Source organism: Carcharhinus amblyrhynchos, chromosome 1 (genome assembly GCF_965287045.1).
Source record: "Carcharhinus amblyrhynchos chromosome 1, sCarAmb.v2.hapA, whole genome shotgun sequence".
NCBI classification, from domain to species: Eukaryota; Metazoa; Chordata; class Chondrichthyes; order Carcharhiniformes; family Carcharhinidae; genus Carcharhinus; species Carcharhinus amblyrhynchos.
Window position 1 is genome coordinate 84187366 of NC_137324.1, and position 72089 is coordinate 84259454.

The 72089-nt window shown below is 42.9% G+C and overlaps 1 protein-coding gene across 1 annotated transcript; it reads left to right on the top strand.

Moving 5' to 3' along the window:
* Positions 1–27331: 27331 nt before the first annotated feature.
* On the top strand, positions 27332–56610 carry guf1 (GTP binding elongation factor GUF1). The gene is made up of 17 exons (XM_080188113.1): positions 27332–27484; positions 28675–28786; positions 29809–29957; positions 30654–30734; positions 31384–31461; positions 32081–32164; positions 32589–32653; positions 34861–35064; positions 35909–36048; positions 36789–36912; positions 41121–41253; positions 41398–41541; positions 42908–43041; positions 44562–44663; positions 52252–52371; positions 54175–54211; positions 56281–56610. Exons 5-17 carry the CDS (start codon positions 31438–31440, stop codon positions 56416–56418), a joined length of 1449 nt encoding a protein of 482 aa, XP_080044239.1. The 5' UTR covers positions 27332–27484; positions 28675–28786; positions 29809–29957; positions 30654–30734; positions 31384–31437; the 3' UTR covers positions 56419–56610.
* The last annotated feature ends 15479 nt before the right edge of the window (positions 56611–72089 follow it).

Below are 72089 nucleotides of genomic sequence, written 5' to 3' on the forward strand. Positions count from 1 at the left end.
TATGATGTGGGAACTGGCAGACCCCAGGGTCCTTCCCAGTGACCATGTCTGCAGTAAGTGCAGGTTGCTGGAGGAGCTCCAGCTCAAGGTGGATGAGCTGGCCTCTGAGCTACAGACACTGAGGCTCATCAGGGGGAGAGAGGGTGCCCCTAGACTGGCTAAATCTAAGGGTCAGGGACAAAAGGGGGCTGCTGGGAGGAGGAGGAAGGGGGGTGAGGAGCGGAGGCCTCAGCCTCTTAATCTGCATAACAGGTTTGAGGTTCTTGCTTCCAGTCTGGAAGAGGACGAGGCAGGTGAGGTTGGTGAGCAAACTGCACACGGTACAGTGATGCAGCAGGACATAGGCAAAGAGAAGGGGAAAAGGAACGTAGTAGTGATTGGAGATAGTGGGGTGAAGAGTATTGACACTGTCCTTTGTCACAATGACAAAGTGCACAGAAGGGTGTGTTGTCTGCCTGGTGCTCGGGTACAGGATGTCACAGCTGGGCTGCAGAGGAACCTGGAGTGGGAGGGTGAGAACCCGGTCGTTGTAGTACATGTGGGTGCCGGCGACGTAGGCAAAGTGCGGACTGAGGATCTGGGGAGGGAGTATGAGAAGCTGGGAATGGAATTAAAAAGTAGAACCGACAAGGTGGTCGTCTCTGGGCTACTGCCTGAACTGAGTGCAGACGGGCGTAGGGTTGACAGGATAAAGGAAGTGAATGGGTGGCTCAGGGATTGGTGTGGGAGGAATGGGTTCGAATTTATGGGGCATTGGCACCAGTATTGGGGTAGGTGGGACTTGTTCGGGCGGGATGGGGTTGGTCTGAATCGTGCTGGGACCAGAGTGTTGGCGAATCGAGTAAAGAGGACTGTAGACAGGGCTTTAAACTAATTAGGGGGGGGGAGGGTGCGAGGGTAGGTGACGCTACGAGGTCTAAAGTTAAGGATAGGGTACAGGTAAGGGAAGAGGCCGAGGATGTCCCAATTGGTGGCGTTACGGCAAATAGGGTCCAGGTGAAGGCTGGGATGAAAGCGCTTTATCTGAATGCACGAAGCATTCGGAATAAAGTGGATGAGCTGGTGGCGCAGATCGACACAAATGGATACGATCTGGTGGCCATTACAGAGACGTGGCTGCAAGGTGACAGGGACTGGGAGATGAATGTACAGGGCTATCAAGTGTTTAGGAAGGATAGGCAGGAGGAAAGAGGGGGTGGCGTAGCTCTGCTGATTAAGGATAGTATCAAGGAGGTAGCAAGGGATGATATCGGAGCCAAAGAGCAGAACGTGGAATCGTTGTGGGTGGAGATTAGGAACAGCAAAGTGAGGAAGACGCTGGTGGGTGTCGTCTATAGGCCCCCGAATAATGATCTGGAGGTGGGGCGGGCTGTTAACGCGCAAATAAGTGCGGCGTGCAGGAATGGGACGGCAGTAGTTATGGGAGATTTCAATCTGCATATTGATTGGTCGACCCATGTTGGACGAGGTGGGCTCGAGGAGGAGTTCTTGGAATGCTGCCGGGATAATTTCCTTGAACAGTGTGTGTTGGAGCCGACGAGGGAGCGAGCTATCTTGGATCTGGTGCTATGTAATGAGGCGGGTAGAATTAGGGACCTTGCGGTGAAGGATCCTCTTGGAGAGAGTGATCATTGTATGGTGGAGTTTCTGGTGCAGATGGAGGAGGAGAAAGTGGGTTCCCGGACACGCGTCCTTTGTTTGAATAGAGGGGAGTATGGTAGGATGAGAGAAGAATTGGCGAATGTGGACTGGGGGAATGTGTTGGTAGGTAGGTCTGCTGAGGAGCAGTGGAGGATCTTTAAGGAGATCTTTCTTGGTGCTCAGCAGAAATTTATTCCGATGGTTAAAAAGGACAGTAGGAAGAGAGGTAATAAGCCGTGGATAACGAAGGAGGTGAAGGAAAGTGTTAAATTAAAAGCGGAGGAATTTAGAGTAGCTAAGAGCAGTGGGCGAGAAGAGGATTGGGAAAGGTTTAAATGTCAACAAAGATTGACAAAGAAGTTGATAAAGGAGGGTAGGAGAAGCTATGAGGCTGGGCTAGCACTTAATATAAAAAAGGATAGCAAGAGTTTTTATAAATATATAAAAAGGAAGAGGCTGGCTAGGGTGAACGTTGGTCCTTTAGAGGATGAGAAAGGGGAGCTAGTGGTAGGGGATGGGGATATGGCGAAGGTCTTGAATAACTTTTTTGTTTCTGTCTTCACGGAGGAGGACGTGAATAATTTGCCGGGTGTTAGCGATGGAAAGGTGGTAGGAATGGAGGGTCTTAATGACATTACTGTTACTAGAGAGGTGGTGCTCGACAGACTGGAGGGGCTGATTGTGGACAAGTCCCCAGGACCGGATGGAATGCATCCGAGGGTTCTGAAAGAAATGGCGGAGGTGATAGTGGATGCCTTGGTGGTTATTTTCCAGACGTCGCTGGATTCCGGGGAAGTGCCGGAAGATTGGAAAACGGCTAATGTTACGCCGTTGTTTAAGAAGGGTGCCAGGCAAAAGGCGGGGAATTATAGGCCGGTTAGTTTAACGTCTGTGGTAGGTAAAATGTTAGAATCCATCATTAAGCAGGAAATTGCGAGGCATCTTGAAGGGAATTGCTTGATAGGGCGGACGCAACACGGTTTCACTAAAGGGAAGTCGTGTCTGACAAATTTACTGGAGTTCTATGAGGATGTGTCTAGGGCAGTGGATAGAGGAGAGCCGGTGGATGTGGTCTTTCTGGATTTTCAGAAGGCGTTTGACAAGGTACCTCACAAGAGGTTATTGCAGAAGGTCAGGGGACATGGAGTTGGGGGTAGGGTGTTAGCGTGGATAGAGGATTGGTTGTCAAATAGGAGGCAGAGCGTGGGGGTCAATGGGTGCTATTCGGATTGGCGGATGGTGACTAGTGGGGTGCCCCAGGGGTCGGTGCTGGGGCCTCAGCTATTTACCATTTATATAGATGATCTGGAGGAGGGAACCGAGTGCAGGGTGTCGAAATTTGCTGATGACACCAAGATTGGGGGAACGGCAAATTGTGCGGAGGGTGTGGAGAGTCTGCAGAAGGATCTAGATAGGCTGGGCGAATGGGCCAGGAAATGGCAAATGGAATTTAATGTTGGCAAGTGTGAGGTGGTCCACTTTGGTAGGAAGAATGGTAGGAAGGACTATTACTTACGTGGCGAAAAACTGCAGCAGGCGACGGTGCAGAGGGACCTCGGGGTCCTTGTGCATGAATCGCAAAAACCCAGCTTGCAGGTGCAGCAGGTGGTCAGGAAGGCGAATGGGATGCTGGCCTTCATAGCGAGGGGGATTGAATATAAAAGTAGGGAGGTCTTGCTGCAGCTGTATAGGGCATTGGTGAGGCCGCAGCTGGAGTACTGTGTGCAGTTTTGGGCGCCGCACCTGCGCAAGGATATTTTGGCCCTGGAGGGAGTGCAGAGGAGGTTTACTAGGCTGATACCGGAGTTGAGGGGATTGAGCTATGAGGAGAGGCTGAATAAACTAGGCTTGTACTCGTTAGAGTTTAGAAGAATGAGGGGAGATCTCATTGAGACGTATAAGATGATGAATGGGATGGATAGGATAGAGGTGGAGAGACTCTTCCCGCTCAAAAAAGACAGTAGGACTAGGGGGCACAGCCTCAAGATAAAGGGGAGGCGGTTTAGAACGGAGTTGAGGAGGAACTTCTTCACTCAAAGGGTGGTGAATCTCTGGAATTCTCTGCCCGTTGAAGTGGTGGAGGCTGCCTCGCTAAATATTTTTAAGAAGCGGGTTGATGGGTTTTTGATAAGAGAAGGGATTAAGGGTTATGGGGAGAGGGCGGGAAAGTGGAACTGAGCCACGACAGATCAGCCATGATCTTATTGAATGGCGGGGCAGGCTCGAAGGGCTAGATGGCCTACTCCTGCTCCTATTTCTTATGTTCTTATGTTCTTATGGAGTGCCCCAGGGATCTGTTCTTGGACCCTTGCTGTTTGTCATTTTCATAAATGACCTGGATGAGGAAGTGGAGGGATGGGTAAGTAAGTTCGCTGATGACACGAAGGTCGGTGGTGTTGTGGATGGTCTGGAAGGATGGCAAAAGTTGCAGCAGGACATAAATAGGATGCAGGACTGGGCGGAGAAGTGGCAGATGGACTTCAACGCGGATAAATGCGTAGTCGTCCATTTTGGCAGAACCAACGGGATGAACGAGTACACTATCAAGGGCAGGAGTCTTGGTAGTGTTGAGGAGCAGAAGGATCTTGGGGTCCGGGTCCACAGGACTCTTAAATCGGCCTCGCAGGTGGAAGAGGTGGTCAAGAAGGCGTATGGTGTACTGGCCTTCATAAATCGAGGGATTGAGTTTAGGAGTCGGGAGGTAATGCTGCAACTTTATAAGACCCTTGTCAGGCCTCATTTGGAGTACTGTGCGCAGTTCTGGTCGCCTCACTATAGGAAGGACGTGGAGGCTATTGAAAGGGTGCAGAGGAGATTTACAAGGATGTTGCCTGGACTGGGAGGCATGCCTTATGAAGTTAGGTTGAGGGAACTGGGTCTCTTTTCCCTGGAGAGACGTAGGTTGAGAGGCAACCTGATAGAGGTTTATAAAATGTTGAGAGGAATAGATAGGGTGGATTCTCAGAGGCTATTTCCCCGGGTTGAAATGGTCGCTACGAGAGGACACAGGTTTAAGGTGCGGGGAGGAAAGTACAGAAGTGATGTTAGGGGTAAGTTTTTCACTCAGAGGGTGGTGAGTGAATGGAATCGGCTGCCGTCAGTGGTGGTGGAGGCAAACTCGCTGGGGTCTTTTAAAAGACTTCTGGATGAGTATATGGGGTTTTATGGGATTGGGGGTTATAGATAGGTGTTGATGTGATCGGCGCAACTCGTGGGCCGAAGGGCCTGTTTGTGCTGTAGTGTTCTATGTTCTATGTAAATTTCCTGCCATTACCTTAAATCTATGCCCCCAAGTTATTGACCCCTCTATTAAGAGGAAAAGCTTTTTTCTATCTACTCTATCTATTGCCCTCATAATTTTTTACATCTTGATCATATCCCCCCTCAGCTTCTCTGTTGTAGGGAAAACAACTCCAGCCTAGCCAGCCTCTTTTCATAGTTGAAATGCTTCAGCCAGATAACAACCTGGTAAATCTCCTTAGCCCCGTTTCTAATGCAATCACATCCATCCTATAGTGTGACAACTAGAACTTTACACAGTTCTCCAACCATGGCCGATTGAGTGTTTTATACAGCTCCATCATAATTTCCTTGCTGTTATATTCTGAATATATGAATGAACGAGTGAACAAGTTGAATTTCAGTTTTCAACTTGGTTCTGGATGGTTTTTGTCAGTTCATGCTACATGATGAAGAAACACATTTGGGGAATTTAATGTTTGAGATGGGTTTCCTGCCCACCACATGGAATATAAGCGGGAACGCTGCATTGATCATTCTCAGGAGTCCTGAACAACAATCATCACTTAGCCGGACAGCACCGGGGTCTTTCAATGAATTAAGCTTGTTGAAGGACAGAAATCCCATCCCCTAAAGCTAGCAGCCAGTCAGAGGCCAGTAACTCTCTAGAATTGGCAGTGTCACCAAGATCAGTGACCACTGCCACTACCACACTGGACCCTTCACCAGGAATCGGCGATGGAAGCTGAGAAAGTGGTAAGTGTGGGAGGCATGAGGGTAACAAGGAAGGAGGATGCTGGTGAGGTACAGAAGGGTCCTTCAATTGGTCGCCCCCACCCCCACTGCAAGTTTTGCTACACAGTTTAAACTGTCCCTCTCAACTTGCATATACCTAGATATCAATTGGAAAATCCCAGATGGTGTCTATTAATTGGCCTTCAAAGGCCCTCAATTAATTTAGTTAACTACCCACCATTGTGATCCCTGGAGACAGCCCACTCACCCCCAGTCCTGCTGCCTGGAAAATAGCCTAGAAGTGAGGTGGACCCAGGGAACCAACATGAAAGCCAACAGTGATAGCCATGCCTGTCAGGCACACTCTATATGTGGTGAGCCACCTGTCAAGCAATGAACACACTCTGGCTGGAATTTTCTGGCCTCGCCAACGGTGGATCTCCGCCATGGGTTTCCTGGTGGTAAGAGATGCAGTCAGCAAGAAAATCCATTGGTAATGGCAGAACTAGACAATCCTACCATCGACCAGTGGAGGACTGTCAGGTTGCATAGAAAATCCCATCGACTGTAACAGACAAAATGGCTTTGAACATCAGTCTCTGAATGATCGCTGGAGCTCTCCAGTGTAATTGATCAAAGCCTGCCCAGCTTGTCCATTTTACTGAAGAAACTCACCACACGCTACACTTTTCCCTCACTGACCCTGACAATTTGCTTACAGGATTCAGGGCTACAGTAGTTCACAGTTCATTTTACAATTAGAACAATTACTTTCCTTACCCGACAGATCCCAAAGGATTCCCAGCTCACTTACAAAGCCAAGCTGAGAAAAGCCAAGAGAGGGCAGGATGACATCGGGATCATCAATTTCCAGGGCTATCCCATCCAGCTTTCCATTAGGGAATTTGGGAGAAACATCTTTATGTAGTTGAGGCAAATAACATAGTTGCTTTTAAGTGTAAGCTAGGTAAGATGAAAGGATGTGTTGCTAAGGTTTATTGGAGAAGAGTGAAGCAGGCTCATGTGAAGCATAAACGCTGCCATAGACCCGTTGATGCTGAATAGCCTGTATCTGTGCTCTTAACTCATTGTGCCCTGATGTAGCTTAGAAAGCTCACTTCACACATTCCAGTAAATTCTTGATGCACGCTAACCATTGGCCTTTCATGCTCAATAATTGCTATCTATTACATGTCAATATTTACTGATGAAAATTTGGTTAGGATTTGAATTTCCCTCAGTGCCCTACGGCTGTTCCATATGCTGCTGGCCAAGGATTTTCCATGAAGATGATGGAGAGATTGGGGGATTTTCTGGGCCTACTAGCCCCAGGCGCAAATCCTGCTGGGTCGGTGAATGTGGCGAGAGGCCTGACACGGGATTTGCATCATGAGTGCTTTTATCTTACCTGAGTTCATTTTTTAAAGGGGATTTTTTTTCTTTTTATGCCTGAATTGCATGCCTTTACTGGAGGCTGGTTTTATCCTATACAAGAGCTGGCACAACTTAGACATTGAAATCCAAGGGTTCCTCAATGGGCACCTTCTTGCAGCCACTGTTGAATTGCCTGGAAAGACATGATGACATTGGTTTGCTCGTTGGACATTGTAGCTCCCAGTGGTCAAGAATGTGGCTAGACAGTGCTCTGGCACTGCCCTCTCACACTGTCAGACTGACACTGTCAGGTTGTAACTGTCAGACTGCCGGGGGCAATGCCAGGTTGGCATTGCCAAGGAGCAAGACCTGAAGGAGGAGGGGCCCTAAGGGAGAGCCTGAAGGGTGTGGGGACTTTGGCTCACTTGTAGAGGGGGGGGTTTATGCCTATAATTATAGGGGGGCTGGAGGTGAGCATTGTGTGGGGAGTGGGTCACCATGATTTCTGCAGACATGGGGAGGGTGAACTTTAGCTTTGTTGTCAAGGATTGGGGGTGTTCCCTTAGTCTGCAGGAGGGTGAGGTCACAATGTCCATGGGGGCGGCAGATGGGGGTCTGTCTCTTTATCTTGAGACAGGGCACCCTTTAAATAGATCTTTGAGGAGCCAGTCTTTCCAACATCATTAGGTCCAATACATCTCATTCACGGCACAAATCACCACAACCTCCAACTAAATATTTAAGTGCGAATGGATTGCAATCAAATGGAAATCTTTTCGCAGAATTGCAGCCATTATTTCCTCTCAAACCTCAGTTCAATGTTAAACCAATTGCTTCTTTCGTTCTTAACCTGATTAGTTCCAGTGAAGCTGCAAACTCCCGAAACTCATTCTCCAATTACCTTGATTCTTCCAGCTTAACCTATCACTGATACATTTCCCTCACTGCTATTAACACAGCAACTGCTCCTTCTCAAAGCAATGGCTGCTGTGGTTAATAGTGGTTCTTGTTTTCTTGTTCTCTGCATTGGCATTAACAATAGTAGCTGTGCACAGTCTCTGGTCATGAAGAAATTAGTGCCAATACAATTCAAAGATTTTGCAGTAGGTGGTGATTATCTGAGCTTCTGGACACAATTAAAATATGCAATGGTGAAGCCCCTTCAACTGTTTTCTTATGTTAAAGGCTCTGATTTAAACATACTGTAAAATAATCTAAGCCCGCCAATTTCTTTCTCTTCCTGAGAGCAAGAACAAAGAAAGCAGTAAAGAAAGAGTAAAATCTTCCAAAACGTATACAGGTCCTATTGCTTTAGAATGAATTCATAATCATGATGAATGCTGGAGGGGATACAAGCAAATTCTCTGCAGTATAAGGGGATAACTGATGGGATTTTTTATTGCATAACTTGATAGTGATGCATGCCTGACAGTCATGTGTTAGACACTCAAGAGACAGATTGCAATCATGCCTGAGAGCTATGTGCCTACTCTGTAACTTGTTTAGAAGTAGCACTAATGAACACGTGTTAAGCAGGTATCACAGTATGTCTATAGTCTCTTTAACAACCAAGCTCCATGGCTAGAATTGAAAACAGAAGGATCCAATCTCAATACACTATCAACACATAGTGAGTAGTGTCAACCACTAACTTCTATTGACAAAAATTCAGCCTGTGTCCTTTTGCACCATTTGCTTTTGCACATTGAAGTATCATCTGTCTTGAGGTAGTGTCAGCTTTCTTGAAGATTTTTTGTCAGCTATTTTCTACATTAGCATGGAGTAATGTGTAGTGAGAGCGAACTGTCTCTATCAGAGGTATAATCTCTGTTGAAGGTATTTGTCTCTGTCCGTGATGCTGTCCCTGTCAGTAATGCTTTATCTTTTGTGACACTGTCTCTGTCAGTAATACTGTCTCTGTCAGTAATGCTGTCTTTGTTGGTGATACTGTCTCTGTCAGTAATGCTGTCTCTGTCAGTAATGCTGTATCTGTTGGTGATACTGGGTCTGTCAATAATGCTGCCTCTGTCAGTAATGCTACTTTTGTCAATAATACTGTATCTGTTGGTGATGCTGTTTCTGTCAGTAATGCTGTCTCTGTCAGTAATGCTGTTACTGTTGGTAATGCTGTCTCTGTCAGTAATGCTGTGGCTATTGGTGATACTGTCTCTGTCAGTGGTACTCTATCTGTCAGTAATGCTGTATCTGTCAGTAATGTTGTATCTGTTGGTAATGCTGTCTCTATTAGTAATGCTGTTTTGTTGGTGGTACTGGTCGCAATTCTCCCACCACGACCCGCACCATTTCTGGTGGGTTGGCTATTTTGCAGGTTTCCCACCAGCTTTTATGACGTGGGCAGAGAAAAATGACACCGCTGGAAACCTGCAGAAAACAGGCAGGTGCAGATGCAGATGTGAGCAGAGATTACCATGTGGATTCTTTGGCGAGATGTAACTTTGGCGCGAGGAGGTATATAAAAGTCTCACCCTGGTTTGGCAGCCTTGAACTGGCGTGAGGAGGTAGGTGCTGCTAGTGGAGCGCAGGGGATGTTGCTGGCAGACCCTGGAGATGCCTGGTGGCCTTCCTCCTGCTGTCATCAGGTGTTGGCCCATGGACCAGTGATATCTGGAGTTGGGGGTGGGTGGGGACCGGGCGGGGGGAGGGGGGGGCTTCTATTTCCTCACAGCTCTCTGGGTGAAGTTCCACTCATCTCCCTTGCTGCCACCCCCATCCTACCCCATGGGCAGTGCTGAAGTGCATTGTAGGAGGCAGCCTCGAGGGCTCCCTCTTCCCCACACCCCCTCACTCCTCCTAGACAGCACTGTCGAGTACTGTGGGAGGCAGCCTCAAGGGCCCTGCTCACCCTTCCCCTCCACGATACTTTGCAGTGGCATTGTCTTGCCGTGGGGTGTGGTCAGGGATTCTACTAAGTGCTGGTGTTCTGGGGTGGGAGTGGAGAGTACCATGTGAATGAGGCCTAACCAGATGAAGCAACTGCTGCTCCAGGCTGGGGTGAAGAGGTTCAGATATGGACTACATGGAATCTGCTGTCACTGGGCACAGATCTGGTGCTGATTCGCAGGCTGTCCCTGCCCTGTGACACAGACCAGCAACACATGCCTGTAACAGATACTGCAGTTACACACATAGCAATGGCTCAAAGGTGTGCATTGCCCACATCTGCACACAGACCTGTATAATCTGTACCAGTATTTGTCATGATGGGAATCTCACACAACCCTAATTGGGCCATGCATGGCACCATGGATTGTGTGGGGTTGCCAGCTCCCACAGTGAGGGACTGGAGTGGTGCTGGGTCTGTGCAGCCAATGAGAATAATCCATCATTTTACGTTCTTTCCAAACCCCATTGTGCAGATGGATCTCGGTTTGCTCGATCTAGAGCTGGCCATGTTGGTGGCAGCAGGGATGGAGGAGGAGGAAGAGGCGGCTCAGGAGGTGACGGTGTAGAGAGACCACTGCAAGAGCAGCTATCACTAGGCCATCAGGAAGGAGGGAGGGGGGCTGCTGCTGAGGGCCAGAAAGTGGATGGGCAGCCTCCCAAGAGAGTGCACAGAAGGCAGAGAGTGCTGAGGGCAAAAAGGTACAGGCCTGTGATTCCTTCAAGGCCCTCTAGGAGGCGATGTGCCTTCGCCGGCTGCGGCTCTCCAAGAACACAGTGTGTCACCTTTGTGAGGCGCTCTCACACCTGGCACTTTGGGGGAGCAGCAGCCACCTGCGCTCACCAGTTTGTGATTCAGAAGTCTCAACACTAAAGATACCCACCGTGGTGATCGTCTCTGTGTTGGTACGCTTTAGTGGTGCTGCTCTCTGAGGATTCCTCAGTGTCTCCCTCCAAAGTATCATTCCGGGGCACGTGTGCAGTTTGGTCCAGGGCAGTGAGGGCAGTAGCAATACCCGAAGAGCTAGGTTTATTTGAGTCCAGAGCTGTAAAAGGGAACACACATTCGGCGGGGGAGGGAGGCAAAATAGTCCATGCAGCAGCGCACTTACCTCAAGGAGAACCTAAGTTGTGCGTGCGCTTCTGCTCACTTGCATGTTGGATGCTGACCTGGCTGACGGTGACCATTCGAGAAGGCCCATTACTGCCCTGCCAGCTCCATGGCACACTCCTCTATGCTAGTCAGCTGCCGCAGGTCAGACACACCAGTCTATGTCGTTTCCTGTGCAATTGTCGATGTTCTTTTCCTAACGGAACATAAGGTGATAGCAAACATTAACATATTGTAGTGCATAACACTGTGCTGTCTCTGTCAGTGATGTTGTCTCTGTCAGTAATGCCTTCTCTGTCAGTGAGATTGTCTCTGTCGATAATGCTGTACCTGTTAGTAATTCTGGAATCCATTATAGAAACATAGAAAAACTACAGCACAATACAGGTCCTTTGGCCCACAAAGCTGTGCCGAACATATCCCTACCTTAGAGATTACTAGGCTTACCTATAACCCTCTATCTTACTAAGTTCCATGTACTTATCTAAAAATCTCTTAAAAGACTCTATCGAATCTGCCTCCACCACCATTGCTGGCAGCCCATTCCACGCACCCACCAGCCTCTGAGTGAAAAACTTCCCCTGACATCTCCTCTGTACCTACTCCCCAGCACCTCAAACCTGTGTCCTCTTGTGGCAACCATTTCAGCCCTGGGAAAAAACTTCTAACTATCCACTCGATCAATACCCCTCAACATCTTATCCACTTCTATCTGGTCACCCCTCGTCCTTCGTCTCTCCAAGGAGAAAAGGCCGAGCTCCCTCAACCTATCCTCATAAGGCATGCCACCCAATCCAGGCAACATCCTTGTAAATCTCCTCTGCACCCTTTCTATGGCTTCCACATCCTTCCTGTGATGAGGCGACCAGACTTGGAGCACAGTACTCCAAGTGGGGTCTGACCAGGGGCCTATATAGCTGCAACATTATCTCTTGACCCCTAAATCCAATTCCTCGATTGATGAAGGCTAGTATACCATACACCTTCTTAACCACAGCTTCAACCTGCGCAGCTGCTTTGAGTGTCCTATGAACTCGGACCCCAAGATCCTTCTGATCTTCCACACTGCCAAGAGTCCACCCATTAGTATTATATTCTGCCACCCTATTTGACCTGCAAAAATGAACCACTTCACATTCATCCGCGTTGAAGTCCATCTGCCACTTTTCCACCCAGTCTTGCATCCTATCAATGTCTTGCTGCAACTTCTGACATCCCTCCACACTATCCACAACACCTCCAATCTTTGTGTCATCAGCAAACTTACCAACCCATCCTTCCACTTCCTCATCCAAGTCATTTATAAAAATCACAAAGAGTAAAGGTCCCAGAATGGATCCCTGATGCATTCCGCTGGTGACTGACCTCCATGCAGAATATGATCCATCTATAACAACTCTTTGCCTTCTCTGGGCAAGCCAGTTCTGGATCCACAAAGCAATGTCCCCTTGGATCCCATGCCCCCTCACTTTCTCAATAAGCCTTGCATGGGGCACATTATTAAACGCCTTGCTGAAGTCCATATAAACTACATCTACTACTCTTCCTTCATCAATGTGTTTAGTCACATCTTCAAAAAATTCCATCAGGCTCGTAGAGCATGATTTGCCTTTGACAAAGCCATGCTGACTATTCTTAATCATATTATACCTCTCCAAATGTTTATTAAAGAGGTAGTAGCCAGTCATTTAGAAAACCCACTACAATTAAACAGAATTAGCTTGATTTTATGAAACTGTGTTCAACAAATTTATCAGAGTTCTTTGAGAATATTAAAAGTAGGGTTTTAAAGGAAAAGCAGGAGGATTGGTGTTTCTGAATTTCCAAAAGACATTTGATAAGATTATCACATAAAATTTTATGGCGTCTGGATAAACATTTGCTTGGAAAGACAATTTACTTACTTGCATTGGAGGCAATTCAGAGAAGGTTCACCAGGTTGATTTCTGGGATGAAGGAGTTGGGAAAGATTGGGCCTTTACCACTGAAGTTTAGAAGAATAAGAGGTGATCTTATTGAAACATTAAGATTCTGAGTGAACTTGACGGGGTAGATGATGAAAGGACATTTCCCCTCTTGGGGAAATCCATAAATAGAAATAAGGGATCTTCCAATTAAGTCAAAGATGAGGGCAAATTTCTTCGCTTAATCTTTGGAATTCACTAGCACAGAGAGCAGTCAAGGCTGGGTAATTAAATGCATGATTTTTAGACCTTTTTTATCTACTAGGGAGTGAGTCAAAGTTTATGGGGGCAGACAGAAAAGTGGAGCTAAGACCACAATCAAATCCCATGAGGTTTCCTACATTCTTCACTGTGGGATTATGATGAAAAAATCTATTGTTCCCCAGAATCAACATCAAGCAATCCCAATCAGGTTCAGAAGAACACAAATAAAGATCCCCCATGCAATTTCTTACTTGTGGCTAGCAAAGCGGACCAATGAAAATATTTCCATCTGTCGCATTGTCCTTCTGAGTAACACTGTGATGTTTTTAAGCTATAATTTGCTTACAAAATAAGCAAGGAGAATGTTATGCACAAAATAATAAACAGCAGATGAGCAATTTGACACAAACCTCAAAGCTTTGTTGTCCAAATGGTGCTGCATTACCATTATAAGGCCATAAGACATAGGAGCAGAATTTGGCCACTCAGCCCACCAAGGCTGCCCAGCCATTCAATCATGGCTGATTTTTTTTCTCATCCCCATTCTCCTGCCTTTTCCTATAACCCGTAATCCACTTATTAATCAAGAACCTATCTACCTCAGTCTTAAAGACACTCAACGACCTAACCTCCACAGCCTTCTGCAGCAAACAGTTCCACAGATTCACCACTGCTTTAAGAACATAATAAGAACATAAGAACATAAGAAATAGGAGCAGGAGTAGGCCATCTAGCCCTTCGAGCCTGCCCCGCCATTCAATAAGATCATGGCTGATCTGTCGTGGCTCAGTTCCACATTCCCGCCCTCTCCCCATAACCCTTAATCCCCTCGCTTATCAAAAACCCATCAACCCACGTCTTAAAAATATTTAGCGAGGCAGCCTCCACCACCTCAACGGGCAGAGAATTCCAGAGATTCACCACCCTTTGAGTGAAGAAGTTCCTCCTCAACTCTGTTCTAAACCGCCCCCCTTTTATCTTGAGGCTGTGCCCCCTAGTCCTACTGTCCTTTCTGAGCGGGAACAGTCTCTCCACCTCTATCCTATCCATCCCATTCATCATCTTATACGTCTCAATGAGATCTCCCCTCATTCTTCTAAACTCTAACGAGTACAAGCCTAGTTTATTCAGCCTCTCCTCATAGCTCAACCCCCTCAACTCCGGGATCAGTCTAGTAAACCTCCTCTGCACTCCCTCCAAGGCCAAAATATCCTTGCGTAAGTGCGGCGACCAAAACTGCACACAGTACTCCAGCTGCGGCCTCACCAATGCCCTATACAGCTGCAGCAAGACCTCCCTACTTTTATATTCAATCCCCCTCGCTATGAAGGCCAGCATCCCATTCGCCTTCCTGACCACCTGCTGCACCTGCAGGCTGGGTTTTTGCGACTCATGCACAAGGACCCCGAGGTCCATCCCTTTAGCCTGAGGTTGTGCCCTCTGGCCCTAGGTTTTCCTACTAGTGGAAACATCCACTCCACGTCCACTCTATCAGGCCTCACAATATTCTGTAAGTTTCAATAAGATCCTCACCCTTCTAAACTCCAGTGAGTACAGACCCAGAGTCCTCAACCATTCCTCATATGACAAGCTCTTCATTCCAGGGATCATTCTTGTGAACCTCCTCTAGAGCCTTTCCAGCACATCCTTCCTTAGATATGGGGCCCAAAACTGCTCACAATATTCCAAATGGGGTCTGACCAGAGAGTTATACAGCCTCAGAAGTACACCCCTGCTCTTGTATTGTAGCCTTCTCTACATGAATGCTAACATTGCATTTGCCTTCCTAACCGCCGACTGAACTTGCACGTTAACCTTAAGAGAATCTGAAACAATGACTCCCAAGTCCCTTTGTGTTTCTGATTTCCTGAGCATTTTCCCATTTAGAAGGTAGTCTATGCCTCCATTCTACCCTCCAAAGTGCATGACTTCACATTTTGCCACATTGTATTCCATCTGCCACTTCTTACATCATACCTAACGGTGACCACACACCAAAGCTATTTCATTGATTGTAAATTTCCTTTGAGATTCCATTTTAAAAACTTCTAAAGGTCTTGTAATTTATTCAACTGAATCACTATCTGAAGAGTAATGCATTTACCATGGAAAAGTCAAAGGCAGAAACGTATGGTAATTTACCACACTGAGATAGGAATAGAAACAGAAAGGTCCTCTCAGCATCAACCCTATCAAATCCACTCAGAATCTTAATGCTTCAATAAGATCACCTCTTATTCTTTTAAACTGCAGTGGTAAAGGCCCAACCTTTCCTTCATGACAGGAATCAACCTAGTGAACCTTCTCTGAATTACCTCCAATGCAAGTAAACTAATTCTCTATCCAACCTAGTGTTTTTTCAAAGAACAAAGAACAAAGAAAATTACAGCACAGGAACAGGCCCTTTGGCCCTCCAAGCCTGCACCGACTATGTTGCCTGACTCAACTACGCTTCTGGGGACCATATCCTTCTATTCCCATCTTATTCATTGCCAAGACACCCCTTAAAATCACTACCGTATCCGCTTCCACTACCTCCCCTGGCAACAGTTCCAGGCACCCACGACTCTCTGTGTAAAAAATCTGCCTTGTACATCTCTTTTAAACCTTGCCCCTTGCACCTTAAACCTATGCCTCCTAGTAATTGACTCTTCCACCCTGGGAAAAAGCTTCTGACTATACATTCTGTCCATGCCTCTCATAATCTTGTAGACTTCTATCAAGTCTCCCCTCAACTTCCGTCGCTCCAGTAAGAACAAACCAAGTTTCTCCAGCCTCTCCTCATAGTTAATGCCCTCCATACCAGGCAACATCCTGGTAAATCTTTTCTGTACCCTCTCCAAAGCCTCCACATCCTTCTGGTAATGTGGTGACCAAAATTGAACACTATATTCCAAGCACGGCCTCACTAAGGTTCTATAAAGTGTCAACATGACTTGTCAATTTCTAAATTCAATACCTCAGCCGATGAAGGCAAGCATGCCGTATGCCTTCTTGACTACCTTCTCGACCTGCATTGCCACTTTCAGTGACCTGTGTACCTGTACAGCCAGATCCCTCTGTCTATCAATACTCTCAAGGGTTCTGCCATTTACTGTACATTTCCTATCTGTATTAGACCTTCCAATATGCATTACCTCACATTTGTCCGGATTAAACTCCATCTGCCATCTCTCCACCCAAGTCTCCAACTGATCTATAATCCTGCTGTACCCTCTGATGGTCCTCATCTCTATCAGCAAATCCACCAACATTTGTGTTGTCCGCAAACTTACTAATCAATCCAGTTACATTTTCCTCCAAATCATTTATTTATATTACAAACAGCAAAGGTGCCAGCATTGACCCCTGAGGAACACCACTTGTCACAGCCGTCCATTCAGAAATGCACCCTTCCACTGCTACCCTCTGTCTTCTTTGACCAAGCCAGTTTTGTATCCATCTTGCCAGCATACCTCTGATCCAATGCGACTCCATCTTCTACACCAGTCTGCCTTGTTGAAGGCCTTACTGAAGTCCATGTAGACAATATCCACTGCCGTATCCTCATCAATCATCTTTGTCACTTCCTCGAAAAACTTGATCAAGTTTATAAGACATGACTTCCCCTTCACAAAACCATATTGCTCTCTCTAATACGTCCACTTATCTCCAAGCGGGAATAAATCCTGTCTCGAAGAATCCTCTCCAATAATTTCCCTACCACTAATGTAAGGCTTACTGGCCTGTAATTATCTGGATTACTCTTGCTACCCTTCTTAAAATAAAGGACAACACTGGCTATTTTCCAATCCTCTGGGACCTCCCCTGAAATAAGTCTCACAACACCAGGTTAAAGGCCAACCAGTTTATTTGATAGTTATCCCACAAGCTTTCGGGAATCGTGTTCCTTTGTCAGGTGTGTAGAAGGTGTTGTGATCCCATGTGAAGGTGTGTGTCAGATGTGTGTGGAACCTAGTGTTGTGAGGCTTCTTACTGTGTTTACCCCAGTCCAACGCCGGCATCTCTACATCATTGTAACCAGTGAGGATACAAAGATTTCTCTCAAGGCCCCAGCAATTTCCTCTCTTGCCTCTCTCAGTATTCTGGGGTATATCCCATCAGGCCCTGGTAACTTGTCTACCTTGATGTTTCTCAAGAACCTCCTCCTTTTTGATCTCAACATGACTCAAATTATCTACACATCCTTTTCCAGACTCATCATCCACCAAGTCCTTTTCTTTGGTGAATACTGAAGCAAAGTACTCAATTAATATCTCACCAGTTTCCTCTGGTTCTACACATAGATTCCCTCCCTTGTCCTTGAATGGGCCAACCCTCTCCCTGGCTACCCTCTTGCCCTTTATATATGTATAAAAAGCCTTAGGATTTTCCTTAATCCTGCTGGCCAATGCATTTCATGACCCCTTTTAGCTCTCCTTGCTTAAGTTTCTTTCTACTTTCCTTGTATTCCACACTTGCTTCATGTGCTCCTAGCCTCCTAGCTTTGACAAATGCTTCCTTTTCCTCTTTGACTAGACTCACAATATCTCTCGCTATCCAAGGTTCCCAAAACTTGCCATACTTATCCTTCATCCTCACAGGAAAGTGCTGGTCCTGAATCCGTATCAACTTACACTTGAAAGCCTCCCACATGCCAGATATTGATTTCCTCATATGCCAGATGGTATAAACTCTTAGCTTGTGTGGTAATCTTATCAAATGTCACTAGGAAATCCATAAACACTATTCCTCCTGCTTTTCCTTTATCAACCCTGCTTGTTATATCCTCAAAGAACTCTGATAAATTTGTTGAACACAAATTATCGTAGGCAGCACGGTAGCACAACGGTTAGCACTGCTACTTCACAGCTCCAGGGACCTGGGTTCGATTCCCCGCTTGGGTCACCGTCTGTGTGGAGTTTGCACATTCTCCTCGTGTCTGTGTGGGTTTCCTCCGGGTGCTCCGGTTTCCTCCCACAGTCCAAAGAGGGTAATTGGCCATGCTAGGTTAGAGGGATTAGTGGGTAAATATGTACTGATATGGGGGTAGGGAATAGGTGGGGTTGTGGTCAGTGCAGACTCGAAGGGCCAAATGGCCTTTTTCTGCACTGTAGGGTTTCTATGGTTCTATGACAATTTCATAAAATCAAGATGATTCTGTTCAATTGTAGTGGATTTTCTAAATGGCCTGTACTACCTCCTTAATATTGGATTCCCAAATCACCAATAGATACAGCATTATCGGCAGAGACAATATCACCAACAGGTGCTTTAATGGCTGGCAAGACATAAACGTTGATGCTGGCTTTATTCAATACTGTCATTCCTTTGCTCATAGTGCCATCTGGTGGTTGCATAAAATATAATTAATTATATCATTTTCGGAAAGGTTGGTTTTTTTTGGATCATTGATGTAACACAGATCTTCCTTTTTTTTAATTTGTTCATATCTGGGCATTGCTGTCGGGGCCAATATTTATTACCCATCTCTAAATGCTCTTGAAGGGGGCATTTTAAGAATCAACCATGTAGAACAGACAGGATAAGGATGGCAGATTTCCTAAAGGGAATTAGTGAACCAGATGGGATTTTATAACAAAAACAGAAAATGCTGAAAAAACTCAGCAGGTCTAACAGCATCTGTGGAGAGAGAATACAGCCAACATTTTGGGTCCTATTTTACCATTTTGATTCTAAGTGCGAGGCAGACTTGTAACTGGGAGTGTTTCAAATCTGACTTTTATCCCGTTCACAGGCCCCTTCTATATGCACTATGCCTGAAAAAATATCAGTGATTTCAAATCGCGATGCGCAAGCCAGTGGGTGGGGCTTAACATGCCCAAAACCCTGCAGCTCCGATCAGCACCTCCAACTGCACATGCGCGGAAACAAAATGGTAGAATGAGGCTTTCCTGCCACATCCCTCCCGAGCCGGATAATGTCTCCCCTTGGTCCCCACAGACAATGCCCCACTCCACAACATTACTGACCCCCTTATCCCCCGACACCCTCTGCCATCCAGACCGATCACAGGCCCCTCCCCACTTTCTCCCCACCAATCTCAGGCAGACTGGCAACAGACCTCCCCTTCTCCCCCACCTAACTGAAGCAGAAAGCTGTTGGAGACTCAGCACTTACCTCCTCACTAACTGGAGCGCTTGAATTGGACTTTTGTAGAGCATGCCTGTTTCACGCTGATTCTGGATGGGCAAACATGACGGTAAAGGGGAAAGTGCCAGTAAAGTTGGGTGTGCAGCCCATTAAGTAAATTTAATTGCACGCAAATACATTTAAATGGCCATCGCGCCTGTTTCGGGCATGGCCCCGATTGCAGCCATTTTCGAGTAGTGGTAAAGGCAGGAAGAGCGCAGATTGCCCTACTCGCTTCACACCCAACTTTGTCAAGTTTTCACGCACAAAAACAGGCTGGTAAAATTAGGCCCTTTGAGTCTGGGTGGCTCTATTCTCTCTCCACAAATTCTGTCAGGCCTGCTGAGTTTTTCCAGCGTTTTTGGTTTTCTTTTCAGATTCCAGAAAGGATATCCTGCCTCAGATAAGGACACCAAAATTCCACACAATATTCCAGCTGTGGCCTCACCAACATACTACACAATTTCAGTAAAACAGCCCTATCCCTATACTCAAATCCTCTCACTATGAAGGTCAACATACCAGACCTGATTTTACCATTGCGTCGCGCCCATTTTGGAGCACGAAAACTTGGTAAAGTCGGGCGTGAGGCGATTAGCCTGATCTGCACCCGCGCCCATGTATATGCTCACTTTACCAAGGCCCAGAAATGGCTGCGATCCAAACTGTGCTTGTAACGGGCACGACGTCAATTTGCATGCATTTAAATTGACTTAATAAGATGGACACCCAAACTTACCTGCATTTCCCCCTTTACCATTGCGTTCGCCTGAGCGGATTCGGTGTGAAACAGACATGCTCGGCAAAGATCTGGTTTGGGCACTCCAGAGATATGTTCAGAGCCTCCAGCAGCTCTCCAACTCAGGACATTGTGGGGTGGGAGGGGTGGTGGTGGTGGGGGAGGGGGGGGGTGAGGGAGGAGGAGACAGATGTATCTCTGGTTGGGAGGGGATGAAGAGGATGGCCTGATCATTGTCTAGTGGGATGGGGGGGTGGCAGAGGGAGGCCAGATGGTTCTCTCATGGAGGGCGGGGGTCTAGGGACGCCAGATCGCCCTCTGGTTGGGGGGGTGGAGGGGGGTATGGTGGATGGAGGTGAAGTGGATCTCTGGTGGGGGGGTGAAGGGTGTCGCAATTGGTCTGGGTAGCTGGGGGTGTGTGGATAAGGGGGAGGCAGTTATGTTGTTGGGGGTGGGGCGATGTCAGTGGGGGCCATTGTTCCCCCGCTTTTTGCGGCCCGGGAGCAATGTCACAGATGGGCATTTTTCGAACATTTTTCTCACTGCACATGCGCAGTTGAAGGCTCTAACCGGAGCAGCGTTTCAGGTGCGATAAGCCCCAACAACACAATTCAGACTCGCAACTTTTTTTAAGCTAAGTGCGTGGGGGGGCACCCGAGAACAGGTTTCCAACTTGGACCTGAATTGCGCCCAGATTCAGCACTTAAAATCAAAATGGTAAAATCGCCCCCACCATTTGCCTTCTTTACTGCCTGCTGCACCTGCGTGCTTACTCTCAGTGACAGATGCACGTGGATATCAAGGTCTCACTAAGTATCCATCCTTCTCAATTTACACCCATTCAAGTAATAATCTGTCTTACTATTACTGCTACCAGAGAACCATCTGGCCTCCCTCCGCCAACCCCCCATCCCACTAGACAATGATCGGGCCATCCTCTTCCTCCCCTCCCAACCAGAGATACATCTGTCTCCTCCTCCCTCACCCCCCCCCCTCCCCCACCACCACCACCCCTCCCACCCCACAATGTCCTGAGTTAGAGAGCTGCTGGACGCTCTGAACATATCTCTGGAGTGCCCAAACCAGATCTTTGCCAAGCATGTCTGTGAAGAACCTCACATTTATTCACATTATACTGCATCTGCCATGTATATACCCACTCACTCAGCCTTTCCAAATCACGCTGAAGCATCTCTGCATCCTCCTCACAGCTCACCCTTCCACCCAACTTTGCACCATCTGCAAATCTTAAGATAATGCATTTAGTTCCCTCTTCAAAATCATTAATATATAATGATCCTTGTTGGGGATCCTAGTATAAATCGCTGCAGTACTCACTAGTCACTGCTTACCAATCAGAAAATACCCAATTCTTCCAACTCTGCTTCCTACCTGTGAACCAGCTTTCTATCCACCTCAAGGCACTGCCTACAATCCCATGCACATTAATTTTACACTGTAATCTGCTATGTGAGAACTTGACAAAAGCCTTTTGAAAATCTAAATAAATCATATCCACTGATTCTTTCTGGTCAACTCTGCCAGTTACATCCTCAAAGAATTCCAGTAGATTTGTCAAACATTCGTAAATGCAGGCTGACTTTGTCTCATTGTGCCACTTTCCTAATGTGCTGTGAAATCCTTGATAATGGACTTTAGCAACTTCCCTACTATCGACGTTAGGCTTACTGAGCTTTAGTTCACTATTTTCTCTCTACCTTCCTTTTTGAAATCAGGCTTACATTGGCATTTACATTTACGTTACATTTATTATGTTAACCAGTGGAATTTTGTCAAAAGCCTTGCTAAAATCCCTCTAGACCACATCAACTACTCTACCCTCATCCATCCTGTTTATTATTTTCTCAAAAAATTAAATCAAATTAGTCAGACACAACCTTTTCTATATAAATCGATGCTGACTATTCTTGATTAATTGTGTCTTTCTAAGTGACAGTTTATCCTGTCCCTCAGAATTGATTCCAATAATTGGGCAACTGTTGAGTTCAGACTGTCTGGCCTGTAATTATTAAATCTCCCTTTTTAAACAAAGGTACAACATTAGCAACCTTTCCTTCCTCCAGCACCTCAACTACATCTAGTAAAGATTGGAAAATGATGGTAACACATTCCACAATTTCATCCCTGGTTTTCTTTAACAGCCTGAGGCACATTACGTAGGGCTGTATGGTGGCACGGTCATTAGCTCTGCTGCCTCACAGTGCCAAGGACCCGGGTTCAATTCCGACCTCAGGACACCGTCTGTGTGACGTTTGCACATTCTCCCTGTGTCTGCGTGGGTTTCCTCCGGTGCTCTGGTTTCCTCCCACAGTCCAAAGGTATGTGGATTAGGTTGATTGGCCATGTTAAATTGACCCTTGTGTCAGGGGATTAGCAGAGTAAATATGTGGGACTAGAGGAATAGGGCCTGGGTGGGATTGTAGTCAGTGCAGACTTGATGGCCTCCTCCTGCACTGTAGGGTTTCTATGATTCTATCTATGATTACATCCGACCCTTGTGATTTATCCTCGTTGATGAACACTGAAAACATATTTCCAAAAGATTTCACAGTATATCATAAAGATAAATATATTAGAGATGGAGGAGGAGTCTTTATCGCAGCCAAGAACTCAACTTCCATTTCTTGAGAGACTTGATTTGTCCTCAACAGACACAGTTAATGTGGTGCCATTTAGCCCTCTAGTGTGGTGACATTTTGTTAGAGTTTACTATTAGAAACTTAGGATTCATGAAGTGACCTAGACACTAGCCGAACAATATTTTGGAAACAACATATCACTCTCCATCATATAAAGTGGAGATTTTAATGTCCCAGATCCTCCTTGGTATCCATACGGATTCCAATATACAGGAAACTCACTTCAAGTTAATAAATATAGTAAATGACACTCATTAATACAGACGGTCAACTTTACTACTAGGAGACAATAACAAAGGAACTGAGAATATATTGGATCTTCTTTTCATTACTCAACTTGCTTTCGTGAAATCTGTTAGGCTTCATTCTAGGATATGTGACCACACAGCACTGTTATGTGAGTATTGCATTAAGGCTACTGCACAGAAAACCACCAAAGAAAGTAGTGCACTGGCAGACTATCAATATTGATGATTTCATTAAGAGCCAAGTTACACAGATGACAAAACACTTATTTAAAAACTCTCCTGAGTCCAACTCAGTAAATACAAACTAAATGTTTACCAAATGTGTAAATAATCTTGTAAATCTACAAATTCATCACAAAATATACTCTGGAATGTTTACTGGCTATCTCAAAAAAGGTTCACAAGAGGAAGAAACTATGTACCAGTGCTGAATATTTTTGAAGGAAAAATTGTCCTTCCCAGAAAGGGGAAGCCTGGTTTAAGTTTGAACAGTCTCAACTGGTTGCCAACAGGAAGATTCAATGTGCCTAGTGTAAACAAAATTTAGCTGGCCAGGACAGAAAGCTGCAGGAAATTTCAGAGGTATAATAAATCAAAATGAAAGGATCATATTGGAACACCAATTCTGCATATAGGGACTAAGTTACTATTGGGTGACAACAAAAGAACAGAAGCTCTGAGCTCTCAGTTTGAGAGCATCTTCAAAGGGAGGAATCAAATTAATTGAGCATGAATCAGTGGTAGGCAGGCACCACTACAAGAACATTCCTGATGTTATAATTACAACAAAAAGTTTTGAGAAAATCCTCCACAGCATTGATCTATCTAAAGCTTGTGATATTGGTGATATCACAAACATGCACTTAAAAGTACAGCTAGTGAGTTTGTTCCAAAATAACTCTACACTGTTCAACAATCCATAGACAGAGGGAAACTACATGTCAACTGGCTACATCTTAACATGTCTCCAGTTTAAAAGTAGGGACCCCCTACTGATCCAGCAAACTACCGACCTATTTCACTTACTAAGTTTGCTTTAAGATACTGGAACACATCACTGATAGTCAGCTAATGAAACAACTTGAAGGGAAGAATATCCTTATTGCCGAACAGCATTCCTTTCACATATTGTGATCAACAGAATCACAACTCATCTTCACCATCCACGACAATTGACAATTGCATCACCAATTAATATTTTATTTTTCCAATGCTTTGGACCATGTATCATGCAGAATGCTACAGAATGAATTAGATCACTATGCACTCTGAGGAAATATTTTGCAAAGGGCAAGATAATTTCCTACCAAACAGCAGAGTCGTAGTGAAAGGGAAGCCTCAAACTGGAAAGCAGTCTTAAAGCAGCATGCTCCTAAGTACCACCCTGTGCCCACATTTGTTTTGCTTTATAAGTGACATCCAAGATGGATTCAAGTCAGATCAAACTCTTTGCAGATGACTGCCTAGTCAGTAGAGCAATTTGTTAAGCAGCAGAGGAGGTAGTCTTCAGGAAGATCTAAATAACCTCATCAAACGGGCTAACACAAGGGGGAATGAAATTCAATGTAGAGAAATGTAACTTCATACGCATCAGCAATACTTAATGTTCATCAGTACTCAAGTACACAATTCCCCCTCCAAATTATTTAACTTTGCTCTTATGTAAGTATCCACTTTATAAGTAATTTAAAGTTGGATGTACAAAAGTCAAAATCTGAGGCATCACCAAAATGCTTGCGTTCATTAAATGGAACTTCTATCACTAAACATTGGTCAACCACACTTAAGAGTAAAGTGTAGTCATTTGGGGATTCCCATACTGCTAAAAAAAAATACATATAGAATCCTACAGTGCAGAAGGAGGCCATTCGGGCCATCGAATCTGCACCGACTACAATCCCCCACAGACCCAATCCCCATAATCCCATTCACTTACTCTAGCTTAGTCCTTCTGATACTAAGGAGCAATTTAGCATAGCCAATCCACCTAAACAGCACATCTTTGGGCAATGGGAGGAAACCAGAGCACCCAGAGAAAACTCATGCAGACACAGAGAGAACGGGCAAACTCCACACAGTCAGTGACCCAAGCCAGGAGTCGAATCTGGGTCTTGGCACTGTAAGGCAACTGTGCTAACCACTGTGCCACCATGCCATCCTTTAGAAAGTTCAATTTCCGTTAGATTGTATCACTACAAACCATTATCTGTGAGATTTTAGTGTCTCTTGTAGGTCACATTGCTAGGCTGGTACAGTCTCCAGAACTGAAAAAAAACAATAAGTTGATATGCCTCTTTAAGATTTTGGGTTAACAATTAAATATTTCTAAGCGCTGCATTAAACTCAAAAAGTGACTGAGCTTGAAAGGTTCATAACCAACATCACCCCCACAATGTGCTTCCTACCTCCATTTTCCCCAAGAACAATTTAGGACAGGAATAATCTTCCATAAACTTAATCTCCGTGGTCTCTTAGGATTCATTTAAAGCAAATATGTTGAATTTTTTGAATCAGTGTGCCCATTCACTGCACTCATTGTGCACCTCATGTGAAAATTCCCTCATGGTATACCAGAGGGAAACCTTCTCAAGCATGAATCTGATTTGTTAGTGTTACAGTACAGTGAAACCGTTAACCAGGAGTTTCCCTCGAATTCACTGGGATCTACTTATGATAATTACACCTTGTAGCCTTAATTCTTCTTCGGAACATTGGAATTAGGAGCACAAGTGGGCAAATTCAACCCTACAAGTCTGCTCAGCTATTCATTCAGATCATGGCTGATCTCTCCCTAGACTCAATTCCATCTCCCTAACTGTTCTTCATATCGCTCTTTTCCTATTTTATTAAAAAATGTCTATTTCTCCCTTGGAACCATTCAACGATTCAGACTCCACCATGCTTTGCGGCAGCGAGCTCCACAAATTCACCATTGTCTGTGAGAAGTAATTTAGCCTCATCTCAGTATTAAATCTACCACCTTTCAACCTATACCCGTGACCTCTTGTTCAAGATTGCCTCATAAATGGAAATATTTGGGCTACATTTACTTTATTAATCCCTTTTAAAATTTTATAGACTTCAATCAGGTCTCCTCTCATCCTTCTAAACTCCAGCAAGTACAATCTCAAACTGATTAATTTATCCTCACATGTCAATCCTTTCATCCCCAGAATTAATCTGATAAATTCTTATTCATTCTTAAAATGACACAATGTGGATTCCAATTATGTCTATGCATGGTTGAAATGTTATAAAATTAGTTGCATCTATGTTAGTTTGACTGTTAATTGGGTGGAAATCGGAAAACAGAAAGTGCTGGAAATACTCAGCATGTCAGGCAGCATTTGTGGAGAGAGAAACAAAGTTAACATTTTAATGGGCGGCATGGTGGTACAGTGGTTAGCACTGCCGCCCTACAGGGCCAGAGACACAGGTTCAATTGCTGGCTTGGATCACTGTATGGAGTTTGCACGTTCTCCCCATGTCTCTGTGGGTTTCCGTCAGATGCTCCAGTTTCCTACCACAGTATAAAAATGTGCAGGCTAGGTGGGTTGGCTCTGCTAAATTGCCTTAGTGTCAGGGGGACTAGCTAGGATAAATGCGTAGGGTAATGGGGATAGGATCTGAATGGGATTGTGATTGGTGCAGAGTTGATGAGACAAATGACATCCTTCTGCACAATGTGGATATGCCACCGTTGGACTGGGGTAAACACAGTAAGAAGTCTCACAACACCAGGTTAAAGTCCAACACGTTTATTTGGTAGCACAAGCCACTAGCTTTCAGAGTGCTGACCCTTCAGCAGGTGAGAGGGAGTTCTGTTCACAAACAGGGCATATAAAGACACAAACTCAATTTACAAAATAATGGTTGGAATGCAAGTCTTAGTAGGTAATCAACTCTTAAAGGCACAATGAGTGGAGTGAGGGTTAAGCACAGGTTAAAGAGATGCGTATTGTCTCCAGCCAGGACAGTTATTGAGACTTTCCAAGCCCAAGCAAGTCGTGGGGGTTACTGATAGTGTGACATGAACCCAAGATCCCTGTTGAGGCCGTCCTCATGTGCGCAGGTTCCGCACACGACGATGGCCTCAACTGGGATCTCGGGATTTTGAGGCCAATATAACTTCTTCAAAACATTTTAATTGTAAAGTGGATGAATGCATTCCATTTCCTGTTACTTTTTCTCAAATGAATACCAATGTATGTTTTATTTGACGTCGCCAGATAACTCTTTGCAGATCCGGACTTTACCCGGGTAATTCCACCCGCTGGAAAGTTGCAACATTCTAAAACCATCTGCGCATGTGCAGCAAAGTTGGCGGCCGCGCATGCTCAGTTGTTCCCTGAGTGCGCGGAGTCACGTGGGATGCTCCTGGCCCCGCCCCCTGTGCGGCCGCCATGTTGGTGGGCTTTGGCCGGCTGCTGGGTTTGTGTGTGAGGCGATGGGGGCGGCGGCGTTTGTTACACGGCGGGCCCGGAGCGGCCTCACCTGGGGGAGGAGGAGGAGGAAGCCGTCCACAGCGGGAAAAGGTGATGGAGCTGAAGGCCTGTAACATGGTGCCGCGTCTTTCCCCCGCTACTTGCAGCTGCTCAATCTCTCACTCAGGAGCGGTCCTCACTCTAATTATTCACACGTGTATCTCCCTCTTTAACTTACTGATCACACTTCTTTTAATGTTACAAAACCAATGCTCGGAGTGGACCGGGCAAACTCAAATCCATTCTCCTCTTGCTTCAAAAATCAAATCCCACTTTAATCCAGTTCATGGTCTCCAGGACAGACACACACGATCCAAACAGACAAGATAAGGCATTGCACCCCATCTTGGGCTTGATCTTAGCAAACTGATGGCCACAACATAATCACTACAGGAACATGTCACAGGATGAACAAACTGCAGATTGACCCCTTTCATAGGAAGCCTCCAGGTTGTGTATTCATCTTCATTAAGCATGCATTTGATCTAAAAGCTAACAACTGTTGCTCCAAGCCACTGATGCTGCAGTGCAGGTTTAAGAATTGGTATTATCGACTGCCATTAATCATCTATAATTGTTGACCTAAATGACGAAACCTAGAAGTTAATCAATATACATGGTCCTAATAAAACTAGCCTTGGTTCTGGTTTTTCTCTCTGATATCAGGTGATAGAACGGAATTGGACAGCCGTGCATTTATCCTGCTGGCTAGCAAGATGTTGGCATTGCAGCAGTAAAATTCAGTAGTTTAAGACAAATTGCATTTGTGTGTATAATGTTGAATTAAAGGATCAGAATATTGGGAATTTTCACAGTGTCACCAAATAAATTAATTTGCCAAGAAGCAAAGTAACGGAAATATGTGACAGGATCATCAGCCAAGTAAAAATGACAGGTTAATGCTTTGGGTAAAATCTGTTTGTAAGACCTAATCGTTCTTTAATTCTGCTTACTGGTCACTGCTAAGTGCCTTTACAGGGGCTGAAAAACATGTATTTTCAGCATTTTTCACTTCACTTGTTTTCTTTATATACTTAAGACTTCATCACAAAATTTAAAACATGAATCGAGGTGATTTGCATTGTTTGGTTTAAAAAAATAAAGTCATCATTAAATATATCGTAGTATTCTTTTTGTATCTAAAACCAGGAACCAACTTGTTTGTAGGATGGCTCTGTCTCTTGAGATGTGTTCCTCCTCCCTTTCACACACATAACCACAGTTGTGATCATCTTTTTCAGGATAGCTATGACCTGTCAGAATTTCCTATAGAAAATATTCGGAATTTCAGCATCATAGCGCATGTAGATCATGGGAAAAGCACACTTGCTGATAGACTCCTGGAGATAACAGGTAAGTCGTCTTGCGCAACAAATACTACATATTTACCCTTTAATCTTGAAATGTACTATAACCTTTTTTTAAACAATTCAACTTTGGAATGAATTTGATGGTTTGCAGTATTTGTCATTTTTTGTTGTTTCGCCTTTTAGCTTAAATGGTCTGCTTTAATCACTGAAATTTAAGTGTGGTTCCTGCTCTCTTGCAACTGGTTACAATTTTGTATCCTGTGTGAAGAACAAGTGATACTTAATTGCAGAACCAATATCTGATTTAACTGTAAAGGCAACTTGTAAACAGAGAATAACAGAGTTGGAGTCAGAGCAGTGTATGTTGGAGATAACTACCTGTACTGATAAATATAAAATAATAAAACAGGTTTAAAATTAGAATACCAAATGTAAAAGAAACAAATGTCTTTAGAGATCAGACTGACAGAAATAAGCTTTGAGGGCTTCTTGTTTGTTTAAATGTTTGTTTTTTTAACATTTAGAACAAAGAACAACCCAGCACAGGAAACAGGCCCTTCGGCCCAACGAGCCCGCGCCGCCGCATCACCCTACACCTATTCTACCCTGCGTGTCTACGAATGGAACCCCTAACTTAGCCAGATTCAGGGGAGAATAGTGTCAATTTGGTAAACCAATCAGCCTAAGAGCACATCTTTGGGGTGTGGGAGGAAACCGGAGCGCCCGGAGGAAACCCACGCAACCACAGGGAGAATGCACAAACTCCCACAGACACAGGCCCAAATCCATGTACCTGCACAGCCAGCAGTGCTAGTCACCGAGCTGTTGCGGCACCCGTCTACCGGTCCAGGATCAAGCACACACACCGACACGAAGTACTAGGCCACTCCCGGAACCTCCAAGAGCAGCCCACCTACGACCCACTGTGTGCATGCCCCTCGTTTGACAACGAGGTGGACCTCCACCTGCGGAATAAAAAGACAAAAAAATTTGGTACTACATTAAAGGTGTACGGCATTTAGGTGCATCTAATTGATAAAATATCTCACTTTAATATATTTTCAGGGGCAATTGTCAAAACTGAACGCAACAAGCAAGTACTTGATAAACTTCAAGTGGAACGAGAACGAGGTATCACTGTGAAAGCACAAACAGCAACTCTCTTCTACCATCATGCAGGGAGAACCTATCTGTTAAACCTCATTGATACACCAGTAAGTTTACAATAGTTCTTAATGCCATCAGCTGTTATTTTGAGGATAGCAAGTTCGGGAACTGAACTCAAACAAGTCCATCTGAAGGCACTTTTGTGCCTGTGATTGTCCTGGGCGCTGCAGGTTTCCAGAAATCCCCAAAGTTAGTTTTTGACTGTCCTGTCAGAATAAATGTGCCTGGGAACTTGTAAATGAAAGTAGCTGCAAACCATTGATACTTCACTGTCAAACACCAGTTTCAGTACTTCATTGAACTTTGTCTGGGGGTGTTGGCATCGCTGACTCTGCCATTTATTGCCCATTCCTTGAACTGAGTGATCTGTGAGGCCAATTAAGAGTCATATGTAGACCTGGAAAACATTTCTGAACCAGATGGGTTTTACAAAAATTGGAATGATTGGTCATTATTAGACTTTTTTATTGAAATCAGATTTCACCACCTACCATGGTGGCGTTTGGACCCAGGCCCCCAGAGCAGTATCCTGGGCCTTTGATGATTAGTCCAGTGATAGTATCACTAAGCCGCCGCCTCCCTGTGGCATAATTTATGTATTTAAATGTACAGTTGCATATTGGACTGCATTTGCTATATGTACAAAGATACATTTTGCTGGCTATCTTAAGTTATCAAATTTCTTTTTTGCAAAGTATATTTTTATACGTGTGGAAGATTTTTAACTCTGCCTTTACTCACAGGGTCATGTGGATTTCAGCTATGAAGTTTCTTGATCACTGTCTGCTTGTCAGGGTGTACTGCTGATAGTGGATGCTAATGAGGTAAATTGGTCGAGTTGAGCTTGTATACTTTGTCTAGTTTTAGTCATCCACCATTGCATTAAAAACAAGATATCTGTTACACCAGCACTTTAGACTGAAATGTGACTGTTTAACTTACACTGTTTTGGGTATTGATTAACAAGCATTTCAGTGAACTATAAAAACAAATCACTGTGGATGCTGGAATCTGAAACAAAAACGAAAATTGCTGGAAAATCTCAGTAGGTCTGACATTATCTGTGGAGAGACAACAGAGGTAACAGGTCAGTGACAAAAGTCATCCAGACTTGAAATGTTAGCTCATTTTCTGTTTTTGTTGTTATAATGAATAAGTTTGTTGAAACTTTGACATTGTTCAGATGTGTTATTCTCTGAAAAACTACCTGTTGTTCAATTCATATTTTGTCTATCACTACTTTTGTCAAGTTTGTAGACTGCATTAGCAGCTCTGACAAACTCAATGTTTCCAGACTCAAAACATTGGCTTTATTCTCTCTCCACAGATGCTGTCAGACCTGCTGAGATTTCTCAGCATTCTCTGTTTTGTTTCAGATTCCAGCATCCGCAGTATTTTCCTTTTGTATCGTTGTAGATTACACTGTTCAGTAAATTTTCTATTTCATTTTTCCCACCACCCCCCACTCCTCAGGGTATTCAAGCCCAGACTGTGGCAAACTTCTTTCTTGCCTTTGAATCCCAGCTAATGATAATTCCCGTGATAAACAAGGTAAGTAGACACAGTAGTTTATATATTTCTGGCTGTTTGTAGATCTTTTCTTCAAGTTAAATGTACTTTTTAAAGGATTACATTGTAAGAATGCAAACAATTGTCTTTTGTCCTCTTTCAAAAAACTGAGTAGAAGAACAGCAACTTATCTATAAAGCATCTTTAATGTAATAAAACATTCTAAGGCACTTCACAGGAACATAAAACAAAATGTGGATACTTCACAGGAACATAAATCAAAATGTGGATACCAAACCACATAAGGAGATATTAAGTTAAATGGCCAAAAGCTTAGTCAAAGACATGGGTCTTAAATTTATGTCTTACAGGCAGAAAACACAGTAGAAAGGTGGTGAGGGAATTCTTGAATTCCCGGGAATTCTCCGTCCTAGGAAACTGAAGGCCTGGCCACCAGTGCTGAAGCGAATTAGATCAGGAATTCTCAATTGACCAGGATTATCTGAGCCCTAGACATCTTGGAGGGTTATGGGCTGACAGGGAGAGACAAATTATAGAGGAGTTAGAAAACCAGGATGAGAATTTTAAAATTAAGACAAATAGAATAATTCTTCTTCAGATCATTCAGTTTAATACAGTGCTTGTTAACCTATCTCTGTAGATTGATCTCAAACATGCTGAACCTGACAGAGTTGCAAAACAGATTGAAAAAGTCTTTGATATTCCTAAAGAGGAATGCATTCAGGTATGAAACCATTTTTGATGTCAAGTTGGCCAATGACTTTGTCCAGTGAATGTCTGCAGATACTATCCACAATGCTAATTGTGGTTGATATTGGCAGTAATGGCTACTGCACGCTTGGTATTTGTATATTCATCCGGCATTTTGTTTGGTATGCCAAAAGATTTTTCCAATAATTATTAGAGCTATGATATAAACACAGTACCAATATAGAGTTTAACCCAAAATACTGAGAAGTCAGGATTTGCTTGCTTAGAAAACTATATCTTGATCCAGTTTGTAAAAAAGAACTATTAAACAAAACTGGTGTTATATTATGTCTACATACAGCTAGTTGGGTTTAAAAGAAAGGATTGACATGGCAATGTAGAACACTTAGCTATGAATTTACACTTCATGCTTTCTTCTACATTTGCTTTTACCATAGATTTCAGCCAAACTAGGAACAAACATTGATCAAGTTTTGGAAAAGGTTGTTGAAAAAGTTCCTCCGTAAGTATCTTTAACTCAAATCATTATGTTACTGAGTACTTTCTTTGCACTCATGTTTTAAAATGAAAACAAGATTCTACAATAAGCGGCAGGTTTGTTTTCCAGAATGGCTGCTTCCAAGTATTGCCATTTCAGTCAGAGTTGATTTTAATTCCATGATTGTTGACAAAACATACAACTCATAACCTTCCAAATTAATTGAATTGATTGCCTAACTCAGCTCAGTTGGTAAAACCCTCCTCCCCCAACCAGCGATATTCTCAAGTGTTACCCCATTGATCAAAAACATAACAAAAGTCCCTACTTCAATTTTCCTAGCAAATTTTGTTCGTCCGATGTCAAACTAGCAGTCTGACAATTTAGCAATAGTGGAGAGGTTGAAAAATAAAACTGAATGTCATTAGCACACATGTGCAATCTGACATTGTGGCTATGGATGATGACACTAGGGACAGCATGTAAAGGAGAGGGACCAAGAAATGATCCTTCAGGAATACCAAAGCTAACTTAGTGAATGGGAAACAAAGCCATTGATCTATCTTTAGCACACTCCCTCCACCACTCACTCACAGTTGCAATGAACTTACCAAGGCTTCTTCAATAGCACCTCCCAAACGTATGACCTCCACCACCTAGAAGAATGGGGACAGCAAATACATGGGAGTTAACTTCCAAGACATACTATCCTGACTTGGTAAAATATCATTCCTTCAACTGCTTCATCTGAGTCAAAATCCTAGAGCTCCCTATCTAACATCACTCTGGAAGTACCTTTGCCACATGGGCTTCAGCAGTATAACGAATTGGCTCATAAGTTTTCAAGAGGGTGGGCAATAAATACTGGCCTTAGTGAACAACACATCCCATTAATGTATAAATTATTTTTAAAATGACTCAACGGATGGATGCAGTTTTTGTCCTCCTCCCTCTGGGGCCTTGCTTAAGTAGGAGGTCTCTTGCTGGTTATAAAGCCTACTATTAAATGATAACAAATAAAACATTTAACTAACACTGCTACTTTAACATCAGCAATACATTATAACAGTGATTGTTTCCTAATATCATTTACAGAATGGCCTTTTTCCGAATGTAAAACTGAAGAACGTATTTATAGTTTATTATTTAGTGATAACTGAGTAAGTTTTTGCATGACGATACAGCTATACTTGGCTACCATTGATCTCCACTTCTGACTGCTCTATAGCAGTGTGTTGTGACTTAAGTGTGTACAGTAGCAATTCACTTTGTTTACTTCAGCAGCAATAGATTTTCTCTTTGTATTCTTCCAACTGGAAGTAAAATTCCCTTTCCTGCTAAATATTCCCCTGCTCCCATTCCATGTTCCAGCTTTTCACAATATTTGCAGTCAAAAAGAAAAAATATTGTGGGTTCCAAATTCCATCTGCCACGCACTATCCTGATTTACTGTCATTGTGAGAGGCTGAAAGTCTGACAATTTCCTACCTAATATACTGAGACTATCATGCAAGACTGCTGTGGTACTAGAAGCCAGCTTCTCAGGGTTAATAAAGGCAATAATTACAGTTTCACAACCAATGAAGAATTTTTTAAAAAAATCATATGCACCAATCCACTTCTAACCATTAAACTTTAAATATCTAGAGAGCAAACTTGCAAGTCTTTGATTTATTGTCTGTTGATGCTTCATCTTCTGCAGTTTTCTTGACTATTTTTGTCATTGGTGTTTTATCATTCTCTTCCACTCACGGGGGCAGAGTAAGAAGACAGGTCCTGAACCACCTCAGACTGAAAGGGATTGACACTTTCGGAGCTATTCTGAACCACACGCAAGCGAATTGAATTCGTTAGCCCCTATACAGGAGTAATATGCCATTGTATATCAAGCTAATTTGGTGTGAGGGAGTCTGATATGATTTCCCAGGCTCCACTAGGGATCTAAACATGCAGTTATACTTAACAGTTTCTGTCTCCACAAAGTAAAGTACTGCTTTGTAATGAAGTAGCGCTGGTATAACTGAACTGTTATAGTTTCAGAGAATCCTAACTGTCATTTGAAGACTCAGGCAATTATTGTGCCCTTGTAATATTAAGTATTAACTGGCTTCTAATTGCAAGCATTACCAGAAATGTTTTCACATCGTTATTTTAATTTTATTTTGATTGCATAATTTCTGATTTTAGCAGCTGAATTAGAATTAGCTAAATAAAATGTATTTTTATTTCAGGCCACGTGCAAACCTTTCAGAGCCACTGCGAGCTTTGGTATTTGACTCCACTTACGACCACTACAGAGGAGTCATAGCCAGCATTGCACTTTTTGATGGATGGGTGCAAAAAGGAGACAAAATAATGTCCTCGTACACAAAGAAAGTGTATGAAGTCAATGAAGTTGGAATCCTAAGACCTGATCAGTATCCAGTAGAAAAACTGTAAGGAGTCACTGCTGTGCTTCAATGTCATCTTCACAAATGTTAGAGCAATAATGGATTGCACTGATGCTACTCAGCAGAATGAAAATTCAATTTATCAGGAATATCAAAAAATCCAGACTGAACTTCCTTGCAAGTGAAGCAAATTCTGTGTTTAGTAGTCTCCCGATGGGTAATCTGTTAAGATGGAAAATATATCCCAATTTTAGATGATTTAATACTCAGGAGGTCTTTTTTCCCCTATTTTCTAAATAAGTGATTTAGAAATTGCCTGGTGGATTTTAAGAGTTAAATCATTAGATTACTTTGGCACAGAATAGAATATGAAAATTGTTGAAGAGAAACATTCCGCTATGGGAGAAAAGGGTCCTGTAGTATAAATTGATATAATTTGAAAATTGTCCTTCTTGCATTTGTCCTGATGAATACAACACAAAAAGCTTTGGCAGCTTATCCCATCAACAGTTTTCAAGCACGAAAGACAAGTCCCTGCTATGAATAAATTACGCATTACCATGACTGAACCTCTTGGTAGTGCTAAGTTCTTGGGCTCTGTATGTTTTACAAAATAGTTGCAAAATGAAGCCTCTCTTTACATTTCTTAACCATTCTTGTTCTTGAAGAAAAGGTAATTACTGGCTTATAAACAGTACTTTTGAGAGATATATAGGTTAAGGTGTATTGGAGTACAATTCCACATTGCATTATAATATCATTTGATAGGCAAATGATAGCAATCCATTAATGCAATAGTTCAGCAATGATTTAGTTAGTTAATTACTTGGAATAAAGGTGTTCCTGAATACTAATTGTACAGCTTGACTAATCATAATTTATTGTGTAGATGTGCCGGACAAGTAGGCTATCTGGTGGCCGGAATGAAGGAAGTGAAGGAGGCACAGATTGGAGACACCTTTCATTTACAGAAACAACCTGTGGAACCATTAGCAGGGTTCAGACCTGCTAAACCAATGGTCTTTGCAGGTAAAGAAACTGCTGTAGCTCCGTCCAGGCTAAGTAATATTGAAGGTTTTTGCAGCTGTTTTAAGAGGTTTGTTTAAGTAAAGCAAGTTGATTAATCTTGTCAAACTTTTATCACAAGTATCTGGTATCCTTTTTTGAATTAACTCGTTTACTATCCTGTCATCTTAGTTCCATGTATTTCACTGCAAATTCTACATATTGGGTGGCACAGTGGTTAGCACTGCTGCCTCAGCGCCAGGGACCCGGGTTCAATTGCCGGCTTGGGTCACTAACTGTGTGGAGTTTGCACATTCTCTCCGTGTTTGCGTGAGTTTTCTCCAGGTGCTCTGGTGTTCCTCCCACAGTCCAAACGTATGAGATAGGTGAATTGGCCATGCTAAATTGCCCCTTAGTGTCAGGGAGACTAGCTAAGTTAATGCATGCAGTTCTGGGGATAGGGCCTGGGTGGGATTGTGGTTGGTGCAGACTCGATGGATCGAATGGACTCCTGCACTGTAGGATTCTATGATCGCAGACACAGGGTGCAGAAACTTTGTTTGGTAGAATGGTACGATATCCTATCCAAGGCCGCATAGTATATTTTACAGCAGCAGCATATTTCAAAGGCATGATGTTGTCAGCTGAAGTTATTACAAAAATTAACTACATGTTTGCCAGTTTTATTTTCACTTAAATTGTCTGAAGCCGTCAGAATGCAGCGTGTTATGTGTTCTTACTGACATAATGGTTTAATATCAAAGGAATGTACCCTGTTGACCAATCTGAGTATACCAACTTGAGGAAAGCAGTGGAGAAGCTGACATTGAATGACTCCAGTGTGACAGTTCATCGGGACAGCAGTCCAGCCCTGGGAGCTGGCTGGAGGTGAGTGACAAGATTATGCATCATGATAACTGTCGGCATTCATGTTTTTAATACAATGCCTTTCTCCTCTTAATTTCATTCTTTCTCATTAAAGGCACAAATGCCTTTCCATTCTTCAGCATTTGTTTTGGCAGTGAGGAAAACGGGAAATGAGTAAATAATTTTGGAACATTAAAACTACACATATACAATTATTATTTTTGGGAATACTATTGATTTTCGATTTATTCCCTCCACCTGCCATTTTATTTCTGAGGTTGACATTCCATTTGTGACTACCAGTCAATTATATTCCTCTTCATAAGTGGTAAATTGAGCATGTATCCAGCAAACATCAACTATTCTATCAAAAAAATTTTGGGTAGAATTCTTCCATGCCCTGCTGGCAGGTTCAGTACAGTAAAAAGTCTCACAACACCAGGTTAAAATCCAACAGGTTTATTTGATTAGTGACTGGTGAGGGGGGGAGACTTTAGTGGGGATACAAAAATCAGTTTCACACTGGCATAAACTTCCCATTGTATCTTCTATGTGCCCACCATGGTGGATCGGGAAACCCCTGAAGGCCACATTGAAATTGATTTGCATCACGCTAGTAGGATGTAGATGAAGGCCAGACGTGAATCTTCCATCCATGCCCAGTTCCCCACAACACCAGTGAGAAAATACAACGGTGCAAAACACGACTTGAACAATGTAGTATGCAGGTGTCAGGGCTCGTCAGAACACAGCTAGGAACTGGCTTCAGAGTTTGGGATGGAGAGGGTTGCCTCCAGAATTTGGAATGGAGGCTGGCAGCAACTTGGAACACAGCACCATAACAGTAGTGGGGGAATCATCTGTAAGTGGACCCTCCAGACTCAGTGTCACTGAGGTGGTCCATCCTGGAGATCCATCCTTCTCAGGAGGTCCATCTTCTTTCTGCAATAGTGGGTTAGTGATGTTGGGCACATTTTCAGTGTGACATCCGGGTAGGATGATAGATTATCCACTATCAAGTTTGCCCACCATGGAAGACAGCACAAGACACCCAGTTGCATAACAAATAAGGTCAAAGCTGGAAGATATGGCTTGGCTTCCCACCAAGAAGTACTCCATGTTCCCATTCCTGCCAGGGGACTTAATCCCAGATGGGAGAATTCCACCATTTTTACTTTTAAGTTTCATTAAGGTAACATACGTTAATTTGAGGTTATTGAATTTTGGAATACTTTCTAAGAGTTAGTTGCATGTAGAATTCTACTCCTATCTTAAATATTGAAAGGTAAGACCCCACCCTTGAAACCACCTCTTTGACAAAGCTTCTGATCTCCCAAGTTAATGGGTGATATTCTCTGATTTTGTTTGCCTCACCCCACCCCACAAGTGAAAATGGAGAGTTTGACGCTCAGTCTAAACTCCATTCACTGCATGAGGACCAAAGGATTCCAGCTGCAGGTGAGGTTGGGGGCTTCCAGCGAATAAATTTTTCTTAGGCTTGGCATCAACTGGGCGTGGATGGAAGCTCATTGGAATGTTTATTCTTTGTTAAGGGTGCTTTACGAAATGTGCATTGCTGTTATCCTTGTAATACAGAGATTACTACCGGCTTTTTACCACTGAGGAAGGTAGCTTAAGTTGTCAAATCTCCTGACCCAACCCAATATGATGTGCTTGTTTATGCACTATTTTCGCTCCAGAGAGGCAGGGTGGGAAAGAGACGTGCCATCCCCAAAGTACATTGGTGATGGCCATGGGGTGTGACTTGTTTAAATGCCCACCTTTACTCTTTGGGACTTCATCTCTGCTGTTTGGTTACCTTTTAAGTCATCCAGCCCCCACCCTTATTCCCTCAACTAACCCCACCAGTGTTATCTCTTGGCTTCCATGTTCAACCACCAATCGTCTGCAGTCCATCCACACCTATTAATCTAGAATACACTACAGAATCAATGAACCCCATAATATCAATTGTATGTGTGAAACTGCTTAGGGAAAAAGCACCCATTCGCAATTCTTGTGTTCTTGCTACATATTAAAAGTGTCAATCAAACAGACTACTAGGCTGGGATTTTCCCCCAAAATATTCTAAATCTCCAATTCACGTGAAAATGGGAGTAAATCCCGTCGATTTTTTGTTTCAGTGTGATTTCCAGAATGAATCTCCAACACTGTGCATCACAGAGAGCTCTAGCATGATTCACTGTGGAAATCTGGGGACAGGGCTTATTCGCACCTGAGAGACAAAGTGCTGAGCAGGCTACTGCACATGCGTTGATCTGTCAGCTTGGAGATCAGCACATGTGCAGTGGCCCCGCATTGTTGGTCTTTCAATCGCTGGCCATCCGTATTGCTGGCCAGCTCCGCAAACCCCATCAGTGGCCTTCCGACCCCTTACCAGATGGCCAGCCCTGATTGCTGTCCTCCCTCTGCCACCGATCCCGAATGCAGAATGGCAATGGGACAATCGCCTTGCTCTCTCTCTCTCTCTCTCCCCGCCCCCCGCAAAAAAAAAACAGGTTCTGGCCTTGTCCCCTTTACACAGTCTGATGCCTGGTGGACAGTACCAGGGTGTCACACTGGCATTGCTCAAGGGGCGCCTATGTATTGACTACAGCTTGGCCTTCAACTCCATTATTCCTATGGAACTCCATGGCCAGGAGCTCAGGTCTTCCTTCTGCGACTGAATCCTGAACTTCCTAACCCACAGATCAGAGTCAGTAAGGATAAGCAACACTTCCATGATCATCCTCAACACCAGTGCCTCACAAGCCTCCTATACACCTACGATGTGTGGCCAAATTCTGAAGACTAAGGAAATTTGGCATGTCTACTAAAACTCTCACCAACTTTTACAGATGCACCATAGAAAACATTCTTTCTGGTTATATGATAGCTTGGTGTGGCTCCTGATCTACCCAAGACCACAAGAAGCTACAAAGCATGGTGAATGAAGTCCAGTCCATCATGCAAACCAGCCTCCCATCCATTGACTCTGTCTCTACTTCCCTCTGCCTCAGAAAAGCAAGCCAGCACGATTAAGGATTCCACACATCCTGGACGTACATTCTTCCACCTTTTTCTGCTGGAAAAAGATACAAAAGTCTGAGGTCACATTCAACCAACTCAAGAATAGCTCCTTCCCTGTTGTCATCAGACTTTTGAATGGACCTACATCATACTGAGTTGACCTTAGCTATGCCTGTAAACTACATTCTGCATTCTCCTTTTCTATAATGGGTATGCCTTATCTGTATAGTGTGCAAGAAACAATACATTTCACTATACTAATAGGTATGACAATAAAAATCAAATCCTTCCTGGAGACTTCAAGCCCACTAATCATAGAAATTAAGATTTACATATTGTAATCAGCTCTGCACTGATTTATAGTGCAGAGCTTATTACATCATAAATCTTTAGTTTGGAGATTCGAGGAGGCTGTGGCACCCAGCGGGCAAAACGGCCTCCGCTGATGTCTCCTGGCCCAGCCTGTGCAGGAGGCGGAAAATTGCCTCCTTAAAAGTATCAAAAACAGAAGTTTTAAGCACTTGACACCTCTTATCCTTATTCAAGTAAACATTGAAACATTGACAACGTCACAGAAAAAAATAATTTATGAGAACTTCATTGAGCTGTCAGTCAAGCGAAGCGAACATTTCTCTGCTCCAATGTAAAGATCTGCACTCATCTTTTTCTAAGAGTATGAGCTCTCAGCTAAGTTTCAATAGACTTTGTAGTATTTGTAGCATTTTCTGTTTTTATTTCCAATTTCCAGCATCCAGAGTATTTTGTTATATAAATATTTTATTTTTTCCTTGTATCTATTTTGGGTTTTTCAGTTCTTAATCACTTAACGGAAAACATGCTGTAGCTGTATCAGAACTTCTTGTGTCGCATATAGGCATAACATGAATGAAATCAGCTTGACACTAAATTAACAATGAGGTGGTGATGCAGCTCTCAAATATTTGTCTTTTCGAGGGTCAATACCAAAAAGAATTATGGGCAAATGTACATTGATCGCTACATATAATCCTGTCATTTCAATGGTATGTGTGGCTAAACTGTGCATTAGTGTATTTGTACTTATGTCCACTTCAAAACAAACTCTTAATATTTGCATTCTATGAATATATCTTTATAGCATTTCAAGTAGTCTTTTTGTTTATAAGATAAAATCAATTTTACGGCACTTGTAACGTTAAGCTAATGTTTCTTATTGCCAGGTTGGGCTTTCTGGGACTTCTGCACATGGAGGTATTTAATCAACGTTTGGAACAAGAATATAATGCATCAGTCATTCTTACTGCTCCTACTGTTCCATACAAGGCAGTTCTGTCATCCAGCAAGTTAATCAAGGTGAAGTACTTTTTAATTAGCTTTCAGACCTAATATTTTGAAATCTGATTCTATTGAACAGCTTTTTATGAATAGATCACTTTTCAATACATTTTTAAAGAGTTGAAATAAATCATTACAATATGCTTATTTTGATTGTTTTAGGAGTGTGGAGAAGAAGAAATTACAATTTTAAATCCATGCCATTTTCCTGATAGATTGCATGTTAAAGAGTATCTGGAACCAGTAGTCACTGGCACCATCCTCACTCCTGATGATTACATTGGAAAAATAATCTCTCTCTGTCAGGTACATTTAATCCATAAGAAAGCAATTGTCCACTGGTAATACTTAATCCTATATTGCAAAAGGCATATAAGCACCACATTTTTCTGAATTATTAGCAGATTATTGCACCACTACAGTAAATTTTCAAAAATCCTAGCTTGAACCAACAAGTTGTGATAAGAAGTTTGTTAATATAAAGTAAAAAAATTAGTTTGTTTAACCATTGTTGAGGCCTTGGTCTCTCTGATGTGGTTGTCCTGTGATCAACTGATGATTATTGATATGGTCAGTCCCTAGTAACATTGTCAGCTCCTGTGTTTCTCTCATCATTACTGGTTGACTTAGCTCTTTTGCTACCATCCTCCTAGGCTTTACTTCCTTTCAGATAAGCCTACAATTTTCCTCGGTGCTTCTGTTGGCATCCTCCAAAGGACACATCAAAGCACTTAGTGCTGCCTCATTAAGAGCAGCAATCCCATTGTCCTATCCTACTCCCTCACCATTCTTTCTGCTCACCATGAGCAGGGTAGGGACTGTTCTTGCTGATCCCAATCCCATCCATTACATCTCTGCCTTGGTGACCCTGTAGATTTGGACAACACATCTCTTCACTTGTAAAGAAGGCCTTGCCAACCATGACCTCATTGCGGATTGATTGCATTAACATCACCTTTCAGAACTACCAATCTCCTTACCAATGTCAAATAGACGAGCAAGACTTTAGAGATTGATCTTCATATCCCTGGCACGGTGTGATCCTGGGGAAAGAGGTGTTAGTTCAGAAGAAAAACATCAACCTTCATTCTTAATGTTTCTTGCCTAAACTATATTCCAGATATCACCAGTTTATAATGAACATATAGCAGAAGTTATAAAACAAGTACAAACTAAGTCGGAGATGTGATGACTCAGCATTCCACTATTTTTGGCTTAAGTGGAGCATTTCTGGTTGAGCTGAATGGTTTGCTTCTGTACTGTATATTCTAAGTAATAAACCTTTCATGGTTTTGCAGCTCACAGAAGAAATATTCCCCTAGAATCTACTCAACGAAATATGATGTTTCTGGCATTCTTTTCATGCACTATATCTGTACTGTGAAACCCAATTCATTTGCTGCATTGACCTGCATTGTAATATATGACGTTACATGTATTAAGAATAAGCCTTATTCCCATTTCCTATATGTACTTGAACTTTGTTTAATCCTTTCCTCCTGACTTTGTACCTGATGTTTTATGGTGTAAAATCTGTTGCACAGTAATTTTAATCGGAGTGCAAAATTAAGTTAATGCTGCTTCAGATGAACATTGGAGATACTTTTAAATCCGATCTATTAATTGAGTTTCAAACTTTAGGGATTCCTTACTGAGTACTGATTTGTCTTAGAGTCGGAGAGGAGTTCAGAAGAATATGGTTTACATTGATGATCACAGACTTATGATGCAATACCTTTTCCCACTAAACGAAATTGTGGTGGACTTCTACGACAACCTAAAATCTCTTTCTTCAGGCTATGCCAGGTAGGATCATCTAGATTTAGCTTCTCACTGACAAAATAGATTTTGAAATACTCTTTCCTTTACTTAATAAGTAAATTCAAAGTGGTATGAAAAGGCCTGTCTCAAAGTAGATGGGTAGCATTAAAGGACAAGTAGATTGGAGGAAGAATTATAAATGATCTGGAGCTTGAACTCGCAAACACAGCAGCGAAACTTGCAGTGGATAAAAAGTTGACAGGAGAAACAACAGTTGAATTTGAATGTACTTAGGAATTGGGTAGAAATGTTTGGCAGATGAAAGTCACTGAAGAGCAATGCAAAGTGCTTGACACTGAAATTAAAAACACAAAGGTTTATTAGTTAAATGGGAATAACATAACGTGCATGGAAAATTAAGAGAGATCTGGCATTATGATTGGCCACTTGAAGCTATTAAACAATTCTGCCGCAAATCAGATGTAGTGATGTTTTTTTCTGGCAGTATTCAGCCCAAATCATGAGCTAATTTTGACACTTTATAAATCATCAGTGCAATCACGCTTGGAATACTAACTGTGTTCTGTTCAGCATTGTATAAAAGGGATATTACAGCTATTCAAAGGATAAAGTAATCAGAGTAATTGAGGGGATCGCAACATTAAGAATTTACGAACAAGAGTAGGCTTATTGCCCCTCAAACCTGTAATATATTTAGTTAGACAAGGGCTGATCAGCATTTTAACTCCAACTACCCACCTTGGTTCTATAATCCTTAATCCCTAACCAAAACTAATGTAAATTGATCAAACAGATTGTAAGGATTAATTATATTAGTTGTGTGTTTTCTCACTGGAAAAGAAAAGATTGAGATGTGATGTCGTCCTGTTTTTAGGATTCTAAAGGGACTAGAGAATGTAAACCATGAGAACTATTTCCCCTTGTTCAGAATACTAAAAACTGAGGTTACAGTCTGTAGTTGAAAAGCAATAACCTATAGAAACAGCCCTTCGATGAATGAGTGGTCAATTTTCAAACAGACTGCAAAGAAGAATGTTAGTATTGATTTATTCAAATGCAACTCAGATTTATTTCAGAAAATAGCATCTTGGGATACAATATGAATATTTTGAGACACGACACAGTACATGTAGCATGCTTGGGAGGAAAACGATGACTTTGGTCCCATATCCAAGACTCTTGAGCACTGCGTTTTTTTTTATTTCTGTGCCTATTATAGAATAATAAAGTTTGATAGTTATCAATAGTGATCAACTCAATGCATGATATGACTATCAGGTTAATAGAAGGTAAGTAAATGTGCAGTGTTTATAATACACATGACTTCACTTTAACTTAAGCAAGGTATTGTGCATACTAGAAATCCAAAAGAAAAACGAAAAGACAGTCAGCTATAGTCACTAACATGGGTCTGTACCCCATATGTGTTCTTTATAAAATTAATGTATGTCTCAATTTTTTTTTCAAACTGTGGACATGAATATGATTAAATTGATCTTAGAATTTATTTAAATAACTTTCTTGCCTTTTATTTATTCCTGTAGTTTTGACTATGAAGACGCAGGCTACCAGGTGGCTGACCTGATTAAAATGGATTTTTACCTCAATGGAAAGTGTGTGGAGGAACTCACAACAGTTGTGCACAGGTTTGTTACCAATATTGATGCAGTACAGTTACTCCATGTTTTTCTGCTGACATGCAAGAGGTAAACCAGTTATGGATTTAAGGCCAATCTCTATTCTTCCCTGAATCTGGCTAAGTTAGGGGTTCCACTCGCAGACACGCAGGGCAGGGTAGGTGTAGGAGGATGCGGCGGCGCGGGCTCGTTGGGCCGAAGAGCCTGTTTCCCATGCTGGGTTGTTCTTTGTTCTCTAGTAAAAGCACAGATACAAAATGTGACTTCACCAAAGGGGATGTGCAGTCCAAAATAGGGAGAGAGATTGTTGCATTTATACAATTGCTTTGTGATGCATAATAGTTTGCCGATATTGGGAGGAAGATGAAAGTATGTTTGTTTCTTCATGCATATTTATGGAGTGAGTACAAGATGGATCAAGTGTCTATGTTCACACCCTCCACAAGGTATCATTTTGAAAATGCAGCTACTGCCCAGTGGTATTCTTTCATTGTGCTGAAGTTGGACCGCACACCCTGTAGATAGAGGTGGTGGCCCTAGAACAGTACACAGAGTTTCAGTCTTCCATGCTAAGCCAATCTCTTGTAATGGGGTCAACAGCTGCAGATACAATGCTTTTCCTCCTCCTTCAAAGAGTTACCTCAAAAGTTTTGTCATTGATCAAAATGTGGGCACCATGTATAGCTGTCTCATGAAGACAGCACTTCTTGTATAAAAATGTTTCGACAGTCAGGTAGTAACCTCAACAGTAATTTGGTGCAAACACTTTATGTAAGCCATTGAGTTGTTTTGGATTCCATCTTGGACACCTTATGTTTCAGAAATCTAGTCGCCTAGTGAAAGCTGTACCTTTTTCAATAAATAATTGCATTCATTCATTCAACTGGGAAGAGCTGTTCCTGTTTCATATCTTGTATAGGGATTACTGTCTAGCAAAGTGTGGATGGTGAAGACCAGCAACCTTTATGGTACGCACAGAAAGATCTGTGAGGATCCAGGGTGATGAATGGTACAAATCAGATTTCTCTAATCGTATTAGACTTGCGTTTTCTGGCCTTTCATGAATTTCCTTTTGACATGTAAATGTTTTGTCCTAAAGGTGAGAAAATGCCATCAGGCTCTTGCATGGTCTCTGCATTTGTTGTTTCTTCCCCACTTCTGCATGTGGGAGGGAAAAAAAAGCAAACCATACCAATAGGACGGAGGTATTACCTCTAACTGAAACATCCAGCTCCCTTTAAAAGTGACTACATCAGGGAAGTTCCAGGATTTCCCATTCTTCTGTTTTATCTGCATGCTGTGGGCAAAGCCTCACCCAAATTCATGAGATTTGGCTTGGAACTTCAGGTTATAATTATAGTGGACTAGATTTTGCTGAACAATTAACAAATGATGGACACTATTATTAGTGAGCAAATCAGTCAGCAACTTGTAGTGAGGAACTGGTAGCCCAGTGAGTTGTGTTAGAAACATAGAAATTAGCAGCAAGAATAGGCCATTTTGGCTCTTTGAACCTGCACTGCCATTCATGTTGGTGATGGCTGATCATCAAATTCAGTATCCTGATCCCCCTCCACTTATGTTCATATCCATTGATCCCTTTAGCCCCTAAAGCTGTATCTAATTTCTACACGAATATAGAAACTTATAGAATCTTAGTTTGATGTTGCAGCTTTATAGAACCTTAGTTAGGCTGCACTTGGAATATAGTGTTCAATTCTGGTTGCCACACTACCTGAAAAATGTGGACGCTTTGGAGAAGGTACAGAAAAGATTTACCAGGATGTTGCCTGGAATAGAGTGCATTAGCATGAGGAGAGGTTGGAGAAACTTGGTTTGTTCTCACTGGAACGATAGAGGTTGAGGGGTGACCTGATAGAAGCCTACAAAATTATGAGGGACATGGACAGAGTGCATAGTCAGAAGCTTTCTCCCAGAGTGGAAGAGTCAATTACTAGGGGGCATAGTTTAAGGTGTGAGGGACAAAGTTTAAAGGAGATGAGGCAAGTTTTTTTACACAGGGTGGTGGGTGCCGGTAACTCGTTGCCGGAGGAGATAGTGGAAGCAGTACGATACTGAGTTTTAAGGGGCGTCTTGACAAATACATGAATAGGATAGGAATACAGGGATATGGTCCCCCAAAGGATAGGGGGTTTTATTTCAGTTGGGCAGCATACTTGGAGGGCTAAACAACCTGTTCCTATGCTGTAATTTTCTTTGTTCTTTGAAATTAGACAATATTTTGGCTTCAGCTACATTCTGTGGCAGTGAATTCCACATATTCACCATACTCATAGAACATAGAACACTACAGCACAAACAGGCCCTTCGGCCCACGAGTTGCGCCGATCACATCAATACCTGCCAATCCATAGACCTATCTATAACCCCCAATCCCATTAAATCCCATATACTCATCCAGAAGTCTTTTAAAAGACCCCAGCGAGTTCGCCGCCACCACCACTGACGGCAGCTGATTCCATTCACTCACCACCCTCTGAGTGAAAAACTTACCCCTAACGTCACTTCTTGCCTCCCCGCACCTTAAATCTGTGTCCTCTCGTAGCGACCATTTCAACCCGGGGAAATAGCCTCTCAGAATCCACCCTATCCCTCTCAACATTTTATAAACCTCTATCAGGTTGCCTCTCAACCTTCGTCGCTCCAAGGAGAAGAGTCCCAGCTCCCTCAACCTATCTTCATAAGGCATGCCTCCCAAACCAGGCAACATCCTTGTAAATCTCTCTGTACCCTTTCAATAGCTGACAATAATATACTGACAATACTTTGTTTAGCAGTCCTAATGTGTTCCTAAAAACAAAAACCATGTCAAACAAAATAACTTTCCTATAAGAAACCATGTAATTAATGAATGTGGATTAAATTCCTGACCTAAAATTTTTTTACATTAAAAATCTAAGAGCTGCTTTGAACCTCACTGACCCAAAATCTTATTACCTTGCTGCTCCTAAAAACTTACTACTCTATTTTCTTCCCACTTGACAGCCTTTTTACTCATTGCTTTCTCTCCTCTTCTGACCTCCTTTTGTCCCTTTCCTCACTCCCACAATTCTTTCCTCTCACCATCCCTGACTCACAGCAAGGGGTCAGGAGAGGGGGAGCGAGGGTGAAGAAATTTCTCCTCACCTCAATTCTAAAAGGTTTACCCCTTATTCTCAAACAATGAACCCCAGTTCAGAACTCGCCCCACATTGGGAACATTCTTTCTGAACCTACCCTGCCTAACCGTGTTGGAATTTTGTAAGTTTCTATGAGATCCTCTCTCACTCCTCTAAACTCCAGTGAATATAATCCTTACCAGCTTAGTATGTCTTCATATGACAGATCTGCCATCCCAGGATTCAGTCTGGTAAACCTTTGCTGTACTCCCTCTATAGCAAGGACATCCTTCCTCAGATAAGGACACCAAAACTGCACACAATATTCCAGTTGTGGCCTTACCAAGCCCTATACAATTGCAGCAAACCATCTCTATCCTTATTCCTATACTCAAACCTCTCACTTTGAAGGCCAACATGCCATTTGCCTTCTTTACTTCCTGCTCTACCTGCGTGCTTACTTTCAGCGATTGATGCACGAGAACACCACGATGTCATTGAGTATCCACCCCCCTCAGTTTACATCCATTCAAGTAATATCTGTCTCCCTATATTGCTACCAAAGTGGATAGCTTCACATTTATCCACATTATACTGCAACTGCCGTGCCTATGCCTCTAAACTCACCCTGTCCAAATCATGTTGAAGTGTCTTTGCAACCAAAAGAGAAAATGCTGGAAAATCTCAGCAGGCCTGACGGCATCTGTAAGAATGTCTGTATCCTCCTCATAGCTCACCCTCCCATCCAACTTAGTATCGGCTACAAATTTGGAGATAATGCATTCAGTTCCCTCTTCCAAAGCGTTATATAATGTGAACAGTTGGGGTCCCCAGATCCCTGCGGAACCTCACTACCAATCAGAAAAAGACCCAGTTGTGCCAACTCTTTGCTTTCTATCCATCTCAAAACATTATCTACAATCTCTTTGCTTTAACTTTACATGGTAGTCTGTTATGTCAGATCTTGTGGAAAGCCTTCTGAAAGTCTAAATAAATCACCTAACTGGTTCTCCTCGGTCAACTCTACCAGTTAAATCCTTAAAGAACTTCAGTGGATTCGTCAAGTACGATCTCCCTTTTGTAAGTCCATGCTAACTTTGTCTGGTTATGCCACTGTCTTCCAAATGCTGAGTTATGATATCCTTGATAATGGACTCTAACAACCTGCCCAGCTCATTGGTCCATAGTTTCCTGTTTTCTCTCTACTTTTTGAATAACAGTCTTACATTAGCTACCCTCCAATCTGTCAAAACCAGATCTAGATGCAGATTATCAGGACCTGGAGGTTTATTCACCTTCAATCTCATCAATTTCCCCAAAACAATTTCTCTACTAATGCTGATTTCCTTCAGAAATTAGAATCATATATTTCAAAGCTATATTTTTCTTTTAAAATATAGAAGGTATTGTGAAAACCATTGCTTGATGAACTGGATTTTTCTTTTAAAATTTGGAAGGACATTGAATTATTTGGATACTTTTTTTTGAAAAAGTCATAAGTTCTCCCTGCAGCAAAGATAGAAAATGCTGGAAAATCTCAGCAGGTCTGACAGCCTCTGTGGAGAAAAAATAGAACCAATGTTTCGAGTTTGGATGACCCCTCATCAGTTTTCTGTGGATTGTCAACAAACGTTTTCTGAAATCACGTGACCAGCATGGTACTTGAGGGAGAAGAGCTGTTTGTTTTGTACTCAAGTGCTTTAATTGTTGAGGACAAAAGAAAAACTGAAAAAGGCGGAAGCTTGCTGGAAATCAAATGACGGAGACAAGCTTCAAGTTTTGAACTCCGTCTTTTTGGAAAACAAGCTAAGGAAGGCAAGCTACCCTGACTCTTTCCCTGCCTTGCCTGAAATTCAGTGTGTGATTATCAGCCAGAGAATCCTTACCCGAGTTTAACCTGTCTGCATTTGGAAATCTGAGACAAGAAGATATGATTCTGCTCCACATCGAAGCTCCATTGGTGGGAATCTCCAGACCTCTACTGGGACCAATGGCCCATTTTCACACAGAAGAGCTCCAGATCGACAGAAACTACAAAAGGTCATGAATGTAGCCCAATCCATCACGCAAATCAGCCTCCCATCCATTGACTCTGTCTACACTTCCCACTGCCTCGGCAAAGCAGCCAGCATAATTAAGGACCCACGCACCCTGGATATTTTCTCTTCCACCTTCTTCTGTCGGGAAAAGGATACAAAACTCTGAGGTCACGTACCAACCTACTCAAGAACAGCTTCTTCCCTGCTGCAGTCATCAGACATTTGAATTGGCCTACCTTGCATTAGATTGATCTTTCTCTACACCCTAACACCCTACAGTACACTACAGTCTGTATTCCCTTGTTTCCTTCTCTATGAATGATATGCTTTATATAGTGTGCAAGAAACAATACTTTCCACTATATAACAATACATGTGACAATAATAAATCAAGTCAAAAGCACTGGACTTCTGCAAACCTTATCCTTTTCTTGTAAAGTGTTTTTTCTATCCACCCACCTCTGCAGAGGCTATTTGTCTTCATGTATGCTGAGAAATTTTAAGAAAAGGTAGATAGTTCTACTTCCCAAATTTCAATTGTGTATTAATCAGTTCTTGCACTTTGTTAAAAGTAAGTTTTGTTTTACAATAAATTAATCGTTCTGAGTTTATTAAAAGAAGTGTGGTTAAGATCCCTTTTAATTTGGGTACCAGCAGTGAAGGTAAACAATTGGCCATTTTGGTGAATAAATTAAACTTTAAAACTAGTATTGCAAACTGTGGAACATTAGAGCTAGATAATCCCTACACTCCTCCCATTCCAGTCTCAACAAAGAACACAGTATTATTTAGACCCTGATGTTTAAAAAAGGTTAAAAGTTCACCTTTGGGTAAAAGCTTGCCTTTTTCCAAGAAATTGGCCTGTTACTTGAGGGGGAAGAGCTGTTTATTTGTTTTGAACTGCAGCCACTTTAATTGATGGGGAAGTAAAAAAACTGAAAATGGCAAAAGCTAAAATTATAGAGATGCGCTTTAATTTTGAACCTGTTGGTTTCGAAATTGGTGTTTTGGGAATAAGCTGAGAACGAAGGCTAGCCTAACTTGCTCCTCCCTGCCTTGCCTGAAATTCCTTGTGTGGTTATCAGCCTACAACTAGAGAATCTTCCCCTAACTATAACTAGTCTGGATTTGGAAACCTCAAAAGCTGGGACGAGAAGAATTGATTCAGCTATATGTTCTCCTTCATATTAAACCTCTGTTAGTCAGAACCTCCAGATATTTAGTGGGACCAGCAAACTGTCTTCACACGAGGGAGCTCTAGATCAACAGCTTTGAAACCCTGTAAATTTCATCCTTTATGTTTATAAAGCCCATCTCTGCAGTGACCTTGTTTGTCTTTGTTTATTTGCATGTGTGTGCAACTTGTTTTAAAAAATGTTTTGTTTGATAAGAAATGAGTATTTCTGGATTTACTGAAAGAAACCTGGTTAAAAGTCTCTTATTTTGGGTCTACAAAAATCAAGGTAACTAATTGACCATTTTGGTCAGTGAAGTTAAACTTTTAAACTAATGGTAGGACCTGTGAAATAGTGGGGCTAAATATCCAGTATTCCTACCATCCCAGTCCTAACAATTTTAAGTTACCATTAGTGTCTGTCCAATTAGTGCCATTACACAGTTAATATTTACAAAAACCATATTTCACATTTAAGCACCCCTTCCCCAGAATTTTTATAAAGTTGGAGCATTAATTACCCAGGAACCTCACTACACACAAAATTAAATAAAGTAGTTAAGAACACAAGTAGTATTTTAACAATATGATCATTGTTAATGACTACTAATAAGCTTTGTTTGCCCGGAAAGTGAACAATAGTGTAGTCTATTCCTCCCAAATTGGATAATAGATAAGGAGATTTCAAAACTATATATTTTTTCTTTTTTCCTACTTATTCTTCTTGTTCTCTCAATCTAAGCTTTCTTTTCTAACTTTAATTTTCTTTCTGTACCTGATTTGAAACTGAATCCATCAACTTTAATGTATCTTCTTTCTCAGTTCTTCTTCAATTTATTTCTCAATCCTTAAATCATGTTGATTGAGGAGGTGCACTGTTAGTCCTTCCTTTCACCAAGGCCCAAGATGCTTTGTTTGCCTTGCTTTGCCATGATCAGCTTGCACTTCAAGCAACTTTTGTGGGCAAAAATTTTAAAACGTAAATATGCTGATGAAGTTGAAATAGTGGGGTGCATCATGAGATGCCCCAGAGCAGCAAAATCGGGTCTCTCCCCAGATTGTGTCCTACAAACTGCAATACTCTTGTGATTTTGTTAAAGAAGGTAAATCCCTGATTTTGCTGGTGCACACTGCAAAATTAGTCCTTTAGGATAGATGAATTAGATGTGCACTGATTATGTTGGATCGAGCATTAACTTGTACTTGTCAGTAATTTGTTTGTTCAATAAAACCTTTTTAAAAATTAATTGATTCCTTACTCGCAGGGAGAAGGCTTATTCTACTGGTAAAGCAATAGCAGAACGTTTAAAAGACACAATACCTCAGCAACTTTTCGAGATTGCTATCCAGGCAGCAATAGGCAACAAGATCATAGCAAGAGAAACGTGAGTATCTGTTTGATTTACCAGAAATTAGCTTTGTATGACCTTATTATCTCATCATGACTGTAGAACAGTAACTCTTTGCCAGAATGAGTTTTTTTTCCCTCTAAGAATTGACGAGTGAGAACTTTTACTGATAAACAAAGAACAACAACAACAACACAGGACAGCACGGGAAACAGGCCCAACGAGCCTGCGCCGTTCACGTCCTCAAAATATCACAAATCACTTTACAGCCAGTCTATTACTTTTGAAACACTTTTTTACTTGCATTACAATATAGTTCACTGCAGTAAAACACCAAAATCATAATGAGACTAGCTGTTTTGGAATTGGCTTTCCAAATTGGGTGTCTGATCAGGTAAATAAAATATTTTAAAAACAGATAACAACGGATCTGAAACAAAAGCAGAAAATCTCTCAGATCTGAGAACATTTATGGGCAGCACGATAGCGTAATGGTTAGTACTGCTGCTTCACAGCCCCAGGGACCTGGGTTCGATTCCCGGCTTGGGTCACTGTCTGTGTGGAGTTTGCACATTCTCCTCGTGTCTGCGTGGGTTTCCTCCAGATGCACCGGTTTTCTCCCAAAGTCCAAAGATGTGCGGGTTAGGTTGATTGGCCATGCTAAAATTGCCCTTTAGTGTCCTGAGATGTGTAGGTTAGAGGGATTAGTGGGTAAATATGTAGGGATATGGTGGTAGGGCCTGGGTTGGTGCAGACTCGATGAGCCGAATGGCCTCTTTCTGTACTCTTTCTGCTCTGTAGGGATCCTATGATTCTATGAGAACAGAGCCAGTGTTTGTTGGCTTGGTGACCTTTGTCAGTGCTGTTTGTTTTTCTGTTTTGGATGCGTCTTGCTGCTGAAATGGTTTTAAACTGAATTGATACAATTTTTTGCTCTTGTGCAAAGTATTATACCATTCAGAAACGCCAATCTCTCCCTCTTACAATTGACTCCCCTATGACTATTGCATTCCCACACTTCTTATTCCTCCCTGTGCAGCCGAGCTAATCTTGATGCAACAATTCTGGCAGTTGCTGCTTTCTCCTGAGAGGCCATTCACCTCCAACAATATCCAAATCAGTATATCTGTTTTACTGGGGAATAGCCACAGAAAATTCCTGCACTGCCTGCCTATTCCTCTTACTCTAACTGGTAGTCACCCATTCTCTTCCAACTCCAGTGTGACCACCTCTTTATAGCAGGATGATGTCACAGTGATTTCCACTGCTGCCTCACAGTGCTGGGCTTCAGGTTAAATTCCAACCTTCGGTAACTGTGTGGAGTTTGCACATTCTCCTCGTGTCTATATGGCTTTCCTCTGAGTGCTCTGGTTTCCTCCCACAGATGTGCAGGTTAGGTAGATTGGCCATGCTAAATTGACCCTACTGTCCTAAGATATGAAGGTAGGGGGATTAGGGGGATCAGTGCGATAAATGTTACGGGGATGCAGTGGGCCTGGGTAAGATACTCTGTCAGAGAGTCGCTGTGTCCATGGAAAACATAGTTATAACACAGTCCACGTTTTTAGTAGCAGGATTAGTAGTGTAAACAAGTGCAAGTTCACATTGAATAGTAGTTAGTAATTTATTTCCATTTTCGAGGACTTTAACAACACACCCATAAGGGGGGAATGACTGACAGTGATACCTGGATTTCTGTATTTTACTGACATCTGCCACTAGTTGATGTAAGTTTCACAGAGTAATACAGCAAGTACTGATAGTGTTTGCCTTCATCACAACCACAAAGAAATCTGTATCTGTGCATAGAATACTTGTTCTAATTTTTTTTCTTTTCAGTGTTAAAGCAGTGAGGAAAAATGTACTGGCAAAATGTGTAAGTATAATTTTTACAAAATGAGCTTTTTTAATGATGATCTGTCACAAACACGGGGTACCAATACAAAGCCAGGTGGGTTCACATTTAGAATCTGCTTAAACTGAATTTGAACTTGTTTGAAGTTGACTTCCAGAAATTCGAAGAAGACACTTAAGGACTGATTCTCACAAATGTATCTCAAAATTCACGTCTGCTGAAGTACATTTACAGTTTTGCTAAGGTGAATGCAATACTGCTTAGAGTGGCACAGTAGTTAGCACTGCTGCCTCACAGTGCCAGGGAACCAGGTTCAATTTAGAACTCTGTGTCAGCGTGGGTTTCCCCTCTCAGTTCAAAGATATGCAGATTAGGTGTATTGGCCATGTCAAGTTCTCCCATTGAATTAGGCAAACAGATCCAAGTGCCCAAATCACGAGGGGCAACAGCAACAACCTGAATTATTTTTGTTATTCAGAATATAAGGAGCCTCATTCAACTTTTGAGTTGTCAGCATTCTGAGATAAATTGTTCCATCCCTTTCACCACACAACATGGTGGCCTCGTTGCCAAGGACATTATAAGTTAACAAATTTGGAACGAGGGTACCTCAATTTTGAAGTGCCCTTTCCCTTATTACTTCATTGCAGCTAGTTATTTGCTGTTTTCAAGCTGAAAGACCTCAAGCCATCTAGCTTCAAAAGCCCATCGTTCTTATTGGACTGCGAGCTGTACTCTTATCCATGGATTGGTTGCCCTGGGAAAATCCCATGAAATGACTGTTGGACAGGGCAGGAGCCATACCAAGCTGTGATACAACCAGAAAGAACGCTTACTATGACGTATCTGTCGAAGTTGGAGAGAGTTGTAGCTAACATGCCAAGTTTCCTTCGTCTTCTGAGAAAGTAGTTGGTAGGCTTTCTTAACTGTAGTGTCGGCATTGGGGGGACCAAGACAGGTTGTTGGTGATCTGGACACCTTAAAACTGAAGCACTCGATCCTTTCTACTTCATCCCCATTAATGTAGACAGGGGCATGTTCTCCACTCCTTTTCCTGAAATCAATGACAATCGATGGTCTAGATCAGCGGTTTCCAAACTCCAATCCAGATGAGGCCGCTGCGGGCCATGTGTGGCCCGCGGGCCGTAGTTTGGAGACCCTGGTCTAGATTGTTAGTACGAATATTACAGTGCAAATGCAGCACCAGATTTGGCATACTTATTCAATCTGTAATTTATCTGTGGTTAGAGTTTACGTAGCATTTGTTATTGTTTGGCTAGATATTTAGAAGAAGATTGGCATTAAATAATAGGAGTTACAGTAAGAGAATAAGATTATGCTGTATTTACATTTAAATTACCAATTGGACTGGCCTGCTGGAATTTTTGTTTGACTGCAGTTTATTAAAAAATCCACAAGAGGACACTGGTGTTGTTTTAATAATTTCCAGCCAACCTATTTGGTTTCCGTTGAAGGACTAATGAATTGGGCATAAGAAATTATTGTATTATTGTTTGGGGTTGATTTGTATTTCAAAGGTATTTGAATTACACGTTTTTCCCTTAACTATATACTTGGATGGAAGTATTCTCAGCCTCAGGATATGAATGGAATTTATGCTCAAGTCCATTTAACACTACCGAGACCTTGTTAAAGTGTGCCCGATTTTATCAGATTTTTCCAAGTGTTTATTGGCTACTTGTATTTATGAATGTAAGTTATAGCTGGAAATGTTGATGCCTTTGATCCCAACTTTTCACTTTCTGAATTTCAAGTTTCTTGCAAATTATAATAGAACAGTAACATTCTATAAATTACAGTTTAAATGGAAAGAAGTGGTAATGTGCTGGATTGATGTATGATCCTAACTATCATAGGTACTTGGATAGTTGTTGATGTGTCTCCATTCTCCCTTGTCAACTTTGTTTTAATCTTTTGAAGCAGCAGGTATAATAGTGAATGATTTCCTTGCCTCATTTCTAATCAAGTCACATAAAGAACACACAAGTAGGAATGAATATGTTAACCCTCCTCTCTCCCCCACCACCTTGTTTGCGAGTATGTTTAAAAACTCATTTTATTATTTTCAGTATGGTGGTGACATAACTCGCAAAATGAAGCTTTTGAAGAGGCAAGCTGAAGGAAAGAGAAGAATGAGGAAAATTGGTAATGTGGAAATACCAAAGGATGCCTTCATCAATGTACTAAAGAGACAAAAAGATAAATAGAGTAAAATGTAAATAGTAAATCAACTCCTTTTAATTGAATCGGTTTATCTCATTGCTGTATGTGAAATGTCACTGGTGTAGAAAGTCACTACACTTCAAAAAATAGTTTTGGAATATTTTGACATGATGTGGTGTATATAATTGCACATATTTTCACTGTGCGACTTCTGTAGAGAAAGGCAGCCCATGATGTGGACATAGAACATAGAACATTACAGCGCAGAACAGGCCCTTCGGCCCACGATGTTGCGCCGACCAGTTACAAAAACAGTGACCCACTAGCCTATACCAATCCCTTTTCGTCCATAAACCTATCCAGAGATCTCTTAAACGCCCCCAAACTAGACGCATTTACAACTGCAGCAGGCAGGGCATTCCAATCCCTCACCACCCGCTGGGTAAAGAACCTACCCCTGACATCCGTCCTGTAGCTACCCCCCCTTAATTTAAAGCCATGCCCCCTCGTGCTAGCTTTCTCCATCCGAGGAAAAAGGCTATCACTATCCACCCTATCTAAACCTCTAATCATCTTATATGTTTCAATAAGATCCCCTCTTAGCCGCCTTCTTTCCAACGAAAACAACCCTAAATCCCTCAGTCTCTCCTCATAGGACCTCCCCACCATACCAGGCAACATCCTAGTAAACCTCCTCTGCACCCTCTCCAACGCCTCCACATCCTTCTTGTAATGCGGGGACCAGAACTGCACACAGTACTCCAAGTGCGGCCGCACTAGAGTAGTGTACAGTTGCAACATTACACTGCTACTCCTAAATTCAATCCCCCTACCAATAAACGCCAAGACACCGTACGCCTTCTTAACAACCTTATCTACTTGATTCCCAACTTTCAGGGATCTATGTACACACACACCTAGATCCCTCTGTTCATCCACACTATTCAAAGTCCTCCCGTTAGCCCTATACTCGACACATCTGTTGCTCCTACCAAAGTGAATTACCTCACACTTCTCCGCATTAAATTCCATCCGCCACCTCTCGGCCCAGCTCTGCAACCTATCTAAGTCTCCCTGCAGACTATGACACCCTTCCTCACAATCTACCACACCTCCAACTTTGGTGTCATCAGCAAATTTACTAATCCACCCAACTATACCCTCATCCAGATCATTAATAAAAATTACAAACAACAGTGGCCCCAAAACAGATCCCTGAGGCACACCACTCGTAACTGTACTCCATGATGAATATTTACCATCCACCACCACCCTCTGTCTCCTATCTGATAGCCAATTCCTGATCCAACTTCCTAGATTACCCACAATCCCATACATCTGCATTTTCTGCAGAAGCCTACCATGGTGAACCTTATCGAACGCCTTACTAAAATCCATGTATACCACGTCAACTGCCTTGCCCCCATCCACCTCTTTGGTCACCTTCTCAAAAAACTCAATAAGTTTTCAAATAACTCATGGACAGCGTAACTCGAAGTGATTATGTATTTACTTGCAGTATGAGCTCTTGATTTGACTCATTACTGGAAGCGTCTGATGTTAATGGTTCTGTAAATGATTTTAAATTATTGTCCACAAGACCAAGAGCATAAAGTTATGTTTCAATGATTCAATCTTAATTACCTGAGGGCAACTTTTTCAAAAATATTTATTTTTGCTGTAATATATTTATCAAATGAATTAAATTCAAATTGTGATGTATAGTTTCAATAGACAATTGTAACCTCTACTTCAGTTCTATTGAATTTGAGATCGATGTGTATCTGTATATCAACTGTTCTAAATGATGACCAGTAAAATAAACTGTGTGGTTTTCCAAAAAGCAGAAGTACTTTCACCTGCTTTATTTCTCCCCTCAGAAACACAGCAATAGCAACAAGATCCAATTATGCAACGTGTTGGCTTTGACCCTCACAGAATATTGTTGAAGTTTAATGAAGTGGGCATACCACCTGATATCCTCTCCCATTGTCCTTTGGGAAAATAGAAATAAAAACTATTTCCATAATGATTGTTGATGCAGTAAAGCTTAAGCTCCTTTTTACTGTGGAAAATTAAAAAAATATACATTCGTTTATATAACATTTTTCACTTCCACTGGATGTCTCGAAGTGCTGTACAGTCAATGAAACACTTCAGATATATAGTTTCTGTTGTAATATAGGAACTATGGCAGCCAAGTTGCACACAGTAAACTCCCACAAATTGTTAATTGAAGGATCAATTTGGCCAGGACACATTAGAATCATAGAATGGTGACAGTGCAAAGGGAGGCTATTGTTCTGAATGAAAGTATTGATCCCAGCAACAAGAACTTCAGTAACACAGGTTTTTAAAAGTTAAAAAAAGAAGAAAACATAGACACAGAGATACTGTTTAAAAAGTCTTACAAAACCCACCAATCAACACCTGCCAGGCAGCATTCTAATATAGATAAATTTAACTATAGAAGCCTGGTAATATTACACAAGGCAAAGCTGCTGTCACTTTAAAAATTAAAGATACAGCATACAACCTCTTAAACTTATCTCCAGGCTGCTGTGGAAATCTAAGGAACTATCAGATACAGGACTACTTTTTGCAGCCCAAGTCTTTTCTGGCTTGACAAGGATGGCTGATTAAAACTGCACCTTCTCCCAGCCCAGAGCTGCTTCAGTCAGGTCTTCCCATATAGCCAACGATAATTCCTCTCATCTCTCCTTAATAATCTTTTTCTCCTCTTTAATCTACGATTCTGTTGTCCTCGGCACTTCTTTGAACTAAACTTTTCCAAAATATAAAAATCTTTTGTGTTTCTATTTTGTCTCTGCTTTCAGGTCAATAACATTTAGTAAACTTTTCAATTTACTCCTGCAAGATGCAAAATGTTTCTTGTCACCCCTGATTTCCCTTTGATATTCAAACAAACTCAACTTATCTAGAAATGTCAATGTTAGATCCAACCTGTTTACCAGTAACGCAATCCCACTATAATATTTCATTACAAATGCACAAACTTGTATGTTTTCATGTCTTAAAGCTCCCAGACAATCCACTTCTAGCAACTTCTCCGCAGCTTATTTAAATCATTTACACAAATACACACCTTCTTTACACAAAGACACAATATGCCTGAAAAATGTTAAAAAGTAACGTCCGTTCTCACACCACCCATGATTTCAATGGTTGGCCACAGCAATTTAATGTTGGGCCCTGCGTTAATTGTTTTAAAGCTAAGACTTCCACCTATATCTCAGGAGGCTGCTTCATCGCAAAGAGCTGCTGGCTGTTTGATGATTGTCATGATGTGGCTATGCCAACATTGGCCTGGGGTAAACAGTAAAAAGCCTGACAACACCAGGTTTAAGTCCAACCGATTTATTTGATAGTACACTCACTAGCTTTCAGGGTTAGTCCCTTCATCAGGTGAATGGAGAGTTCTGGCCTCAGACAGAGCATATAAAGCACAGACAGGTTACAGATTACTGATTAGAATGCGAATCTTTACACCTAACCTGCTGTTCAAGTCTTAAAGTGGCTGACAATGTGAGTGGAAGGAGCACTGATCATAAGTTAAAGGGATGTGTATTGTCTCCAGACAGTACAGTGAGTGAGGTTTTCCAAACCCAGGCAAGTCACGGGGGTTACAGATAGTGTGACATGAACCCAAGATCCTTGTTGAGACCGTCCTCATGTGTGCGGAACTTGGCTATCAGTCTCTGCTCAGCGACTCTGCGCTGTCGTGTGTCGTGTGTCGGATTGGCGGATGGTGACTAGTGGAGTGCCCCAGGATTCGGTGCTGGGGCCTCAGCTTTTTACCATTTATATAGATGATCTGGAGGAGGGAACCGAGTGTAGGGTGTCGAAATTTGCTGATGACACCAAGATTGGGGGAACGGCAAAATGTGCGGAGGGTGTGGAGAGTCTGCAGAAGGATCTAGATAGGCTGGGCGAATGGGCCAGGAAATGGCAAATGGAATTTAATGTTGGCAAGTGTGAGGTGGTCCACTTTGGTAGGAATAATGGTAGGAAGGACTATTACTTACGGGGCGAAAAACTGCAGCAGGCGACGGTGCAGAGGGACCTCGGGGTCCTTGTGCATGAGTCGCAAAAACCCAGCTTGCAGGTGCAGCAGGTGGTCAGGAAGGCGAATGGGATGCTGACCTTCATAGTGAGGGGGATTGAATATAAAAGTAGGGAGGTCTTGCTGCAGCTGTATAGGGCATTGGTGAGGCCGCAGCTGGAGTACTGTGTGCAGTTTTGGGCGCTGCACCTGCGCAAAGATATTTTGGCCTTGGAGGGAGTGCAGAGGAGATTTACTAGGCTGATACCGGAGTTGAGGGGGTTGAGCTATGAGGAGAGGCTGAATAAACTGGGCTTGTACTCGTTAGAGTTTAGAAGAATGAGGGGAGATCTCATTGAGACGTATAAGATAATGAATGGGTTGGATAGGATAGAGGTGGAGAGACTCTTCCCGCTCAAAAAAGACAGTAGGACTAGGGGGCACAGCCTCAAGATAAAAGGGGGGCGGTTTAGAACGGAGTTGAGGAGGAACTTCTTCACTCAAAGGGTGGTGAATCTCTGGAATTCTCTGCCCGTTGAAGTGGTGGAGGCTGCCTCGCTAAATATTTTTAAGACGCGGGTTGATGGGTTTTTGATAAGAGAGGGGATTAAGGGTTATGGGGAGAGGGCGGGAAAGTGGAACTGAGCAGCGACAGATCAGCCATGATCTTATTGAATGGCGGGGCAGGCTCAAAGGGCTAGATGGCCTACTCCTGCTCCTATTTCTTATGTTCTTATGTTCTTATGTGAAGGCCGCCTTGGAGAATGCTTACCCGAAGGTCACAGGCTGAATGCCCATGACCACTGAAGTGTTCGCCAACAGGAAGGGAACAGTCTTGCCTGGTGATTGTCGAGCGATGCTCATTCATCCGCTGTCATAGCGTCTGCATAGTCTCCCCAATGTACCATGCTTCGGGACATCCTTTCTTGCAACGTATCAGGTAGACAACGTTGGCCGAGTTGCAAGAGTATTTACCGTGTACCTGGTGGATGGTATTCTCACGTGTGATGATGTCATCCATGTCGATGATCCGGCATGTCTTGCAGAGGTTGCTGTGGCATGGTTGTGTGGTATTGTGGTCACTGTTCTCCTGAAGGCTGGGTAGTTTGCTGCGAACAATGGACTGTTTGAGGTTGTGTGGTTGTCTGAAAGCAAGAAGTGGGGGTGTGGGGATACCCCTGGCGAGATGTTCGTCTTCATCAATGATATGTTGAAGATTCCAGAGAAGGTGTCGTAGCTTCTCCGCTCCGGGGAAGTACTGTTCGACGAAGGGTACTCTGTCCACTATGTCCCGTGTTTGTCTTCTGAGGAGATCGGTGCGGTTTTTCACTGTGGCGCATCGGAACTGTCAATCTATGACTCGAGCGCCATATCCTGTTCTTATGAGGGCATCTTTCAGCGCCTGGAGGTGTCTGTCACGATCTTCCTCATCTGAGCAAATCCTGTGTATACGGAGGGCTTGTCCATAGGGGATGGCTTCTTTAACATCTTTAGGGTGGAAGCTGGAGAAGTGGAGCATCATGAGATTGTCTGTGGGCTTGCGGTACAGTGAGGTGCTGAGGTGACTGTCCTTAATGGAGATGTGTGTGTCCAAGAATGCAAGTGATTCTGGGGAATAGTCCATGGTGAGTCTGATGGTAGGATGGAACTTGTTGATGTCATCATATAGTTGTTTCAGTGATTGATCTCCATGAGGCCAAAGAAAGAAAATGTCATTGACGTATCTAGTGTATAGCATCGGTTGAAGATTCTGTGTGGTGAAGAAGTCTTGTTCGAACCTGTGCATGAAGATGTTGGCATACTGAGGTGCGAATTTGGTCCCCATGGCTGTTCCGTGTGTCTGGATGAAAAACTGGTTGTTGAAGGTGAAGGTTCACATTCTAATCAGTAATCTGTAAACTGTCTGTGCTTTATATGCTCTATCTGAGGCCAGAACTCTCCATTCACCTGACGAAGGGACTAACCCCAAAAGCTAGTGAGTGTACTATCAAATAAATTGGTTGGACTTAAACCTGGTGTTGTCAGACTTTTTACTGTGTTTACCCCAGTCCAACGCCGGCATATCCACATCATGACTAATATCGACACTGCAAACTGCCGGATCCAAGTGGAAAGGATCTCTAAGAAGATTGCACATATCGACACAGACATCAAGTTTTTACAGAGATGCAAGAAAGCAGACAAGATACCTAAAGGACTACAGATCACGAACCCACTCAGGGCGACCTATAACACAGACTACGCTGAGAGACTTTGCCGTCGCACCTCTCTCACACTCCTCAACCACCTCATACACCAGCCTTACAGCAAACGCCGCACCCTGGAAACTAAAATGGAATACATTTTCTCAACTTGTGCTCAGGAAGCAGACCAACTGCGAAACTTTGCCAAGCAGATGAGACAAAGAAACTACTCCACCTACATGCACACCAAGGACAGGAAACTTGAAAAACTCGGCATCGCCGCCAGCTACAACCAAGCCTCCCCCGGCACCACAGTAGAAAACAGCACTACCGCAGGGAGGTCCATTGTCAACTTGTCGGACTACACACTTCAACCAGATGAAATCGAAGTTCTCAGCCGTGGGCTCAATTTCTGCCCCACCACCAAAATGGACCCCATCAGTCTCGCAGCGGACACAGAGGAATTCATCAGGCGAATGAGGCTGCGGGAGTTTTTCCACAAACCCCAAGAGGCCAACAGCGAACACAATGAGACAGCCGATGAACCAGAACAGCCGACAGAGAGGTCCACAGTTCAGCAACCTAAGAGGAAGGAATCCAATTGGACTCCTCCAGAAGGCCGCTGCCCTCGACTGGACTTGTATGCCCAAACCATCAGGAGGTGCGTTAACACCAGATTCATCAGCCGCACTCACAAGACAGCCCCAAACATCACCCAAGCACAACACAACGCCATCCACGCTCTCAAGACCAACCGCAACATTGACATCAAACCAGCAGACAAAGGAGGGGCCATCGTCATACTGAACAGAACGGATTACTGTAAAGAAGTGTACCGACAACTAAACAATGAGGAACACTACAGACAGTTACCCACAGATCCGACCAAAGAACGCACTCGTCAACTCAACAATCTGATCAAGACCTTTGATCCGGACCTTCAGAGCACCCTCCGTGCTCTCATTCCACGTACTCCCCGCATTGGAGGTCTCAACTGCCTCCTAAAGATACACAAGGCAAACACACCTGGCCGTCCCATCGTATCGGGCAATACGTCCCATCGTATCTGTGTGAGAACCTCTCCGGCTACGTCGAGGGCATCCTGAAACCCATTGTACAAAGAACCCCCAGCTTTTGTCGCGACACTACGGACTTCCTACTGAAACTCAGCACACACGGAGCAGTTGAACCAGGGACACTCCTCGTCACAATGGATGTCTCAGCGCTCTACACCAACATCCCCCACAACGATGACATTGCTGCGACTGCCTCAGTACTCAATGCCGACAACTGCCAGTTTCCAGATGCAATTTTACAACTCATCCGCTTTATCCTGGACCACAATGTCTCCACCTTCAACAACCAGTTTTTCATCCAGACACACGGAACAGCCATGGGGACCAAATTCGCACCTCAATATGCCAACATCTTCATGCACAGGTTCGAACAAGACTTTTTCACCACACAGAATCTTCAACCGATGCTATACACTAGGTACATAGAACATAGAACATAGAACATTACAGCGCAGAACAGGCCCTTCGGCCCACGATGTTGCGCCGACCAGTTACAAAAACAATGACCCACTAGCCTATACCAATCCCTTTTCGTCCATAAACCTATCCAGAGATCTCTTAAACGCCCCCAAACTAGACGCATTTACAACCGCAGCAGGCAGGGCATTCCAATCCCTCACCACCCGCTGGGTAAAGAACCTACCCCTGACATCCGTCCTGTAGCTACCCCCCCTTAATTTAAAGCCATGCCCCCTCGTGCTAGCTTTCACATCAATGACATTTTCCTCCTTTGGCCTCATGGAGATCAATCACTGAAACAACTATATGATGACATCAACAAGTTCCACCCCACCATCAGACTCACCATGGACTACTCCCCAGAATCAGTTGCATTCTTGGACACACACATCTCCATCAAGGACAGTCACATAAGAACATAAGAAATAGGAGCAGGAGTAGGCCATCTAGCCCCTCGAGCCTGTCCCGCCATTCAATAAGATCATGGCTGATCTGTCGTGGCTCAGTTCCACATTCCCGCCCTCTCCCCATAACCCTTAATCCCCTTGCTTATCAAAAACCCATCAACCCGCGTCTTAAAAATATTGAGCGAGGCAGCCTCCACCACTTCAACAGGCAGAGAATTCCAGAGATTCACCACCCTTTGAGTGAAGAAGTTCCTCCTCAACTCCGTTCTAAACCGCCCCCCCTTTATCCTGAGGCTGTGCCCTCTAGTCCTACTGTCCTTTCTGAGTGGGAAGAGCCTCTCCACCTCTATCCTATCCATCCCATTCAACATCTTACACGTCTCAATGAGATCTCCCCTCATTCTTCTAAACTAATGAGTACAAGCCTAGTTTATTCAGCCTCTCCTCATAGTTCAGCCCCCTCAACTCCGGTATCAGCCTAGTAAACCTCCTCTGCACTTCCTTCAAGGCCAAAATATCCTTGCGTAAGTGCGGTGACCAAAACTGCACACAGTACTCCAGTTGCGGCCTCACCGGTGCCCTATACAGCTGCAGCAAGACCTCCCTACTTTTATATTCAATCCCCCTCGCTATGAAGGCCAGCATCCCATTCGCCTTCCTGACCACCTGCTGCACCTGCAGGCTGGGTTTTTGTGACTCATGCACAAGGACCCCGAGGTCCCTCTGCACCGTCGCCTGCTGCAGTTTTTCTCCACGTAAGTAATAGTCCTTCCTACCATTATTCCTACCAAAGTGGACAACCTCACATTTGCCAACATTAAATTCCATTTGCCAGTTCCTGGCCCATTCGCCCAGCCTATCTAGATCCTTCTGCAGACTCTCCACACCCTCCGCACATTTTGCCGTTCCACCAATCTTGGTGTCATCAGCAAATTTCGACACCATACACTCGGTTCCCTCCTCCAGATCATCTATATAAATGGTGAATAGCTGAGGCCCCAGCACCAACCCCTGGGGCACTCCACTAGACACCAACCGCCAATCCGAATAGCACCCATTGACCCCTACTCTCTGCCTCCTATTTGACAGCCAATCCTCTATCCACGCTACCACCCTACCCCCAACTCCACGCCCCCTGACCTTCTGTAATAACCTCTTGTGAGGCACCTTGTCAAACGCCTTCTGAAAATCAAGAAACACCACATCCACCGGCTCTCCTCTATCCACCGCCCTAGACACCTCCTCATAGAACTCCAATAAATTCGTCAGACACGACTTCCCCTAATGAAACCATGCTGCGTCTGCTCTACCAAACAATTCTCCTCAAGATGCCTCGCTATTTTCTCCTTGATCACGGATTCTAACATTTTTCCTACAACAGACGTTAAACTAACCGGCCTATAATTCCCCACCTTTTGCCTGCCACCCTTCTTAAACAACCTCAGCACCTCACTGTACCGCAAGCCCACAGACAATCTCACAATGCTCCACTTCTCCAGCTTCCACCCTAAAGATGTTAAAGAAGCCATCCCCTATGGACAAGCCCTCCGTATACACAGGATTTGCTCAGATGAGGAAGATCGTGACAGACACCTCCAGACGCTGAAAGATGCCCTCATAAGAACAGGATATGGTGCTCGACTCAGATTGACAGTTCTGATGCGCCACAGCAAAAAACCGCACCGATCTCCTCAGAAGACAAACATGGGACACAGTGGACAGAGTACCCTTCGTCATCCAGTACTTCCCCGGAGCAGAGAAGCTTCGACATCTTCTCTGGAGTCTTCAACATGTCATTGATGAAGACGAACATCTCGCCAGGGCCATCCCCACACCCCCACTTCTTGCTTTCAGACAACCACACAACCTCAAACAGTCCATTGTTCGCAGCAAACTACCCAGCCTTCAGGAGAACAGTGACCACAATACCACACAACCCTGCCACAGCAACCTGTGCAAGACATGCCGGATCATCGACATGGATACCATCATCACACGTGAGAATACCATCCACCAGGTACACAGTAATACTCTTGCAACTCGGCCAACGTTGTCTACCTGATATGTTGCAAGAAAAGATGTCCCAAAGCATGGTACGTTGGGGAGACCATGCAGACGCTACGACAATGGATGAATGAACATCGCTCGACAATCACCAGGCAAGACTGTTCCCTTCCTGTTGGCGAACACTTCAGTGGTCACGGGCATTCAGCCTCTGACCATTGGGTAAACATTCTCCAAGGTGGCCTTCACGACACACAACAGCGCAGAGTCGCTGAGCAGAGACTGATAGCCAAGTTCCGCACACACGAGGACGGTCTCAACAGGGATCTTGGGTTCATGTTGCACTATCTGTAACCCCCGTGACTTGCCTGGGTTTGCAAAACCTCACTTACTGTATTGTCTGGAGACAATACACATCTCTTTAAACTGTGATCAGTGCTCCTTCCACTCACATAGTCAGCCACTTTAGGACTTGAACAGCAGGTTAGGTGTAAAGATTCGCATTCTAATCAGTAATCTGTAACCTGTCTGTGCTTTATATGCTCTGTCTGAGGCCAGAACTCTCCATTCACCTGACGAATGGACTAACCCCGAAAGCTAGTGAGTGTACTATCAGATAAATCGGTTGGACTTAAACCTGGTGTTGTCAGACTTTTTACTGCGTTTGATGATCGGCAGCTCTGTAGTTGTAATCCCAGCAGCACCAGCTAGCAACCACTACTGAGGCTGTATGCAGCTTCACCATATCAAGGAGACCAAGTACATCCAAGGTCTCGGTGAAGAGGTGAGGGTTCAGGGCCAGGTTTCAGAGACCAGATGGACAAGGTATAGGTGGAGGTATGACTTGGAGGGTGATGGGGAGTGCTTCTGAAAGGTCCATGGTTCTCAGAAAGGAAGTCAGCCCCCCGGATACCCCTTCCCCACATTACATCATTCCTATATGGTATGGACATCCTTCCACTACAGGTAAAAGTATGGCGAGACAAAGCAAAGAAGCCCTTATGTTCTCATTTATGGGCCTCTATAGGTCCAAGGATTGGTGGGTCATGCCTATTGTAACTTTCTAAGTGCTGAAGTAACACAACAGCCAGGTGTTAAGAGTAATGTTATGCCGAAATTATAATTTCATACGGAGCCTTAACTTTGGAAATTCACCAGCGGTGTACTAAATATAAACAGTGAGCTTATACTGACTAAACCCATATTTTATTGTGGTTACTGAAAGCAATATATATGTTACTAGGTGAAATGCAACTACCATTAAGACATTTATTCCAGCTAAATTACTGTAGTGTTTTAAATGGTCTAGATTTGGGTGACTGCTAGCTATTGGTGATTAGAGTAAAACTAAATTATTATCATTAGTCAAAGTTAAAAAATGTTGGCAATTGATTTTTAGAATCAAGTAAACATTGTAACATAGAGACGCCAAACAGGATTGAGTTGGTTTTTATTCTCCACAAAAAGCGATAAAGCCATAATCCTAATCCCACTTTTAGTGATGGAATTCTGTGCCCAACTCAATCTTAAATACACCAGCTCTTAACACCAATAATGTTCCACTGATATAAGATTTTTCTCCTGTTTACCTTTCACATCCATACAAAGGAGACTACCCAAATTTGTCTCACTACCATGCATAAGTGAGCCATATGTTATGCTGCCCACCTGAGTTGGATTCAAACCTAATGGAAGATATAAAATTGAATGTTGTAATTGTGAAATTGTCTTAGCAGAGCTATTTCAAATAAAAACTTTGTGTTAATGCAACATCAAGTGAAAAAAAACCATTACAGGAGCAATACTGTTATGATATGGTAGGACAATAACCTTGTTCATTACTAGAATAGATGATAGAGGAAATAATATTTGTCTCCTCAATTGCTAATGGACTTTGAACTCATTTAGAAATATGGATCGCTAATAGGGAGAAATTTGCCATTAAAAATAAACAGTAAATCTAATCTTAAAAAGATTTTGCCTTCTAATTGATCAATTTATTTTACCATAGTTGGAAAATCAAGAACCCATGGTATACACACTATCTGTGTTTGAAATGTATCTTAAAAGTCTAGTGTCGAATTTTGTGGGACAACTTGGAATTCTGCCAAACAATTCTTGGCTGTTAATATTTCATATTGAATTGTGATCAATTATTTTCAAACCTTAAGCTTGTCAATATTTTAGGTCACAAAATATTAATAGTTTTGATGTATCTCCAGTGGAGAAAAAGATAGTAAAGTAGAAGGGGAGAGGAAGAGAGAAACGGTGATGGCAGCAGGACAAGATAGCAAAATAATTATAAGACAAGGCAAGAGAAAGGAGTTCAAAAGTAGTATAGGAAAACATGATAAGAGTACTGACGATGACCAGACATGTACCAGCAAATGGACTGAAACAGTAAAATAGGTGCAGCAGACAGCATACCCGAGAGAGAACCAAAACAAAAAGCAGAGTGCAAATTTAATCGTGGTATTTTGAAGTTACCAAATTACGAAAGTTAAGCTAAAGCAGTTTACAAACACATGTAAGACTCAAAATAGAATCATGAGCCTAGACAAGTGGTTCCCAGCCTTTGACATGTCATGGCACACCCCTATATGACAAAAAAATTCAAGGCACACTTCCTATTTTCTCTGAACTTCCCTCTAGCAAAATATGTTTTGGGGGGCAATTTTCAGCCTACATTCACCATTAGAGAGAATGTTGATGTGGACAGAAAACCTGGAGCAAATCAGAAAACTCAGGTTTCCATGTTTTACCATGTGTGTGTGGATGCTAAAAATTTAATTTCCACCACAATAATCTGATAGCTTCAGTTCCAGCTATCGCAAAACCTAGGCCATTGATTTGGAAAATGTAAACAATACAACATAAATATAAAATGTATAAAGGGAACATTGATTTCCTTTATAACGCAGCTCACAAATCATTTATCCAGTTCATCCTAGACTTGATATTTTGAAACGGTCATCTTCCCACAGATGCTGCCTGATTACCTGAGTTTTGCAACACCAGGTTAAAGTCCAACAGGTTTATTTGGTAGCAAAAGCCACCAACTTTTGGAACGCTGTCCCTTCGTCAGGTAAGTGGGATTTCTCTTCACTAACGGGGCATATAAAGACACAAACTCAATGTACAAAATAATGGTTGGAATGTGAGTTTTTATAGGTAATCACGTCTTAAAGGTAGAGACAATATAAGTGAAGAGGGTGTTAAGCACAGGTTAAAGAGATGTGTATTGTCTCCAGACAAGACAGTTAGTGAGATTTTGCAAGCCCAGGCAAGTCGTGGGAGTTACAGATAGTGTGGCAATAACCCAAGATCCCGGTTGAGGCCGTCCTCATGTGTGCGGACCTTGGCTATCAGTCCCTGCTCATCGAATCTGCATTGTCATGTGTTGTGAAGGCCGCCTTGGAGAATGCTTACCTGAAGATCAGAGGCCGAATGCCCATGACCGCTGAAGTGTTCGCCAACAGGAAGGGAAAGTCTTGCCTGGTAATCATTCGTCCATGGTAGTCCTGGTAGTTCATTCATCCGTCATCGTAGCGTCTGCATTGTCTCCCCAATGTACCATGCCTTGGGACATCCTTTCCTGCAGCATATCAGGTAAACAGCTTTGGCCAAATTGCAAGAGTATATACCAATTATCCAGTGGATGGTTCTCACATGAGATGATGGCATCCGTGTCAATGAACTGGCACGTCTTGCAGACGTTGCTGTGGCAGGGTTGTGTGGTGTTGTGGTCACTGTTCTCTTGAAGGCTGGGTAGTTTGCTGTGAACAATGGTCTGTTTGAGGTTTTGCGGTTGTTTGAAGGCAAGAAGTGGGGGTGTGGGGATGGCCTTGGCGAGATGTTCATCTTCATCAATGACACGTTGAAGACTCCAGAAAGATGTAGTAGCTTCTCTGCTCTGGGGAAGTACTGGACAACGAAGGGTACTCTGTCCGCCGTGTCCCATGTTTGTCTTCTGAGGGGTCGTGCAGTTTTTCGCTGTGGCACATTGGAGCTGTCGATCAATGGGTCGAGTGCCATATCCTGTTCTTATGAGGGCATCTTTCAGCATCTGGAGGTGAGGTGATCCTCCTCACCTGAGCAGATCCTGCATATACAGAGGGCTTGTTCATAGGGGATGGTTTCTTTAACGTGTTTAGGGTGGAAGCTGGAGAAGTGGAGTTTGGTGAGGTTATCCATGGGCTTGTGGTGCAGTGATGTGCTGAGGTGACCATCCTTGATGGAGATGCTTGTGTCCAAGAATGCAACCGATTCTGGGGAGTAGTCCATGGTGAGTTTGACAGTGAGATGGAACTTGTTGATGCTTTTTGTGTAAGGCATGTGGCCTTTGCCTTCAGCTCCAATTCCCGTTGGTCATGTGCATGGACTTAACCAACATAAAAAATCCAAACTGCGCATGTGCAGCTTTTTCCAAGTCAAAGCATCTGTTGAGGTTCATTAGGTCTTGGAAATGCCAACCATGGAGCTAGAAGACAAAGATTATTTTTAATTTATTTTTACTTTTTTAATTTTTATTTTATTATTGTCATAAGTCGGCTTACATTAACATTGCAATGAAGTAACTGTGAAAATCCCCTAGTCAGCACACACCGGCACCTGTTCGGATACACTGAGGGAGAACTTTGCATGGTCAATGCACCGAACCAGCATGTCTTTTAGACTGCGGGAAGAAACCAGTGCACCCAGAGGAAACCCACGCAGACACAGGGAGAACATGCAGACTCTGCACATACAGCGACCCAAGCCAGGAATCGAAGCTGTGTCCCTGGCGTTCTGAGGCAGCAGAGTTAACTAATTAATCACACAAATTTTTAGCCATTTAGAATCTTTTTTTGCAGCACACTTAGGGGATCTTCACAGAACACCAGCAGACTGGTTGGGAACTATCCGTTTGGACTCCACTGGGAACTTTATTTTTTGTAATTGCCTGGAATTTCCACAAGGGGTCATTGGTGCAAGAACATCAGTGCTTTGAGAATAATATAAAGTGCTATATCAATGTCAATTCCTTTGAATTTTGTTTGTGTTTTGGATGAATAAACAGTAAAAAATACTTTATGTATATAAGCCTTAATTTTAATGATATTGGCAATATTTGCATTGACCAAAATATTCTATTTTACATATTCAAGTAATAAAAATTTAATAGGTGCTCCAAGGCGCTGAGTATTTTAAACGTTGGAGGTTTTTCTCAATTAATTTTAGCCCCCCTCCACATTAACAGTCTTAAGTTATAAACTTAATTTACAACCAACACATCTCTTCACTCATTGTCTGAGGGTTGAAAAGGAATAAATGGGAGGAGAAAATAACCCAGCAAAAAAGAACAAGCTCTCTGTCTCTACCATATTAAAGTCAGACTTTCAGAGTTATTTATGGTAGCAATTACATTGTCGGTGAAGTGCATTAAATTGTCATTATAAAATAATGTTTGGAAGCCAGCCAAAACCTCGATCAACAAAGGAAGGGCTCATTGTGATCAAGTGCCCATTGATTATAATCGAGCAG

Coding starts and splice junctions, on each gene's coding strand:
- guf1 (XM_080188113.1), top strand. CDS start 31,438: ATGATAATTCCCGTGATAAACAAG. Junction 31,462..32,080: donor TAATTCCCGTGATAAACAAG/GTAAGTAGACAC, acceptor CTATCTCTGTAG/ATTGATCTCAAACATGCTGA. Junction 35,065..35,908: donor CAGTATCCAGTAGAAAAACT/GTAAGGAGTCAC, acceptor TTTATTGTGTAG/ATGTGCCGGACAAGTAGGCT.